Genomic DNA, 72,089 nt, shown 5'->3' on the forward strand with positions numbered 1-72,089 from the left:
ACTAGCGTAGAATCCATCTGATCAACTGCTGCTATGCAAAAAGGGAAACCTGTCGGGAAAAATGACCGCGGTTCACGCTGTTGAATGATCTGGCAGCTCCGATGGACCCCGCTCCATGGCCATTATCTCAAAGGCTTCTGCTCGTAGCAGATAACTTTGTAACTCATTCTGTGTGTCTGTAAACAGAAAAAGACAGTCTTCATGGTGCTTTCGTCACAAACAAATGTGTGTGTAGGTTTCTCTCCTGTGCGCTCACAGATGTGAATGAATATTTCACGCTTAGCACGTGATCATGCTCATGCTGGGTTGTACCAGGGGCAAAGTAGATGACTAAACAAGCACAGTGTGGGGGATGTAAAAAATTTTAAATGTTTTCACCGGAAATCTGCTCTTCTACATCAAATATGATGGTAATAGACCAGAAAAAATAAACTTCTCAATGAATTTCTAGTCTTTCCTCCTAATGCTGAGTAGATGCTGTGATAAATCCCTGTTCCCAGCATCCCAATTAATAACTTTTTAATATAGTGTATATTACATCTTAGAACTAGTGCAGGTGATTGGAGAATATTTATATACTTTAAATATTATATACACGTACATTTTTAAATCCTTTTTTGATGACAAGCCAAACCTACTGATTGATGGTCTGGGAACCACTGATCTCAAAGTAAAATTTACCTGCAGATTGAATTATGAAAGCTTTGGTTGCAGCTGATCTCATTATTCATGGTTTAAACTTGTGTGCGTTTATTTTCCATGCCTGTACATTTATTTTCTTCACTCTCTCTCGCTGGAAGCCAGGAAGAGTTACAGATATATATATATATATATATATATAATGGCACAATTAGGAACCGAGCATAACTTTTTATTTTTTTTGGGGGGGGGGGTTCCTATTGGATCACTACTGTGAATCATTTGTCAGCGATTTTTTTTTTTTTTTTTTTTTTTTTTTTTTTTTTTTTTTTTTTTTTTTTTTTTTTTAATAATATAATATATAGATGCATTCCAAATGCTTGATACCACTATGCCCAGACTGAGCTTTTCATGCTAGAAGGGTTGTGCTGAGTTTTGTAATATATTGTCACATTAATAAGAATACTTTCTAGGTTAATTATGCAGAGTAAGTTCGGCATCTCTTCCGGGCCAGGTCCCTGACACTCTCCCTTAGTAAAACATGATTTTATTTAGGAGATATTTCAACTGCAAGAATACATTAAGATTTCTCTCATTTACAGAGAATTGGGTGCTCATCCTGCGAATGTCTGCTTTTGTGAATATACTCTGTCTTATTATAAGGCATTTGGTATTTCTCAAATGATATGCATGGCAATTTTTCTCTTTTGCAAAGTTATGTTTGGATTACAGCTATGTCTCGCCAAAGAAGAAAGAGCTCTAGCCCTTCCAAGCTCAACCGTACAGACAGCGACAGTCCCAACAATTTAGAAAGAAGAATTTTTGTCGGTAACTTGCCCACAAACCATATGGATCGCAAAGCGATGGAAGAGCCATTTTCCAAATGTGGCAAGATTAGTGGTTAGTACAGTTTTTTGCTCTTTGCTAGGCTGTGGATGGAAGATCCAGGCATGTTACCATGTAATTAGTACATTGAGAGGAACTTTACTGTATGTGAATTTACACACACATCTTGTCAATTTAAAGTTTGGCCATGAAACCGAATAGGTGTGTTGGTTTTTAAAAGTCCTCTCTCGAACCGATCTAATAAACTGCCCGTTCATGTACTATAAAAACAAATCCAAAACATTAAGAAGCCTCCAAGTTCTCTCTTTATTCAGCTTATCTTCGGAATTCCACAATAAAACAATGTCGTTCCGAACTCCGTATATAAAACAAAAAAAAACAAAACTATAATAATCTGGAGCACCTGAGAGGTGCCATTTGGCTGAAATAACTTAACTTTTCCAGCCCTCGCCATGTTCCTTGGCTATGGGTTCGTGCGATATGAACGTCAAGAAGATGCAAATGCAGCTGTGAAGGGTGAGAAGGGTCGCATATATAAAGGGTATAGATTAGGTAAGGTGAAGCATGGAATGCTGCTGCTTATTAATAATAGCAAACTGCAGATTTCTGTTTTGTTTTGTTTTTTGAGCTAGCTTTTTTCTTTTTCCATATCTACTCGCCTAGTCACCCTTACACAAAGTTGATTCTATGCTTTTATTTAGAACACTTAATTTATAGAGGAGGTCAGGACATATGCTAATTTTAAGATGCCGAAACTGTATTGTGTAGGGTTGCATATAAACTTTATTGGTATATTCTGTGTTTGTAAAGTAGCTATTCGCTGATGCAGCACTACAACTGGCTTTCTTCCATAAACTCACTGTTCTTTTCTCTACACAACTGTTTTAGATCTAATTATTACCAACCTCTGTCTTGCAGCTGGATTAATAAGAAAGGGCACTATATACCTATATTTTCTGCAGCCATTGGCTTACCAATACTTGTTCTAGGTAAAGGAGCTTAAAAATCTGGTGATCTTGAATAGACACAATACTCCAAACTTCAGAATTTATAGCGAGAAGTCTGCTTCTAAAGTTTTGCATAGTTCTAAACTTCAAAGGGGGTACCCTATGTTGCATACTTTTAATGCAGTTCCTATTCCTTTATAAGCGTGTTTTCTAACACCAGTAAACACACAAAGCCCAGATTTGTGTGCAGTAAAATGTATTGTACTAAAATACGCATTCACATGGGAGAGGGCCGTTTTTGTCCCTTTTTAAAATGTCAGCTAAATCTATTTTTATGATGCTGTGTCTTCAGAACTTTTATGCAGATGTCAGTCCCTTAGCTGATTTGGGTTGCATTCTGCCACATACACTCAAACACACCAGTGTTATACAAAAGTATATTCAGAAAATATATGAAATGGCACCATGTAAATAGTACAACAAACTAAAAGCCACAGTAAGTTTGTGAAATCCATCATTTTGATGTAAATTAGAATTGTGCTCAAATGTAAATGGTTAACGCAATGGCAATTTCTCAATAAAATTCACATTGTACTACCTGAAGTCTTTTAAAATGATAAATGCATTGTAGGTTAACAATCATCAGGAAAGATTAAGAGCTCTAAATATGTATAGCTTGGAGGAGAGAGGGGGCATGTAATCGAAACATTAAACCCCCTTTACTATCCTATAGGCGTACAGAGGTACGTCCACAATTGCACACATTGCGATCAGCAGTACAAGGCTATGGAGCCCTGCTTGCTGGTCAAGAGAGATCGGAGGAATAAGAGTGAGAAAAAAACCGTTTCTCACAAGTTTTTTTTTTTTTTGTTTTGTTTTGTTTTTTTTTTACTCCCAATCAAAAACAAAATGGGCACAGTAAAATACAAAATGGACTCCCATATGCATTTTACTTAAATGGAGGGATGTAGTGTTTTTCTAGACCACCGGGAGAATCCTCTGCTGTAGTTTAATACAGGGGCCGGCTTTTTCTTCTCCAACCATGTTTTTGCAAGCTCTGCCGTGGGGGGGGGAACGTCTGGCAAAAGGGGCAGCAGCCGCGATCACTTCCACAGGGGCCCACTGCTTACCTGTGAGAGCAATGTCTCTTGTACCGCCAAGGGGATGCTGGAACCCAGTAGAGTCATGTTACATCACATGTGTTCCTGCTTCCCTGGTCTGGTAAAAGAGAAGTTGTTTGCACAGAGTGCAAGAAACAGAGGGAAGCAGTGGGCCCCTGCGGAAGTCTGCGAGCAGCACGAAGAGGTCTGCACTTCAGGTAAGGGGGGTGGAGGAGGGTGCATGAAGGAGTATGTGTGAATTAGGGCTGCAACTAACGATTATTTTAATAATCGATTAGTTGGCCGATTATTTTGTCGATTAATCGATTAATCGGATAAAAAAATACATTATTTTAAATTGAAGAAAAATTGCAATAAAAAAAACGTACAATTTACACTTTCATCTCTTTATTGCAATGGCCTCTCTCTCTCTCTATTCATCTTCTTATTTTACTGACATAATAATAAAAGCTACAAGAACCCAAACACAGTGCGTCTCAAGCTAGGTTTTAATACAAAGTTATTAGTAAATATTAATTCATATGTTAACTATTTTTCATATTTAATAAAAACTGAGAAAAAAGCCTTGTTTACATTTTTTTATTTACCAAACTGCCCCCAGTTATGCACATCTGACCCCCAGCTTGCCACTCTGCCCCCATATATGCCTTATACCTCTTATATGCCAGATTCCACTGTGCCCCTGATATGCCTTATACTCCTTATATGCCAGTGATATGCAACTGAGCCCCCTGATATACCTTTTAGCCCCAGATTTGTTTTATGCCCCCCTGATATGCCTAATATCCATATGCCTTATACCCCCTATATGCCCTAAAAATTCATAATACCCCCCATACACCACTATAACTCACCCATACACCACTCTGGCTCCTCCCCCTCCCATACACCACTCTGGCTCCTCCCCCTCCCATACACCACTCTGGCTCCTCCCCTCTCTCATACTCCACTCTGCCTCCTCCCCCCTCCCATACACCACTCTGCCTCCTCCCCCGCCCACACATCACTTTGGCTCCTCCCCTCCCACACATCACTTTGCCTCCTCCCCCTCCCATATACCACTCTGCCTCCTCCCCTCCCATACATCACTTTGGCTCCTCCCCCTCCCATACTCCACTCTGCTTCCTCCCATACACCACTCTGGCTCCTCCCCCTCCCATACTCCACTCTGGCTCCTCCCATACTCCACTCTGCCTCCTCCCATACATCACGTTGGCTCCTCCCCCTCCCATACATCACTTTGCCTCCTCCCCCCTCCCATACTCCACTCTGCCTCCTGTGAACCTCCGTTTCTGACAAGACACCAGGGAGCCGGGTAGAGAGGCAGTGGCGTATGAGAGGGGGAGGAGCCAGTGTGGTGTATTGGAGGGGGGCTCCCATACACCCCTCTGACTCCTCCCCCCTCCCATACACCGCTCTGCCTCTCTACCCGGCTCCGTTACTGAAGGCACTTTCACTGCAGCTTCATAGAAGCCACAGTGTAAGTGAAGGGCAGTAACGGAGGCTGTCTGTGCGATGCAGACCCTCACCGGCTATCAGAGAGGATGATCCTCTGTCAGCCGGTGGGGGTCTGCATCGCACAGACAGACTCCGTTACTGCCCTTCACTTACACTGTGGCTTCTATGAAGCTGCAGGGAAAGTGCCTGTCAGTAACGGTGCCGGGTAGAGAGGCAGAGTGATGTATGGGAGGGGGGAGGAGGCAGATGGGAGGGGGAGAGAGACGGAAGTGAGAGACCGGCCGACAGTGAGGGGAATCCAGGTCCCCTGCAGCGTTGCGGGGGATCTGGATTCCGGTGTTATAATCCGATCTCTGTTTGAGGTCGGATTATATAAGGAGAGGAGTTTTTCAGAGCATTTGCTCTGAAAAAAACCTCTTTTTATAATCGATAAAAATCGATCCGATTAATCGATGATGAAATTCGTTGACAACGATTTTCATTATCGATTATTATCGATTTTATCGATTAGTTGTTTCAGCCCTAGTGTGAATGAATGAATGTGTGATGGCATGAATGTGGGGAGGGGGCATGGCACAGGGAGGCTATTGGGGGCAAAGATGGCAAGTCCTATACTTCCAGTCCGGGTGCTAGGCAGGTCCTGTGGCTGCAATCTGGTTGCCAGGGCTGACATGATACGGGGGGGAGGCGGTATTTGGCTGAGTTACATAAATACACAATGTGGGGCTGGCTGGGGGCAATATGCAAGGGTGTGGGGGCATCGCATATATCAATACTAAAAGGGGGCTGTGTGGTGGAATAAATATACAATGTGGAACTTGCTGGGGTAATACACAAGGGTGTGGGGGCAATGTGGCATTAATTCACAAGGAGGGCTTGCTGGGGGCATCGCGTAAATCAATACTAAAGGGAGGGCCGTCTGCTATAAATCTACAATGTAGGGCTAATTTTTATGTTAATTTTGTGTGGCCTGCGAACAATGTTATAAATATACAAATGGCCCAAGGCATAAAGATTCCCCACCCCTGGCATACAGTAACAGACACGCAACACCTTATGCTCACTAACACCTCACAGTAACACACATGCTAACACCATACACTAATACACACTCTAACCCCCGTATGCTGATATACACATTCATGTGAATGCCATAGTGTAAGATGGAAAAAAAACCCACTAATTTACACTAACAATATACATATTTGGAATTACACTTTAACACTATGGACACACACACTGGATCTGGCACTACAATACAGTAGACATACTGGCTCCAGCGCTCTACACATACATGCTGGATCTGACACTATAGTATACACACACTCGCATACACTACTCACCCCCTTTCCCCTCGTGGAGACCAACCATGCTGCTGCCTATCTCCTGTCATCGTGAATCTGGCACCCTGTGCTTTCCTGTGGGGCCACAGTAAGATGTATGCCATGCATTGTGTGACCTGGGAGCCTCACAGCACCTGCTACACCATGCCCCTGCAGGAAAGCATAGGGTGCTGGATTCATGATCTCAAACCTGCGAAACCCAGTGCGTCTGGAAGTAGTTTCTAGCCGCCATGGCGAACTGGTGCCTGGAGTTTGTCGAGTACTGGCTTACTATGTTTCGTGGCTGATTTGTTCAGGCATTCTTTTGTAACGGTCCGCTTTAGTGTGGTAAAGTAGTGTTTTTTGTGCTGCACTATTCATTTTCTTGTCCGGAGAAGTGACCTTATTTTATAAATTTTTGTATTAAAATAAGACTTTATTTTTTGTTCTAAAAACTGATTTAGCATGTCATTTTATATTGCCCACATGATTAGCTGATGCAGTTAAATAAACTTGTTCTTTCATGCCACTGAACATCTTGCTTCATTATTGTTTTGCAACATGGACACCAGCTTCTGTTGGAACCTGATACATTACTTTAGTTACATATGTTATGCTGTTTGTATTTTTTTTTACTCATGCATACTTTAACATGTGGGAAGAGTGGAACACTTCAAAGCATCAATCTTGGGGGGAAAAAAGAGAAACCAATGGAATATTTTCTATAGGAAGTCCTTTAAACACAGCTGTTCCAGGTCAATGCTTTTGTGTTGTGTTCATTAGTTCAATATATTCTCATTGTCTGTTTTGGTAACTGACCAGTTTGTACTTGTAAATCTAATAATTAACACTGCCAACATCACGCTTGTTGGTTTTTGGTAATGTAAAATAACAGATTTGATGCAGTCAATAATGCTCTAGCTTCCTTCTAAAAGAGTGGATTTTGTTCTTCAACTTCCATAATAAAGCTGCATTCTCCACAAGCTGCTTCCTTGACATTCTTTTTTTTTTTTTTTTGTTTTTTGCACTTTGGACTGTAGAATAATCCCTAAAAAAAAAACAGATTAAAGTGCCTCAATGTCCTCTAAATCTGCCTGTTCTCTTAACACAGTGTCTTATCTGGTGGATTGGAAACTTGTATTAAATATGGGTAATATGTGCTGTCTCAAAATAAACATCCCTTTTACCACTTTCCCTGGTAGCAGTCTTACTTGGTGTGTTTTTTTTTTGTTTTTTTTTTTACTTCCCTTTTTAAAAAAACTTTTGTCTCGCTTCAAATAATTGAACAGATGGGTTAATTGTGCTTTTCAGATATAAACAAGGCAGCGGACAGAAGAAATATGAATAAGGCTCCATCCAGGTCCAGTCCATCAAGAAGGTAAAGTCATAGTTAGCCATTGATGGTCCCTTGAAGGTAGGACTCTCTGGAACAAGTCTTCTCAAGTACCCAAAAGCCTTCAGAAATGAATTACAAATAGCCTAGCTGGATTTCATCCTAAACCAAACCAAAAAACAAAACAACCAACTATTTGCTTGGATCGTTTAAGTTCGCGATGAGAAACCCGGGAAAACGCGACGGCTCAGGATTAAATAAAGATGTGCGTTTTATTGTTGCGTTTCATTGCTTAACCAAACCGTGAAACAAATGTCACCTCTCCTAAACAAAGGTGCTTTTTAGCACTAACCAGATGTTCGTTTTTCTTTCCGTTCAAAAAATGCACGCGCGCTTAAACCTTTGGATAACCATTAAACAAGTTGTTTTGAGTAAAATTGTGTGTGCCACATTCATCTTTTTTTCCAACCAACCACCAACATGAAGATTTAGGGCAATGCATCAACTCCCCCTCCCACAAACTGTCCAAATATCAAAAAAAAAAGTTTAAAACCTCATGTAAAGCCTGAAATTTTTTTTTTTTAATATATAGTTCTAAATTAACCAAAAGCATTCGGTATCAACTTTCTGCCTCTCTTTTAAATTTTATGGTCAAGCCCAAAAGGTATATCCATCAACAGCTGTGGCGAGACAACAATTTCCTCGGTGCGTTCTTGAGTGGGTTTTCTTTCTGACTCTTGATGCTCTTTAAACACACTTAAACATTTTCTACCAATATATACATAAAAACAACATAAAACTAGTATGTTATAACCTGTATTTATTGCAAAATTAACAAAACCTTGTAATGCAGATATGAAGTATGACTGGATTGTAGTACAAGCGCGTGGCTTTTTCCCCCCCTTTTTCATAGGATAAAGCAAGTGTATGTTACATTTGTGTTTTGCCGAACGGTCTTGCAATAGGTCGAAAGCACAAACTTTATTTGTGACATGGTTCATTTGTAACAAGGCACAGTGGCCAGTCTTCGGTTTTTGTGCTGTTTCTCTTAAAATAACTTTATTTTCTATGCATCAGGGACTTGTATTCATATGGAGATTCCCGCGATACAAAACGTGACCGATCCCCTCTGCGTACCAGCCCAAGGAGAGAGAGCAGAGATACTCGAGATGGTAGAGACTCGAGATCGCTTAGAGATGCAAGGGATACACGAGATGGACGAGAACATCGAGATGGGCGTGATCTCAGGGATGTGAGAGATCTAAGGGATTCGCGTGATCACCGAGATCTAAGGGATTCACGTGATCACAGAGACATAAGGGATTCTCGTGATTCCAAAGATGCAAGGGATTCTAGAGATGTGCGGGACTCTAGAGACTACAGAGACCCAAGAGATTTGCGAGATCCAAGAGACATTCGCATCAGAGATTCAAGAGATGCCCGGGATCCATTGTATGACCGCTATAAAGACCCACTGTACAGGTAAGGGTTCTTTCACTTAGTAGTAAAATTTACCCTTTATGAAGCGGTATTTTGTAATCTGCGTAAGAAAATGTAAAATGCCCTTCGTTTTATAATCCGACCTAAAATAGAGGTCGGATAATAACACTAATAACCAGCGCTGCAGGGGAGCCGGATCCTCCTCTCTGACAGCCGACGGGCATCTGTGCGATGTGCACAAACATCCTCCGCTTCTGGCGGGGCTTCTATGATGGAGCACCAGCATGACCTTCCGGTGCTCCACCATAGAACCCCCGGAGGAAGTATCGTCCAGCACAGCGGAGGTTGTCTGTGCTCATTGCGCACCATTCGCCGGCTGCAATGGGCAGAGACGAGGTTTCCTTGTCGCACTCTGCAGGGGACCCCGATCTCCTCTCTGGCAGCCAAGTGGGCGTCTGCTCCCCAACTGCCGGCACTGCGGCTTCTATGATGGCTCAGTCATAGAAGCAGATCAAAAGGCATATCTGGGGAAGGCGGAGTGACATATGTGGGGGGTATAAGGCATATCTGGGAGGCAGTGTGGCAAGCCTGGGCTCAAATGTGCATAACTGGGGGGGGCAGGCTGGGAAATAAAAAAAAAAAAAATGCATTTCTTGTTTTTAATTCGGCTGCTTGTTTTTAACATCCTGTTTGTTAAATTATTTTAAATGAAAAATTTACATTTATTTTTTTATCCGATTAATCTAAAAAATAATCGGCCAACTAATCTATTATGAAAATAATCGTTAGTTGCAGCCCTAGTCTTTGGTATGTCTAGAGTTTATTTCATTTGTGTCTGATTAGTATGCAACGCATTCAGAATCCATAATTCATCTGTTCCCAAATCGAGATTAAAGTGTTGGGAGCTGCGCATAGTGGATATGAAAAGCTTTTGTAAAATGGCAATTTGAGAGTATCTACAAGTTGTATTTTCTCTGCCACATACTACAGCTTTCATGTGCATTATGGGTAAGAGCAGGCCGATCAAGGAAGCAACAAATGTAACTATTTACTAAGAGGAGAGAGGTGCGGAGGAAAAGAGTGCACTGTTTCTGCATTATGCCATTTAAAGCTTGTGCTTGAACACAATTTATTTCCTCCAACCAAAAAAGTGTTTACTGTAGTTTTTGCTTGTTTGTATTTCAAAGTTTATAGCTCTAAATTATCTGTACTATTCAGTATTTTTCTTTTTCAGTATTTTTTTTTCTTTTTTTTTTTTTCTTTTCCCTTTTCAGACGTGATGACCCACTGGACAAATATCGCCATGATGACCTCAATCGCAGAAAAGATGATCCCTATGAACGTTATAGGGATTCTTTAGACAGATACCCTAGGGAACCGGAAGGTTGGTGATTTTGTTAAAACCAGCTTTTTGCGCTTTAAATGGAGAACTTGTTAGGTCACGTTGGCAATGCCTCAGCCAGATTAGTTTGGAATTGCCTTGCATTGTAAAAAATAAAAATAATTCCTAGTTTCTTTACTTCACACTTAGATCGCCTAAAACGAGAGGAACGTCGTCGTGAGGAACTGTATAGGCAATATTTTGATGAAATCCAAAGGCGAATTGAAGCTGAAAGACCTGTTGACTGCTCTGTGATTGTTGTCAACAAGCAGTCAAAGTAAGTTTGGTTTTTTGTTTTTATTTAAATATTGGGGGGGGGGCTATAAACTTGCTTTTTCAGAAAACTTGTTCTCGAGTAATGGAAACATAGTGTCTCCGCCAGGGAGTATGCAGAGTCTGTGGGACGAAAGGTGCGTGACCTTGGTATGATGGTGGACTTGATTTTTCTGAACACTGAGGTGTCTCTAACACAAGCCTTGGAAGATATTACTAGAGGAGGGTCTCCATTTGCAATTGTCATCACTCAGCAGCATCAAGTGCATCGCTCTTGTACAGTGAACATCTTATTTGGAACACCTCAAGGTAAAGATTTTCACAAAATAGAACCTTATGAAGACAGAGGCATTGTACATTTGTTTTTCCAATTAAAGATGATGGAAAAGGTTGCATCAAAAGTTCCATCCCTTGTAGTAGTAACTGACAATTTAGTTTCCTCTGTAAAAACCTTAAACTTAAGAGTTAGTCTACTGGAAATGATGCTTGAAGTGTTATTTTCATTTATGTAAGAAATTTTGTTATTGGAGCTATATATTACTATTCAGCTTGAAACATACAAATGTCACTGCACAGAACCTGTTTAGAAAGTAAGCCTCATTTGGCTCTGGATTGTTACCATAAAGTTGCTATTGCTGTCTTGTGTTGCAGAACATCGAAACATGCCACTAGCAGATGCCATGGTGCTTGTGGCCAGGAACTATGAACGCTTTAAAGCTGAAAGTCGTGAGAAGGAGCGGGAAGATATTGCAAGGCAAGCGTCCAAGATGTCATCTGAAGCTGTTATGCGGGAACGTGCTCCACCAGTAGATGAGGGCTTGAGGGGACCTCATCCTCCAAGCATACAAACTTTACTGTGGCTGCTTGCAGATAATAGATATATTACTGCGGAAGAGATAGACAAGGTCATGGTTTATCTACGTGAGCGGAAAGATAGGATGTTGAATGTGTCCTCAGAGCCACTGTCATGTAAGTACCATAAGAGAGAAACTTTATTTTCTTCCTTTGTAGAACAAGTATAATGTGAGTTTTTGTGTGTGTATTACAGCACAACTGTCAAGACCGCAGATCGGATCTGGTCCAGTGACTTCCTTTGATGGTCAATCCAATCTCACAAGTAATACCAGTCTGCAGATGACACAGCCACTGAGCTCTGCTCCCCAGGTTACACAGACTATGAGCAATCCCCAACAAGAGCTTCAGGCAAAAATACTCAGTCTCTTCAATAGTGGAGCCACAGCCACCAATAGCCCAGCTACTTCAGTGGCCGCCCCTACAGTTGCTCCTGGTCAAGGCTATGGTAATATTGGAAGTGCCCAACAGAGGCCAGGACAGATGAATGCAGGAACGCTTGGCCCATCGGCACAGAGATCACAGCCTACGGTTAACCAGCATCCAAATCCCATGGGGCCTGGAATACCTGTAAGAAACACAGCACCTAGACCCAGTGGACCTTCTCAAGTGCAGGGCTTGTATGGGCAACATCAGACTCGTGCCCAAGTACCTGTTAATGTACCCAACCAGAGGCCAGTAGGTTCCACAGGCATAAACTTTGACAATCCTAGTGTCCAGAAGGCTTTGGACACACTGATCCAGAGTGGTCCTGCACTTTCTCACTTGGTTAATCAGACAACAGGGCAAGCTAGCCGTGGTGGGCTTCCACCTCAGCCTGCAATGGGCTCTTATCCTCGTCATTATTAGAAGCACATGTAAGTTCCCCAAGCTTGTGCATTGATCACTTGAACAAAACCCCACTAAACTTTTTTTGTTTGTTTATATGTGGTAGTCTGAAACAAACATTTTGGTTAATAATTAAACCTTAACCTTTGTTAGAGACCAGTTATGTCCAAGGATGCATGTTATGCATTTGTTGCCCTTATGTGAACGGTTACCCTGTCTAGACATATTTTCTTGTACATTTAATTCTTACAGCAAAATGTGTTCTAATTTTTTTTTTTTAAGTAAACTTTAAAATGTCTATAATGTGTGTTCTGTTTTTTTTTGTTTTGGAGAATCAATTTTAGACAAGTCTTATGTTTACATTTTGATGAAACAATGGTCACTTTTGGTTTACTAATCAGTTGCAATAATTCACCTCTTGCTATAACAATTAACAGAGGTGTAGCATGCAAAATGTACCTTTTTACAGGGGCAAAAATATTAACCCCTTAAGGACAATGGGCGGTCCCTAAACCCATTGAAAACAATGCATTTTGAGCCCGTACATGTATGGGCTTTGTCATTAAGGGGTTAAGGTCTTACCAATACAAGCAAATTTTCTAACCACCCCTATACAGTTAATCCAATCTATCAAACAAGCAATTGTCACACTAAGTGACTGAAAGATTGTTTAACATTTTAGAAAGCAGCATGTACTTTAAATTATGTGGTTTGAAATTAGTGTGTGTGGATTTATTTTTGTCGTAGGAAGGTTTTGGGGTAGAACAATGTTTCTACTGGAACATTTAATTGCAGAAGTGGAGGTAGCAGTGAGTATATAGTAGGTGGAACAGCCGCTATTATGGATTTGCTTCTAATTAAATATGTTACTCAATCTTGTTTAAAGCCATTTAGAAATATTTTATATGTATGGCCATTCCCTCTCCACAGCTGTAACTGTTGTGTTTTAGTAGAAAGAAAAGCAGATTTTTTTTTTGTATTTTTTTTTTGGGGGGGGGGGGTGGATCCACTCTTTCAATGTGTGCGATCCCTCAACATGACATATAATGCTCATATTTTTGTCAGTAAGCCCTGCCCCTATGACATCAGACACCACAAGATACAAGCGCTGTAACCAAAGATCCAACACATGGAATGCATGGAAGCCCTGCCACAAGTACAATAGACTAATGACCCGCTGAAAACTACATACCAAAAGAAGTGTCAGCAGTAAGCCTCGCCAACTATGTCACTGTCCATAGAACACATGGGGAAGTGACACAAGCTTAAGACCTGCTACATTAGCTGATGACAATATCAGCACTGAGGATCCAGCAAGGCAGTACATGTGGGGGAAGAATGCATTTAAGACACAATTAACACAAAAAATGTCTAGTATGCAAACCCTGGGTATTAACCCCTTGACGACAATTGACGTACCAGCTGTGGATGTGATCTATGACCGCTTTCTTCTCCCAAAGGGTGATGCTGTAATTTCTTGATGAGGCATTCTGCAGTACTGAGATCTGCAGCAGGGGCCCTGTGTGGCCCCTCCCCTGGGCGTCAACATCCACCATATATATTATAGCGACGGATGCCTGATTTGAAACACCTTAAGAGGCGATCAACAGGTACTGTGATTAACCATGCAAGTCAATGGAGCACAGCTTACTCAATCACAATGTGATTCAGTAAAACAAAATGTAAAAAATAACATTTTTTATTTTAATAAAATTTTGGTGGTAGTTTGCATTTTAAAGTGGTTACATCCGTAGCAAGGCAAGCATAACACAAATGTAATACTTTACAATGGCAATTGTTTCTGTGATGTTTATATATCAACTATATACATATACCCTTACTGGCCACTTCATTAGGTACACCTGTTCAACTGCTTGTTAACACAAATGGCTACTCAGCCAATCACATGGCAGCAACTCAATGCATTTAGGCATGTAGACGTGGCTGGTCTGAGTATTTCAGAAACTGAAAAAGGAGAAAATATGCAGTGAGTGGTAGTTGTGTGGACGAAAATGCCTTGTTTATGTCAGACCTCAGAGGAGAATGGGAAGACTGAGGTGATAGAAAGGCAACAGTGACTCCAACCACTCGTTACAACCAGGGCATGCAGAATACCATCTCTGAAGGCGCAACATGTCGAACCTTTTAGCAGATGGGGCACAGCAGCAGAAGACTAGGCTAGGTGCCACTCCTGTCCGCTAAGAACAGGAAACAGGCTTCAATTTGCATAGGCTCATCAAAATTGGACAATGGAAGACCGGAAGAACGTTGCGTGGTCTGATGAGTCTCGATTCCAACTGCGACATTCAGATGGCAGGCTCAGACTTTGGTGTAATGGTGCATGGATCCATCCTGCCTTGTATCAGACAGGTGGTGGTGTACTTTTTGGACCCCTTAGTACCAATTGAGCATTGTTTAAATGCGACAACCTACCTGTGTATTGTTGCCGACCATGTCCATCTCTTTATGACCCATCTTCTGATGGCTACTACTAGCAGGATAATGCACCATGTCACAAAGCTCACATCGTCTCAAACTGGTTTCTTGAACATGACAATGAGTTCGCTGTACTCCAATGTTCTCCACAGTAGAGGACTGCACTGGGATGTGGGTCCCGTGAGGGAGCAACCCGAAGGCAGCCTTGCGGGACTGCGTGGGGAATAATGCAGTTCGGGTTAGGGAGTGAGCGGGCAGTAATGGTCACAAAATCTGCAGAAGTGGGATTAAAAAACAGTCCCACGCGGGGCTCTACTCCAGTCACCAGATCTCAATCCAATAGAGCACCTTTGGGATGTGGTGGAACGGGAGATTCGCATCATGGATGTGCACCTGACAACTCTGTGGCAACTGCGTGATGCCGTCATGTCCATATGGAATAAAATCTTTGAGGAATGTTTCCAGCACCTTGTAGAAAGTACGCCATGAAGAATGAAGGCAGTTCTAAAGGCAAAAGGGGGCCCAACCCGCTACTAGCAAGGTGTACCTAATAAAGTGACCAGTGAGTGTATATGGTGATAAGGGTCCCCACCAGCGAGTGAGTGCATAAACCTTTAACGCATTTTATTTTAAATCCTACAATTTTCTTACCTACCTTGTTAGCTTTAAGACCCAGTGTTTTCACATTGCCCATTTTGGGGTTGTCTGCTTATTTTTAAATGCTTTATCTGCTGGATCCTCGCTGTTGCTATTACATTGCTGTTCTTGCTCGTGTAACGGTGCGTGAGGTTCTTCCTTGTGTCTTATGTCAAAGGGACAGGGCTTACCGCCAAAATGATGAGCACTATGTCAGGTTGAGGGATAGCACACATTGGAAAAAGGTGAAAATGTCCCCCCAAACCATCTGGTGATTGCCATATTATATAAAAAAAAAACAAGCTTACACCAACCCCCTACAAGAGAGAGAGGTACCAGAGATTTGTTTCACCGATACTGTGGTCAGGAATGCTTGTTTTTATAGCTCCTTGGTAATTTTTTGTCAGATGCTAAATTAGCATGCAATATGACTTCAGAAACTTTAAGTTTTTCTATAGGAAAAGCTCCTTAAGTTGTGTAAGTAAGCCTTCAGGTAACAGAAGAAAAGAACATCTTCTAAAGCCACTTAATGTACTACAGTGGAACAGCAACTTTATCATTTGAACCAGGACAGCACTGTGGCTTTTGCCTGTTTGTTGACACCCATATTTTACCGATTCTCTAATATTGTAATATGGCTATAAAATGTGCTTCCCCGAGTCAGAACCTAACACAACAGTGAAAGGGTGTAATAAACTTAATTTTATTGCATTTTGTGCTGACAGGAGTCTCAAAACAAATAAAATCTGCACATTAAAGCTATATAATGAGTAAGGTAGGTAGCAATCAACCACAGTAAAAACTACACATGAGATAACTGCACAAAACATGAAACTATTTCAGTACAGAAGAGTTACACAAACAAAAAGCAGCCGGATATAGCAGTGTTTCATTTGGTTTATAACGGTAATCTGTACATGTACTATCTATACTTTTTTTTTTTTATGAACAAAAGATTAAAGCATATCAGTAGCTAGAGGCCTAAATAAATACTACACAATAAGTCACTGGGTAGTACATAAAACATATAGTGCTATAGGGTTTTCTGGTTTGGAGTTGGGTGTGGGAATTTACATAACATCTGTAATTATATATATATAATATAAATATATGTATATATTGCACAAATGGCACAAACGTGAGTTCAGTAGGAAACTTGAAGCTTTTGGGAATCCTTCTTTTATGGAAAGTCAGCTGTTAGCTAGAGACAGTTCTGACTCTTGTAGTGCAACTTGGAACTCTTAATTCACTGTTTAGGTCACCATCTTCCCAAACTAAGCTGCCATATTAATAATCAAGTTCCTAGCCCCTCCCCTGAAAAGAAAAAAGTGACACATGGCATGCTCATTAGCAGCATAGACTTACTGGAAGGTTTTGGAGCAGAAATACTGCTCTTCCCATTGTCCACTCTAGTTGGCGCTAATGGTCGAGGAAAGCCCACTCCTCCTTGTCCTACTTACTTTCAAAGGTGATAAAAGGGTTACTAAAATATTTTATTTTCTTAAAGGTCCCTGATATGTCTGCATAGAAGCAAGAATGTGTGCGTTCCAACCTTAACCACAAATAGAGACTTTGCACGTGCATAAGCAAGTTCTAGCATCCCAAGTGCTCCACTAATAATAAACAACACTCCGTGTACCTGCTTATTAGTCCTAAATATTTGTATATATTTTGAGCAGCGCACACATCTTTATTCCTTTTCCCAAACGTTATCTGTTGGCTATGTAGGCAGTATTGTGGTAAGGGTGTTTAATAGACACTTAAAGCTGTCCCAAAAACCTGCACTAAGTGTTTAAATCGTTAACTATATATACCATTCTAACACAGGCTATAATACCAAATGTATTTTATACCAGTTCTTTGCATAAACAGCCTGATACAAGGAGCGGTGATATAAATGTTGTATTAACGTTGCCTGCATTGTAGGGTTTTGTTTATCATCTACACTATACGAGCAAGGAGAGAGCCAGTTTTTCACTCTTTAAGAGGCACTTCAAGGAACAATTAACAAAAACCAAGGGGACACTTTGTTGTTCACATGCAAATCTCAACCAGCCAGGCCACCTGAACACACTGGCTGTCCCTGATGGTGTCATGCACCCCTGCTTCATCCCCTGTAGATGGTGAAGTGCATGATTACATGAATCACAGCATGCTTTCTTTACACAGTAGCTTCACTGAGAATTTGCGATTATCACAAGCATGCGGGACTGGTGAGTTACTCATTCCATACACTGCAAATGGACTACTAAGAAAAAAAGAACTTTCAACACAACAGCAAAACACAAAAATACACCATTGGTTCAGTATATATATTTTTTTTAAGTTAACTCCAGTACTGCTGTAGGAGCCACCACTTAAGTCCTGTGTGTAATACACTAATTTCAAAATAGTCCTCCATTATTTTAAGGATGCATATTTAGTTAACATGAGGATATAATATTTTAGTGGTTTATTTTATGGCATTTACATTAAGTTATGCTAGTGATACAGCATTGAAATGGCTGGGGGCTGGGGGGGGGCAACAACTTGCTGGGTGCTGCTCTAGACCTGAATGAGGACAGCTCCCTAGCCACTTTCCAGGTCCTACTTCTCTACTATGTCTCATGACATGATATTATATCTCAGTACTCTGCCTAAGTAGAACACTTGGTGCCATATACACTATGCCTCTGTGAATGTACCGGCAGTGTAAATAGACCTGTTTTGGACATAATAGATCTGCCTTGTAACTAGCTCAATTTAGCAGTAGTTTACTGGCGAGCCTGATAGCTTAATGAGTTGATCTGCCCCAAGTTTGCTGCTGCCCCCCACCTACAACCATAGGCCTAGTAGACTGTTTTTTTTGTGATCTACTATTTATAAAGCTACTGGGTTACTGCTACTGAATTCATCCTGTAGTGCTCCTTGGCTGGAGGACCAGTTTCTGTAGAAGTGGCACTCTGTCTCTTTCAAACATCTAAAGGGGAAATAGGTGAGGTCCAAACATACATGCACAATACCAATTGTATTCAGTTTTAATAATTCTCCAGTAAACAATGTCACAGATAATTTTATCACACACACCTTTAACTAAACAGCTATCAATCCGATCACTGCTACTTCTAGATTTGCTAGACGTGTTATGGGCAAATAAGTTAATGTAGAAAAAATAAGCACAAAACCACTGCAAAAACAAGGGTGACTGAGGTACAGCATGAGGTGATTGGTACATAAGTTGTCTCTATCCTAGATCATGCATTGAGACAAGAGTGAGAGAATGGCAGCAGCTCATAGTCTCTGGCGGGTGCAGTGTGGTTTCCTGCCACTGATGCTCTATTTAAATAAACAACACAAAACAGGGGCCCAATGGCCCATTTACAAAGTTGGTGTCCTCACTGTGTATCATTCTGCTGGCACAGCTCCTGATCAGAGGGCAGCCTAGGAAACAAAGGGATGTATTAAAGGCAGACTCGAGTTCCTAATTAGTTTTCCCTTTTTATGTGTTTTTTTTGTTTTTTACTTTTGCATCAGATTATTATTGCAACATACTCCTCGGCATCAGACATATTCTTAAGAGACGAACAGGTCTTGCTAAATTTGATTCCTGTTTTTACAGGTCCTTATCACAGTTCCATATGCTCCATTTTTCTTCTTTTTTTTCCTTTCTCCAAAGCGCCTTTCAGCATCTTCTAGCTCTTGTTCTTCCGTTATTTTATATGCAGTCCGGATAGAGTAAACATTTATGCTCACTTAGCTGTTTCCACAAGTACCGTCAGGAGAAACATACTGAAGCCGAGGAGAAGATTGTGGCACTCAAGAAAAGAGCATAGAGAGAGGAACAATTTTAACGATAAGCATGCTGGTGAATACACCCCTCTCTCCCTTAACTTGTCATACCAGTGCCTGAAATGATGAAGCTGGTCTTTCTCATCAATGGGTAAGGATGTAAAGAAAAAACCCAAACCATTACCCTGATTTCTGCCAGTACAACCTAAGTATTCTCCAAGTCTGTGTCAGGGAGAGATTGGTGTAACAGTGGATCACAGGATGCACAAAGGGGCCAGTATTGGTAGCATCTTAAGCAGTGCGGCTCAGTTTAAGAAACGTATGTAGACTTTATGTATGTAAACTTCATCAGCATCTCTCTGATGAAGACATGAGGAACAGTTGCACTTGTGCTGGAATGGAAGATCTGGTGCTGCAGTTCACATGTAAGGGCATTGTAAGGGAAATGGTGGAAGCAAGTGAAGTTTATGAGCACTAATCACATGCCTCCCAACTCTCTCTGAAAAACTTCCTGGATGCCTGTAGGATGTGAGGAGAGAGGTTGAAGGCTCCTGCTGAGTGCAACAAAAACTTCATCCAGTTTTTGCTCTTCAGGAGTAGATGGTGATAACCTCACGCCCTCCACCACGAACTAACATGACCCGATCCAAGTGCTCTGTGAGTACTTCTAAAAATTCCATATCTGTAGACAGTGTTAGCTAAGGAATGGAAAAAGAAGCATCAACACTCCATACGCAACACAAGGCCCATTTAAACTGACCAAGAAATAATGAATATTCAGGACTGGTAAAAGATACTTATTCACTTGCCTGTGATGAGTGCACGTGAGGGCAAAAAGACGACGCTTGTGGTAATGTAATGATTGGAGGATTGGGTCGATGACATCACCGCAAGCACTGACATATTGCCCCCAGTTCACCGTATCAGGGTCTACAGGTATTTATAGAAGAACCTTTACAAGTCTTGTGAATGTAAATCAAATATTATACTGTACTATATAACTGTTCTTTCTTTTCCTGAATATGTGCTCTCATATGCATTAAAGTATGATTGCTAGAGTGCCCATTCAAAGAAAATATGGGTAAACAATTTACCTCTGGCTGACAACACAAATCCATGATACCCAATATAGTGCAGCGGGCTTCATATATTGCACACACTTGCTATTAATTCAATATTGCTATTTTAATCCAGCCAACCATATCAAAATTATACTATTTCAATTACCAACATACTCAAATGAAAATTGCTTTCTGAAGCGTAAAAAACAGCACAGGACATTGTACATCTCTTACTTTCTGTCATCATATGGAAAGATTTACCTATATACACGAACAAGAAAAGTATACATATAAGAAGAGAAGCACAAGCCAACACATATCTATTATTATAGCTCTGAAAAGGATACAATTCTCATCACCCTTCCGATTTCGAGGTGGTCCAGGCATATTTAGAAGAACCAATTTTGCATCACGAGACTTTTTGACGATGACCTCATTCAGTTTCACAGCTGTGTGCATCCTACGAACGTTTGACTGGTTTCTGAGAAGTTAAAAAAGAGCAGTTGAACATTTAACAAAATCAGAAATTAACCGCATAGATAGCGATATCAGTAAGGGCCGGAAAGAAGTTGTGTTTGCCACACTAGATCCATGGAATTTGCCTTAGCAAGTCTTACACGTGCATAATATATTTTAATAAAATGTAATAATTTGACATAAAACTGTCATGAGCAAATAATAAAGAGGAATCAAAAATGTGGAGCAGTAAGAAACAGATGGAAGATTTCTATGGAGCCCAGCTGCAGTGAACTGGCTGTACATCTGGCAATCCGCACCTCATAGAACAGAACTGAGGTTGTGAAAGGGTGCCTTTATTTTAATATCCTTGTATGTTTTTCAGAGCTCATATATCACATATAAAATAGTCTTCATTAAAGTTTATGTGTTGAGTGGGGGGGTCTTGTGACCTTTTTCGACATAGGGTTGGAATATGAATTAGAATAATGTATCATTTCTTTATGGATTTAAACAGAAAAAAAATATAAAAGTAAGACAAGAAAAACATTCTAACACAACTTCAATCCTAACACAAATGACCATAACAGGTCCCAACGAACAAAAACATTAGAATAGAAAAACCCAAAATGCTTAAATGCAGAAAAAAAGACATTATTTTTTTAATGTGAATCAGTAAAATCTTGGGTTACATTTCCTACCATAACAAATGTTATAAATATAGATTATCAAGACTCATGAAAACTACTTTATTATTCATGAAGAAGCATAATAAAAAAGCTGAATACATATTCTCACTGCAAAACAAAAAATGAGCAATACTTGTGGTTAAATCCCTTTGAAAGATCTAGGTGTTTAATTCAGTGCCAAAGATCTCATCTAATGGTGGCGAAGGCGTTGGGAGACATGCACCTCAAGTGACAATATGAGTAGGAACATGGGAGATAGATCAAGCATTGGCCCCTACCAATTCACTGAAATTGTACTCACAGCAGGAGTATTATAAGTAATTTTAACACAAGAATGTGCAATTAATTAGTTTGGGCACTGTGAGCCCCTCTTCTTGTTTAGGGATTTATTCAGTGAGTGTACAGTTGTCCTTCTACCTTGGATGGGAAAAGCCCTTAGAATTTCATCCAAATCAAGATATCACAGAATGAACGTCATTGTCTGAAAACAAATGGACTAAAAATTAAATAGTTTTTGGTCCATTTGCACAAGTCTAGTTGTCATCATCATGTTTTTCTTTTCTTTCTCTTTTTTTTTTACTGCTCTTGACCTTTGTCACCAATCTGCCCAAGACCAGTGCTTCTATCCAATTTCCATTAAAAAATATGCCTTCCACAACATTCCTTGACCAATGTCATTAGCTACATACATGTAGGTGATTCTTGTAGCACACAGATAATTTAAGCCTTGGACTTGCATGCCTTTATGAAACCAAACTAACCAAAATGGATCATGGCATACAGTGAACTCGCAAATACAGAGAACATCATAGAAAGTGGAATCCTAAATTGTAATTACGCAACTATAGGGGCTCTAAGCAATAATAATGAAAAATATTGTAAATGTACCACCCTGCCTTTTCACAAACCGTACAGCAAATGCTCAGGGGCACAGAACTGAATCCTTCCCTTTTGGCTGGATTTTTTATTATGATAACTTTTAACTCATGGTTTAATATATATCATATTTTACTTCTCTTGAAATATCAACAGCATATCACATTATCCCACCCTTTCCCAGAGTATACCAGTAAGACAAAGACTTACAAGTTCTCCCACTCACTTCATGATGCAAGAAAAGAAAAACAAAAATGAGGTTAGGAAGAACATGCCTTAAAACTAGCTTTTCTTCATCAGCAGTTTGTTTCAAACATAAATTGAAAATGATAGATTGATTTAAAAATACATTCCATCATGTATCTGTGTTGCTTTAAGCTGACCACTACGTTAGGTTTTCTTGACATTGTGCATCATGATACAGTATAGTTGGTAAAACCGATGTGTAATTCAATTGCAAACTGTGTTACATCTAAGCTATACTTCTCCGGGGAAAGCAGAATAAGCAACCATACAAGTTCCTGCAGAAAATAACAATTATTTGTAAAATAATATATATTTTTTTTTACTGATTTCTGTTATTGCAGTTAGTTTTAGCTTTTTATTAAAAATGTATGTAGTTTATTCACTAAAAACAATTTTAGGTAAGATGGATAATTAACTATGCATTATGAAGGGTATAACCAGCCCAGATACATCTCCAAGAAGGGATGAGTTTTCCCTTTGTGATGCATTGCTAATGCAGTAAATAATTATTCACCTCACCAAAAACTCACCTACTTCTCTCTGTATATAAAATAATACCCTCAATCAGTGGCTCATAACTCATCAGTCACAGGTCCAAGCTGGACAGGAAACAAGAACCTGAAGAGATCTATAAAGTAATGATGTGAATATACATAATCTGGTCCGAAATTATAACCAGTAGATTTACTTTTTAATAACTATTATTATTATTATTATCTTTTATTTATATAGCGCCAACAATTTACGCAGCGCTTAATACAATACATATATTCAAGGGGTATACATTAGGAGGAGAGTAGTAGGCCCTGCTCACAAGTTTACAATCTATTGAAACAATGTTGAAACAAAGAAGTTGGTATTAAGTGGTGGAGGTTGTGACATCTTTCATAAGAGGGGGTAATGATAGTGTGCTCTAAGCTAATTGATTGTTACAGGTGATATTAGATACTATAGTTAATTTGAATGCAAGTGTACAGGAATACACACAATGCCAGGGATATCCGGCTTTCTCGTTTAGGAGACATAGTATATTTTTTGTATTTCTACTTTATAGTTTCCTCAGCTTTCCCTCATTATAAACTATAAGAAAAGTACCTACTATCCAAATTATGAACTGTATGTACTGTTTAATTTAACTTTGCTTTTCTAGTTCAAAGCTGTCCCTGAGGCTGCTGTTCTGCCAGACTATTATTCTCTAATTAACAGGCAATCAATGAATTAACTTCACGCTGCATGCTCCAAAGCAGTGCCTGATAATATACTGCAAGGAAAACATGGTCTGTCAATGACCCCTGAGGACGCTAGCAGCCCTGCTTTATATGTTTAGGTTAGAGGAGACCTTGGGGTGCTATGTGCACTTCAAAAACAAGTCAAGGGTATTACAAGGCTAATAGTTTGGAATAGGCGTATTTGCTCTTACCTCTCTTGCATTATCCACACTTTTGTACTATATTGTTTAAAAGTATATTAATAATATCTCTGTAGAGCCCGTAAAATTGTGTTAACAGTAGTAGGAGTATTACCCACTGCTAACCTAAAATCCTTTATACAAAACATGCACCTGACTGTCAGCCTGTGTAACAATTACCGTCCCATCTCTCTACTTCCGCTCACCTCTAAGCTTCTTGAAAGAATTGTTTATACCCAATTAACTAAGTTTCATAATTCCAGCTACCTAGTTCACCCTATTTAATCTGGTTTTATTCATCAACACTCTACTGAGATCACCCTTACTAAAGTTACAAATGACCTACGCACTTCAAAATCCAAGGGCCACTACTCCATGCTAATCCTACTGGACCTTTCTGCTGCTTTTGACACCGTGGACCACCCTCTTCTCCTTAAAAGTCTTTTTGGTCCCCGTGACACTGTTCTCTCCTGGTTCACTTCCTACCTCTCTGATCGTACCTTCAGTGTCTCTGTCTCCAGTAACACTTCCCCCCTCCTCCCTCTCTCAGTTGGGGTACCCCAAGGCTCAGTCTTAGGATCCCTTCTGTTCTCTCTTTACACTTCCACACTTGGCAAACTAATACCACCTGTATGCTGATGACACCCAGATCTATCTATCCTCTCCTGATCTCTCTCCTTCTGTCTTAGATCGTGTAACTGTCTCGCTTCTGTCTCTACCTGGATGTCTGCACGTTTCCTCAAACTCAATCTCTCCAAAACAGAACTTCTCATCCTCCCTCCAACGCTGAGTCCCCATCAGTTTCCCTCAATGTTAATGGTGCCATCATCTCCCCGTCTCCTCATGCCCGCTGTCTTGGTGTCACCCTTGACTCCAACCTTTCGTTCACCCCCACATTCAATCGGTCTCTAAAAACTGCTGTCTCCATCTTAAAAACATTGCCCACTTCCGTCTCTTCCTAACACAGCAACCCTTATTATCTCCCGCCTTGATTATTGTAATTCTGTCTTAGCCGGTCTCCCTCTCAACCGTCTCACCCCTCTACAATCCACCATGAATGCTGCTGCCAGACTTATCTTCCTCTCCCATCACTTCACTAACACCTCTCCCCTCTGACTTTTACTTTCAAAGCCCTTCACAGCAGTTCCCTTGCCTACATTTCCTCACTCATCTCTAAATACACTCCTCACCAGTCTCTCCGCTCATCCAACAATCTCCTTCTATGTTCTCCTTTGATTTCTAGCTCTCATGCATGCTTACAAGGTTTCTTAAGGGCTGCCCCTATCCTCTGGAATGCCCTCCCCCGGTCTATCTGTATCTCCCCCTGCCTTTATTTCTTCCAAAAATCCCTCAAAAATCCCTGTTGTCTCTGTAAGTCAAATTATGTTACATACTACTTTTTATGTCCTCTCCACCCATTGTACAGCGCTACGGAATTTGATGGCGCTATATAAAATAATACACTATAATAATAAGAAGAAGTCGAAGAACCACTGATCCACAAGTGGTCGTCAAAGAGAGCCCTTCTAAATACTTGTATACAAACAATGTATAGCGTTCACATCTGTCTTACATTTCTGAAGTTATTGAAAAAAAAAATGTCCATATTACCTTTCCTTTAACCCCTCACAATTTATTATATAAAATCAACAAAAATTCAAAAAATTCTTAGCAATATGTGTAACACTCCACGTTAACAATTTTTAAAAATACTTTCTTAAAATAAATATATAAGGACATACTTGAAAACTTGAGAGATCTCAATGTATTCTTCTCGGTTAAACATTGTCTAAATAATATATCACTCAGTCTTGATTCAAAAACAAAAGCTCATAACCCCTCTGTGCAGCGCAGCCAATAAATAATAATCCATAAAAAGCACATACTCATAGACAATTAGATAATTTATTCAGTTCAACAGAGGTTTTGGTCTGGCTAATGGACCTTTATTTTTGTTAACCTGAATAAATGATCTAATATCTACGTACGAGTACAAGTCCCTAGAGTGCCTGCTTATTATAGATTTTATATATATTTATATATAAGGGGGTAGTAGAAGCATTATTAAACACTCATCTACAGACACCAGACAAGCCAGAAGGCTTGTTTTTCCCTCAGAAATCTCATGGTGCTGCCACAACAACAAGGGATTCTGGGTAGGCACATGCTTATAAGGTCAACAATAATCACCTTATATATATATATATATATATATATATATATATATATACATTCAAACCAATAACCTGGAGTTATTAGTAAATAAAATGTAAAAAAAAAATGTACATCTACTTCATGCCTTGTGAGAGGTTTACACAGTTTTGTGCCCTTTCGGTCACTGGAACCTGATGACCTCTTCCGTTAGGAATTGGCAGTGAGCTCTCCAGTTCCCAGGATGCATGTTTGCATAGCCACAAGAACTTTTAGAAAAAGTAAGTGCATAATAAATGATATAGCTGTTATTTAAAAAAAGAAAAAATCAGACATTATTTACTTCTCTTTTAATATGCCCATGGAGTCTAATAGAGTAATTTTGAAAAGAGATTGGAACATCCACAAAACTCCCATCTATCTATGACATAATTAATTATACATAAAACTATAACATCTTAAGAATTTTAAGAAATGTATTACGGTTTCCTATACATACGGTTTCATGTTGAAGAAATCTTTTATCGCTTCTGGAGTACTGGGACTTTTGCTTTTGTTTTTGTCGGCTGTAAATTTGTCCTTTGTCCAGGTTAGGTGTACTTTTTCTTGAGTCGTATCTGGCTCCTCTGCTGGAGAGTCTCCAAGAGACTCCCTAACTGAAAACTCTGTTGCATTTTTATCATGTATTAGCTGTACCTGAAGATATAGGATGAGGTGATTAGGGAAGTAAAGAAAACAAAACACATGTGCTTATATAAAAATGAGAACAGATTGCTGTGGATCATGAAGGTGTTGGAATTACCTCTTCTTCTGCCTTTTCTTCACATTCTCCCACCTGCTCCTCTGGCACGCTCAGGTGCAGCCGAGAATTAGATGGGTTCTTACGTCTGATTGATCCACGGGACTCATCTGTAATGCTTTGTATCTGTAGAACATGAAAGTATGTCTGCATAGTGATTGCGATTAAACCACAAGTAGGGCCGCTCCCCATCCGCTGCCCCACTATGCCAATCACTTCATTGGCTCCCCATACCCTCCAGAATCAAATTTAAACTTCTGACCTATAGAGCCCTCAACAACTGTGCACCACCTTACATCTCTATCGTCCTATCCAAACATTATCGTGCATACAGCTATGACCCATTTTTTTTTTTTAAAACAACAAATACATTTTATGATCAGAAAAAATATAACTGGTATACAGACACACAAATATACTGTATAAAATATTTATACATGCACGTGATGTGTCAAATGCAGCCATAGTTTCTTCTTATGATGAGTTAGGGCGAGTGCTCCCTATAAAACAACAAAGCTTTATGATATCACATCAATGTGTATTATCTGCCCTAATGCATAAAATGTATAGTATTATGAGGCCCAACAATAAGAGGTACCAAGGGCCTCCTCAGAATTAAGGCCATTCCTGACCACAAGTATGTTCTCCATATGGTATTAATGTCCGGTGCCACTGTTACCAATGTTATCCATTTTTACTTTGCTATTCATAGTACCTACCCTGGTTTTATTTATGCCACTCTCATTTGTATTTATTCATTTACCTCCCTCTCGCGTTCAGTTTTAGTAAGGTGCATCTGCTTCAGGATTTGGGATCTCTGTTCCATGACCAGAGTCTTCTCATAGGTGTAAGCTGAGATATCACTGTCATGCTAAAAACAGAACATTTTATCAATTTTACACTGCATTAGCTTCTATATTCAGTCATTTATTGTTTATGTGTGTCGTTGGATAAACATATAATACTAGTGGAACAAAATATTTGCCAAAGTGGCTGTTTCTAAAATATAAAACAACATATTGGAGTTTATTCACTACAGCAGGAGTTTGCAGGAGAGTTATGATATCAACACATCATCTTTATTATGTATAATGACTGGCCAACCTCTTTAGTGGGATTAAAAGTTAGAGTACCAGGAAAAGTTCAAAAGTATTGTCCATTAATGACACATAATAAAGGTGTAGCTGCAACTCTACAACAAACTCCTGCTTTGATGAATACACTATGTTTTTCACACCAATTTATGGTTTGTGCAGCAATATCAAGCAATTTGCAGACGTAATAACAGTTGTATCTGTAACCAGCAAATGGGATTTGGAAAGTCAAACATTAATAATATAAAGCACAATCCCAAGTAATTTAGAACTCCTGAACATCGACCATGCTTAACTCTAATTAATTTACCTTTCCCAGCTGTTAACATTTCCAGTAATGGATGGTATTTGCCAGCAATTTTCTAAATGTTAGAATGTGATTCTTTTTTTGCCTTTCCTTAAGACACCTCAAAAAGAACACAGGTTTTTCAACACAGATTGGACTACCCAAACTATGTACAATAGTTAGGGCTTCATCCATGGGGGCATGTGGCTGTTCCGTTCTAACCAAGACTACGGTTAGCCTCTGCTAATGGACTGAATATCCATGGGCAGGTATGACTTCTTCTGGACACGATTTGATCTTTTCTTGTAACTGATTATTGTTATTGTTATAGTTTTCCACAAAACATTCTCCCACTGTATTAAAAATATTACATTACATTAGCCCGTTATGCTGCCCTCAGTCCAATATTAGACCAACAGTATTTGATTGCAATATGGCCATATAAAGTACCTGAGTGACTTAACTTCTATGGAGACACCCAATACACAAAACTGCAAACCAGATTTTGATTTAAATATTGTTGGTAGGAATCTTTGCAGGAGAGTTGTGGTTTCAACTCCCTTAAATTATAATTCTTTATAAAGGGCCAACAATGGCAGGACCCATGTGTCATTCTGTGCCAACCTGTGATCCTAAAGAACTTGAAGTTGACTCACCATTTCCACCACTTCTATTTCAGCAGTAATTCTTAAATGATACAGGAATGTGGTCAGATCTTTCTTCATCTGGATACTGTTGTCATCCATTTGAGCTACTGTAAAAATCCTCATTGTGCATCTTTTCCAGACCTGTGTGCGGTGCAAAGTTTCATGTCAACAGCACATAAGGTAATTTTAGGTCATGAAATGTTGTGTCCAGGATGTTTAAGCGACCTGTCTAGATTTTTTGTCAAAGAAAGTAAACTAAAAATTTAAATAATTATATAACAAATAGATTACATTTAGGATATATTAAGGTGCATTGAAAACTTTGCACATTTCACATTTGTCTTGGTATGCTGAAAAGGACATTTTGGACAATGCTATGCTTTGTCTATTCCAGCATGACTGCGCACCAGTACATAAAGCTAGGTCCATAAAGACATGGTTGGATACGTTTGGTGGGGAAGAGCTTGACTGGCCGCACAGAGCCCTGACCTCAACCCCATCGAACACCTTTGGGATCAACTGGAACAGAGATTGCGAGCCGGGCCTTCTCATCCAACATCAGTGCCTAATCTCACAAATGCTCTACTGGATGAATGGACAGAAATTCCCACAGAAACTCCGCAAAATGTTGTGGAAAGCCGTCCCGGAAGATTTGTTATAGCTGCAAGGGGGGGGGGGCAACTATATATGTCTACCTATTTAATATGCAATGTCATCAAAGTCCCTGTTGGTGTAACGGCCAGGTGTCCCAATACTTTTGTCCATATGGTATATATATATAAATATATATATGTAGCGAACAATATCGTATAACATCATATACTGAATGCAATAATAAATTAGATTTAAAGTGGCTTTGTAAATGTAGAGGTACTATAACTGCATTTAGACTTTAGCATTAGAGAGAACCGAGAAGGAAGAAAAGATTATAGGCTACTTATTACTGGAGATTCAAACAAAATGTAAAATAGCTGCTCATTCCTTAGAACTAAATCTTCTATTATATAAGCTGGCTTAGTTTCACATGACAGTATCCCATTTTAGTTCCATAATTTGCCCGCAAAGTATGAGAAGCCAGCCCACTACGGTTAATAATGAACATTGATTTTTAGAGAGCGTGAATGTGCACTGACTCCTGTTGTTATTTGTACTTATCTGTTCCTGATTACCTTGGTACATGCTTGTTATTTTTAACTATAGTAGATAACACGGACTCATAATGGTCAAAGGAGAAGAGAGGGATAGGAAATGGAAGCAGCTGATGAAAAAGCAATCACAGTAGCAGAGAGACAGCAGGTAGTTGTATAACAAGAATGAGGGTAGGGAGGAAATAAAATATGTTAAGAGGAGAAATGGAGTATTAAATTAGGAGGAACGAAGGCACTAACGGTGGAGAAATAATGGGATATAACAAGAAATAAGGGAACAGATATAACCGAAGACATTGGAGGCATATATATAATGTAGACATGTATACCAAAAGATAAAGAAGGGTGCTGGTATTGGACCCTTGTACATTTTTGGATTTTAGTATATGTTTTTGAGTTGGTACTTTTGAAAAAAAAAAAAAAAAGAAGGGTGCTGAATGTGGCAGCACAAATAAGCTTAAGAGGAGAAAGTGCCAGCTGGTAGGGGGTAAAATTCCACCCCACCCCAAAATATAGTCTAAACATCATCATTTACCACACCATCTCAGCATGGTAATTTAGCTGTTCTTCAGTGGGAGGAAATAATTCATAGTATCAATATTACTTCCAATGTTTATATGTTTATCATCTTCTCATACTGTGTTATTTATGGTAACTGATGTGTTGATACAGACTGAGGGATTACATTCACACGCCGGCTTCGAGGATTTCTCCTTTTATTTTACATTCAGGCTTCCTGTAAGTAGCCCTTTGGGACACTGGGTGGGGGGGGGGGGTACTTCGTATATATTAAATACTACACCATTAAAGTCCTGTGTTGCGCTTCCGTGTTTTAGTTTAGACTACTTACGTCAAGTATCACTGATGACACACTTTTGAAAAATAATTTTGGTTATTTCCCATCCAATTATTTTTTAGGATATAAGGTGTATCTTCTGTGATGCACTTTACTTTTTGCAGTTGACCTGCTCTATATATCTGATGATGCCGTCGTACTTCTGAGCTAATCAGGAAAGGCAGGATGCTAATAGAGCAGTAAGAGATGCACTAAAGGATACCAATTTTCAGACCAAATAACACAAGGGTTCTAGTTAATATTCTCTATAATACTCTCTATTGAAAATGTAGTTATTTATTGCTTTTAAAGTAAAAGCTGCTTTTGTAAAATTCTGGCATAATTGTGAAAATAATTTTTATATTTTGAAGAAAAAAAAACCAAGGCAATTTTCCAAGATTAGCAGTACTTAAGCTAGGGTTAACCATTTAAAATATATTAATTTCATAAATATCGATACAATGCAATGTCTTTTTTTACTGAATCTCTGAAAGCATATGTTAATTTACACTTGGTCTATTTTAGTAAGCTTTCTATGTGAAGACCCAGGGATCTACTCATTTTCAATTACCTTGTGATGCCGCAAGAGGAATGGCAAAAGCATCAGCATGCCTCCATCATGTACCACCCACCAAACATCAATGTTGCCTTCAGAAAACCTCTCTTGGTTTGCAGGGAACATTGCAACATTCTTGGCAACAATAAGAGCCAGGTGAGCAGCAGTTGTCTCCCGTACCAGTTCTGTATTGAGTAAATAAAGATAACAGAGATGCCATCGAGGAATGGAGGTAAACAATTTTTTTATTATATAAATACGAATAAAGTATAAGCCCATATTTGAGACAGAAAGAGTTGTCAATCATACCAATGAAGTTTCTCCAGGTTTGGTGATCTTCCTTCTGTCTCCAATTCCTTGGCCAGCCAACTAAAACTGTGTTATGTTGCAGACCTCCGAGTCCACTAGACTGAATTAAATGGGAAATCCCATCCCTGATATTGGAAGAGATGACCACCTGGCAGAAGCCTTTTACTTTCTCTGCTTCCATGATTCGACGGAGTGACTAGATTGAGGGACAGTGAAGCACAAAAGACAAACACGAGGTATGGGTGAAACAGTTTTCCTCTGTAGTTAGTTTGGTTTATTTCAGAAACATGATGCTTTGTTGATGTTAAATGCATCTAGCTATGGTGTGCAATAAAGACTTCTTACGTAAATAAAATTAAATGTCCCAATAACATTGTCAAATAAATAACAAAGATTATGGGAATGTGGAACTTGAATGATTTTGCTATTTTTGCCCATGGCCCCCATATATTATGTTAATGTACTCACCTCTTCTGCACGCTGGGACTGGGGATGATTATCGAGGTAGGTCCCTTCCAGTACTGAACCCACAATGGTCAAACCTTTCCCTGCCTTTAATTGAGAAGTCAGGGAGAGTAACTGCGGATGAACAACATTTTGATCTTGATCCACTCTGACCAGAACGAGCAACTGGGGCCTAGAATGCAGTAAGTATCCAATATAAGTTTATATAGTCATATGCACCCCTCCAAAATACACAATACTAAAATTTCAAAACCTAATATATTCTACTGAGTCCCCATCAAAACAGCAAACCTTTCATTGTCATATTTATTAAATGCAGTACTTAGAACAGTAGTGAGTCTTCCTAGCCAACCTGAAACCTTTCAGATTGTAATTACACTATTATTTTGTTGTTACATGTAAAAAATACACTGAGATCGAGTAAGTAGTATCTAGAGAACAGGCAACTGTGGGACTTTACAAATGGAAGACAGTCCAAAATTGCAACTAAAAAACGTATTTATAAAAATGTATTATAAATACCTAAAATCCTTGAGGATACAGAATAAAATTGAAATAAAATGAACCAGGAGTAGATCAACCCTAAAATTATTTCTAAGACGAGATTGCTTCACTAGTTTTTTTGTTTTTTTATGTTAGAGATTTGTCTATTTTATTCGGAATAAATTAAACTTAGGCAGACTCCAGCAGTGGATGATTTTTTAGGAGTTCTCACCCTTATACTAGGCTTATAGGCAGTAACGTACAGTATTTACCTTTTGTGCTGCCTAGGCCCTCACTGTCCTTGGTTGACATCTGCACCGCAGTAAAAGGTTCACTGTGCCTTTAAGACACAGATCCCTGGGATATGACATCATACCCTGGCACTCCATATCATAAAGGTGTGTAGTACCATCTAATGCAGTCTATGGAGGCTGTGCTGATCCATGATATCCCCTTAAACCGGCCTATTGAGTAGCGGGATACTGGGGGTCTGCCGCCCCCCCCCCCCTGGACCTGTCTGTCTAGGCCAAGATACATCACTGTATATAGGAGAATGTGTAATTTTCTATATCCTCTGTGATTTTAGTTATTTCTCATAAAAGTTAGGTTTTCTAGTTGCAATTTAAAACACTCCCTGGCTTTTACCTCCAGTTTTTGGTATGTGGGGGTCCCTCTTCCAGCCGTAGTAGTGCATATCGTGCAGCGCTGAGAGATAGACCTCGGATTCCATCACCCCACTCTTTCTCTGCCCTGGAAAAAACATGAGACTTTTGTAAGACTTTTTTGCTACTTATGCTACAATACCCATGAAGAGAATATGCTAACCACACTGTATAAAAAGGTATTACATAATAAAAAAAACCACAAGCAGCGATAAGTGTGAAATTAAAAAGTTGCATTGTTTTCTTAAGTGTATTTTGGAAAAAATATAACCTAGCTCATTTTCACACATGATATATTTCAACACTTTGGCTTTGCAGTAATAGTGCAGCACTTACCCTCTGTATTCAATGTATTTGTAGATAAGGCAAGCTATTAGCATGGCTACAAGCGCATAGTACCAGGAACAGATAAACATGAGTGACAGGCAAAGACTCATGCCAAGGAATGAAAGTGCCCTGAAACAAAGTGAGAAAAACAATCAATAAGCTATGTCAAGCTACCATTACAATGAATATTACACATGTGCACAAAATAATGATCGCAAGACATGAAGATGGAACACCTCAAACAGCAATCCAGATTAATGTATATTGACTACCCCAGAAGATAAGTTGGAGATCCATGACAAAGGTGCCTTGGACAACCTCCCAAGCTCTGACTCACCAATGGTAATATTTGAAGCGAGGCCTCCAATTGGGAGTCCTAAGCAACGTTTGCACTGCACACGCCAAGTTAACAAACAGGTAACACATCAAAAAAAACCTGCAGAGACAGGATCAAGAAGAAAAGAGATAGCAGCCAAGGAATCAAAGGAAAGAAAGAGAGAAACTCAAGTATAGAAGATCTAAAAACCAGTTGAAAATAGCAACAAAAACAAAATGATATACATACATGGAAAGAATTGGGGCCACATCATCCAGTGATGCAATGAGGATACCAATCTCACAGATGCAGGCTGTTAGCAGCAAAGCCCAAGTTGGCTCCCCATTTGCTTTCCCATGACCAAATACCTGGTTGTATAATAAGGAAAGTGGGTTGTATTGTTACATTTAATGCTCAAAGAAAATAGAATCCCCATGCAGCTCTTCTTAGAGCAAAATGTACATTTCAATTGTCATTAAAATTATTCTTCTTTTAACCCCTTCATGACAAATAAATACAGAGTTGTATACAGTAATGTTGTATAGCACCAGAGGCAGATCCGGGTCAGCTGGGACCCTACGGCAACACTGTTACATCTATACACACATACAGTAAATGACTTTTGCCATTAGATGCTCAGTAGAATTACTAAATTTCCTTTCTGCAATTCTGGTCTTTTTTTAATCACAACACAATTCTGCCTGGTAGTGGACAGCCCCAGGTGGTATCATGCCCGGGGATCATAATTATAGCAAAAGGAAGGGAGCTGTAGACAAAACTAGGCTGCCATTATGCAAAGCATTGTTTGGTTCCCACGAAACCACATGAAAGTTGGTCAGCTAACTGATTGTCCACACACAACTACCCATCAGGTATGGCGGTATAAAAATAAATGTTTTAATTTGTCATGGAAGCTGCTAACCCAGCACAACAGGCAATTTATTAGTGCTGTGCCAGGGGCCCTGGAGTAAATGTCCAATTGTTTATCCACTACTGTGTAGCACTGAAGAGAACAGCCTTATAATCATCATTACGGGGAGTTGTGATATATTGGTTACATTACATTTTGCAGCGCTATTGCAACAAGGGACTGTGAAAATTAACAATACCATTAAAATTGACAGTACCATTAACACATGTTAAGACCTACTGGTACAGAAGAGGATGAAGGGCCTGATCTTGCACATTTACAAATTATTGCTTATGCTAATGGACATAAATGGGAACTTCCCAACACATAAGACAGGGCTAGCTCTGTAAGGGTCGCTGAGTGGGGGGCAGGGAGTGCTAGGGGATACAGGGATAGATATATTGTCTATACAAGGACTCCAGTGTCCGTGGCAAGGTTTGTGAAGGCCCATAGAACATCATTAAATTAGCCACCACTAACTATTGTTAATGTCCACCATTAGCAATGTTAGTGTCTACCCCTGAGGGGAAATGGGTTGGAAGTGGGCATGACTAAATGCCCCTCCCCTGCCCAGAGCAAGAGCAGTGCTTTGTGTGGAGACTCCAGAGAATTCCCAGGTATGATAATGAAGGGCCCTTACCTATAGATGTTAATAGTGATTAATACTAGGACCATCTATTGTTTACCACATGGCAGTATAATAGGACCAAGTTAATAGATGAAGGCCTCAGTATTGTAACTTTAAAAAAACTTGTTGAAACAGAAAGTAGCACTAAAGTTTAATACTGTATTAAATAATTTAAAAGGAAAAATTACTTGTATCGAATTACTGATTTCACGTGTGGAATATTTTTACTTACTCTAAGAAAAGGCACAATTCCATCACGTGATATTGCTTGCAGTAGTCGCGGAGCTCCTGTTAAGCTCTGCAACCCGGCACCACAGGTGGAGAAAAAAGAACCAATCACGATGACCCAGGGAGATGGCCATGCAAGGGTGCCTACCACAAGATTTCCATTTACAGCCTCACCAAACCTGTAAGAGAAGACATTAGGATTACAGACAATAAGCACAGACAGCACCCAGTACAGTACAAAACAACTACAAAAAAATACAAAGAAATGTACACACTGTACACACGTAGTGGCATGTCTATAATAACTGATCAGAAAGGAAGCTACAGCCTAATAGACAATTCAATGATTCACCAGCCTTTAGTGCAATTCCCCACTGATAGAATCCCACAGCCTACATTATGAGTGTTGATGTAAAGTTATTAAATATATTTTCATATTATCATTGCAGTAGAATTGTCAGAATTTTAATTTTGATATAATTTGCCAGTGATATAATGTATTTATATATTTTTTTTGTGCATACATTTTATATTACTTTATATTATTTGTGCTTTTTCTAATTTTAAACTATGAGCACATGACTATATTATACAGCACTGTTTTAATGAAAGTTTACACTATATATTTATATATATATATATATATATATATATATATATAATCACTTACTTGTCACGTAAGACCACACCCTCAATGCAAGCGCCAAAAAGAATAACAGAAGTAATATCTGCTCATTTGTAAAGGAGAATGCCACTGACCCATTTTTATGTTAGAGACCTGGTCATAGAACGAATGATATGGGATTTCAAGTCACAAAAGTCAAAACTGCTACAGATATCTTGTAGTGAGGTAATTCGGGGTTTCTCAATGGAATAGTTGTATGGTAGGATTGGATGTTTGGATGGCAACATATGATAGATGTAGTGGTGGATCAATGGCCTTTATTATAGATGGAAGTAATTGTTAGTTTCTGGATTAAACCATTTGTAATCGTCTACAATAGAAAAAGGAAACTGGGATTGTGCAGCTTTATTTTTAAGGATACACACAAAGGATGTGGTGGCAATGGCCATTATAGTGCCAATAGGGATGGACTTCTGAGCATCTCTGAGATCTCCAGACCGATTAGAACCAGCCATGATTCCTGGGCAAGAGAAAAATAATGAAGATACAAGAAAAAAACGTAGTACCGTTATGGAATAAAACAAAGAACTAGCCTTATATAAATGCAATATTTCTGATGTGGTGCGTCATACCAAAATAATAAAATCAGTCGCAGTATAGATAGAGTTCTATGCATTGGTGTCTGCTAGACCCTACACTGACAGAAACCATGATTCAATCATACTTGTTATCTTTCTCTCCCACCCAGTTCCCACATACTGCTATTAGAATCAGGAGGTGAGAAAAGCTTTCTATGGAGCTGAATCATAAAGCAATGAGTTGCTATTATTCTATAGAGTAATTGTTCAGTCTCTTGAATAACACAGGGGTAGAATGCTTTTCACCTCTCAAACATTTGCACATGATTTTTTTTTCTCCCGCTACCTTTTCTAAGCGCTTGCTTTGAACGTATTCCCTTATTAATTCGCTATCCAGAAGTGATAACATGGGCTCTCATTATAGCTCAATTAACTTAAACTGTGAAAATTGATTAAAATAATGACAGGTTGAATATTCTTACACTCAGATTACATCCTTCTATTCCCAATCTTGTCAAACATGGGACAGGTAGAGCAGATCTGAATCATAAACAGTAGCATGCCCCAATGAAGACAGATTGTAACACCTTGACTTTGTGTCATAAAAACAACTCACTGGAGAATCTTCCCAAAACCCCTTAAAAACGTCAAATAATGAATACAAAATATACTACGAAATAAAGGCAGATTGTACACTTATTTCAAATAAATGTTATAATCACAACAAAGCTGTCATTTACACACAATCGCATTTTATACTTTTGGATCACTAAACGGTGATAAAGAGAGTTCTCTCCAGCGGAAACAAATGTTATTTTGCTTGTGGGTTTGTAAACAAGACTCTATAGAACCTCAGTTTGACCTCTCCAACATAATACATTTCTAGAACAGATAGCATTTATAACAAATGGTACTAGGTCACCTGATTTTTGCCATGTAACTCAACAATTGGCAGGCTTAAGTTCCCCACAAGCTCACTGATGTCTCATGTGCACAACAAGATCTGATAAATGCTGGGAAACACATACATATACCCCCAGCTGATTTGCAAACAAGGAATAAGATGTTCTTCACACTGATACCATTGGCAAATCGCCCTTAAAAGGAACTGGGTTATCAACCTAGCATGACCCCACTGAGAATTATCACTGGGCTTGTACAGTTCGATAACAGCCATTTTATGCAAATGCCACCGTCTAAAATCTGAGTAGAGCACTGCTGGGATGCAGTGTTGTTGACTCTTATCCTTTTTGTGGAGAAATGATAGTTGTAATACAAACACTTTGAACTACTGACCCTGGGACAAATCATACAAGCAGAATGATAATATTGTATAGATCACAACTATTAGACAATTGAAGAGTTTTGCTGTGAATAGAAGACACATTTGGAGCTAAATATGTGATCCCAATGCTGATTCCATTCAGCACTCATTCATCAATGTAACCATTATTGACCGTTTAGCACAGTCATCAATGAAGATTTTTGTAAAGCTGTATGTCGAAAAGGTCTATCAATCACCAATATGACCAACAACAATATGTTAGCTCACATGTTTAAAAGGGACTATAGCACCTAATCACACATAAAACTTGCAATAAATGGTGGTGAAATACATATTTTAACCTTCTTAAATGTAAGCCTACCAGTTTTACAGGGTGTTCCGCAGACAGGGAAACAAATGGAAAAAACGAATGGCATTAAAAAATAGCATAATATAATTTATCAACTGGCAAGGTCCCAACATGCTTTACTCTCCCTTTACACCATGAATATGAATTTTCAATATTTACCTGTGACAGATGGAAAATAAATCCCCACCAGAAGGGTAAAGTATGTGGTCATGTCGCTGAAAACATATGGCTGGTCAAGGTTAATAGCATCGCCAGAGGCTATTGAATGTAACCCTTCCTTTTCCACTATCACTCCCTTTGGCAAGTAAGTGGACCAAAGATTATCTAAAGAAGAAAATGGTTGCATTAAAAAAATTAGACACCATTAACAAAATAATAAGAAGGAAATACTCTCCATACTAGGGCTGCAACAACTAATCGATAAAATCCATAATAATCGATAATGAAAATCGTTGCCAATGAATTTCATTATCGATGTTATCGAATATAAGATGATTTTATTGAATATAAATGCTCTCAAAAATACCCCACCAAGATCCAGATCCCCCGCAGCGCTGCAGGGGACCTAGATCCTTCTCTCTGGCAGCTGGTGGGCGTCTGTGCAATGTGCGCACACAACCTCCACTGCTTCTGGCACTTCCGCCGGGGCTTCTATGATGGAGCAGCAGCGTCACATGACCTTCCGGTGCTCCACCATAGAAGCAGAGGCGGAAGTACCGGCCAGCAGCATAGGTTGTCTGCGTGCATTGGGCAACATTCGCAGGCTGCCAGAGAGGAGGATCTGCCGCAGCACTGCAGGGGACCTGGATCCTCCTCTCTGGCAGTCGGCGGGCGTCTGTGCGCAGACAACCTCCGCTACTGCCGGCACATCCACTGGGGCTTCTATGATGGAGCACCAGCGTCACATGACCTTCCGGTGCTCACTCATAGAAGCTCCAGCTAAAGTGCCAGCCAGCAGCAGAGGTTGTCTATGCACAAATGCTCACCGGCTGCCCCTACTAGACACCAAGGAGTCTGGAGCATGGGGCAGATTGAAATATCTGGGGTTATAAGGCATATCAGGGGGGCACAGTGGCATATAGGGGTTATAAGGCATATCAGGGGGCACAGTGACATATAGGGGGTACAAGGCATATTTGGGGGGCAGAGTATGCCACTCTGCCCCCCAAATATGCTTTGTACCCCCTATATGTCACTGTGCCCCCTGATATACCCCCTGTCTTGGGTATAAGGCATATCAGAGAGCACAGTGACATATCAGATGGGTATAAGGCATACCAGAGGGCACTAGGGCTTATAGGGGGGTATAAGGCATATCTGGGGGGCAGAGGGGCATATCTGGAGGTATAAGGCATATAGGATATATAAGGCATATCTGGGCTCAGATGTGCATAACTGGGGGGGGCAGGTTGTGAAACAAAAACAAGAAATGCATTTTTTTTATTCTCCTGTTTGTTTTTAAGACCCAGTTTGTTTATTAACTTATTTTAAATAAACGAAAAATGTACATTATTTTTTTATCCGTCAAATCAAAAAGCCCTACTCCATTTTTATAATTTCATGTTTTTTTTAAGATTCTGATTCATGTATTTTTCTTTCTTCTGTTTATTAAATCATGCTTCTCATGTTCCTCTCTCTATTGTCCTTGTTAATATGATAACTGGATATTAATAAATCATAGACATATTAGTTGTCCGTGAACATGTAGATTACAGAATGCTACGTGATTACAACTAGCAAGGACTGCAGGGAGATCAAAGTATGCATGCATTCCCTTTCAGTGACACTCTGAAATGAATACCTGCTGGATTACATCTTTTGACAGTCTCCTAGATTAGACATTACATAATAAAAGACTAAGTAAATGTAATGATGATATTTTAACAGGAAATTCTTCTTTTAATACATATTTTTCCTCCCCTATGCTGGAATCATTTGTTTCCATACACATTGCTCAATATGCCCACTCTCTTTACATTCTCGTTTAACTTCATGCAAACCACACACACACATCTCACCTTGAATTAGTCCACTTGCAGCTCCAGGGATGCCCTGAATCTCAGTCACATTGTTCAGTGAGAAGTATGCGTCACACGTGGCATTTAAAAATGGTGAGGAACAAAAGAGAGCCCACAGTTTCGTTGTAACTGTCTCATTGCCATTGTCAATAAGTTTAGCACAGATATCAAAACCTTTCTGAGACAGAGTACGGTTCCCAAGGATGCAAACACTGGAATTAGAGAAGTGAGAAGAAACAAAGATGTAAGAGTAGGGGAAACAAGTTGATAAATAGAAATAATGGTCTTTAGGACAAGATTAAAATGACTACTAAAGTATATACCGTATATGTAGCCATTGTATGAAAAGGCTCAAAAAAAGCCTTGCTTACCTACATGTGCTTTAGCGCATGTCAGCTCGTCTGTCATCGATGGAGTTCAACTTGCATACTTAAAAGTGGGTGCTGCTCACCTTCTTAAGTATGCAAATTGTGCATACTCTAATGTGCAATAAAAACAAAGATTTTGGGACAAGAGGATTGCCCATTTTTATAAAAAGTGTATTTAGTAGTAGGTTATACTCAACATAAAAAAGTATGCCACATAAGCCTTCAGGACCTCAATAAAAGTTATCACCTTCTACTAAAGGATCTTTTTAACCAACACAGCTATATCTATTCTCTTTAAAGAGAAAAAAAAAGGGAGACTAAAAGATGGCTCTTTAACTTTAAGACATAACACATTTGCCTCTATACACCAAATGTGATTGTGGTGCAATAAATGGCATCAATAGAAACCAAAGACACAGTCACTCTAGGTACATCACTCTCACTGACAGTACTGATATGTGTCAGGATTTCAAGTGAGGTATATTACTGTATTTTTATTAAAGACACACATTTAAATGCAATATTAGGAGAAAAAGAAATCCTAAATTCGGAATATGTGCAAAAAGCAGTTTTAGGACCCAATCTTTGAAACCAACTTCTTCAGACTGTCTTACAATTTCTCCCTTATGACGTTGCCCCTACATTCAATGTAAAGGAAAGTGCCCTGTGGAACAGCTGCTGAGCCTTGCACCTTGATTAGAGCAATTGGAAGATCTGATGAAGCTTACAAAGTGGCATGATTATTTTGGGACTGTGAGGGGCTTTACACCATTAAGTTATAATTGGCTTTTCGGCCTTCCTCTGGCTTTCAGAACAGTTCTCTTTAACAGTATAGGAACCTGAGTAGGAATGGTGTAATAGGAAGTCATTTTCAAATGTGGTAATGTAATTATATAGAATGTCAACGATATAAAATCCATAAGAAACAGAAATTGAAACAGACTCAACAAAGCGATCCTAATGGTTATAGTGTTTAATATAATGTTTTTTAAAAAGCAGAATATGATATTTTCTCACGCAAGAATGCACCATCATCCCAAAACAATGACTTTTGCTGCATCGTATAGTGTTAAGATGCCAACTCAGGAAACAAAAGTTAGAATTTATTATTTTTTTAAAAAAAGATTTATTTTCTGTGTTACTCACTCCAATGTTATGTAGATCATTTGAAGTAACTTCAATATTAAAAGTTTTTATTTATATAGAGATAACTATTTAAATGCCACTTAATATGATGCTAAGCATATTACAAATCATTTTGACAAATTAAGCCCTGTTTGCAAATGACCACTGCAAAAATGTGTTGTCTACCATTAAAATGTGAATGGCTGCAAAATACCCAATAGCCAATTAGCAGAATCTGTAGGATGAGACGCTGTTAAATTAATGATTACATGCAGTAGCAATATGAGGACAGTACAAAAACCCTGGACAGCCTCTAGTTAAGGGATTAGTAAAACGTTATCTTGTTAGCTGATCTGATAAAACGAAGGCAAAGGTAAGATCACGTGCTGTATACAGCTGCTTTTAAGACTAGCCAGTAGTGCAGGGGGAAATCCTTATTTTCCAAACAGGTCCAGCTGGAGGTCCATTTGGGACCAGGCCACTTGGAGAGGCAGGGCTCAGTGGGGTCATGTAATATTAAGTCATCCCACCATGTGTAAGCTGCCCTGATGATATGCAAGGTTTAGTGACATTTTTTCAATATGTATGAATATATTAGGAAAGGAGGTCCCTGCCCAATAAAGCTTACAGTCTTGGTCTTCATTGAGCATGGAAGTAGTTGCAATGGATTTCAAATAATATTTGGTTAGATTTCATAATGCATTCATAATACATATTTATCACTATTGGAACCCATCTCTAAGTCACAGAGAAACAGTAAACAGTAAAGTGGTTATCATTAAGCCTTCATTTTTATTTTTTTTGCAGACTGCTATCCAGTCTGCATTTTACATTACCCTCTTAACACCATGAGTTCAGCATATCAACCAAATATGCCAGGAGCAACCAGAACTGCTTCCATATACTTCTAGTGGATTTAGCCACAGAGGCAGCGCTGGACCAAAACGCATCCACTGTCAAAGATGCTAGTGAAAATAATTGTGTTTAGACGAAGAAGGAGAAGAACGAAGAATAAGCAAATAATGAAGCCAGAAAACAAATGGCTGACCTTCAATATGAAAGGCCATTGGCCTTTACAAGGCAAGAAATTCCACCAGGCAGAAAAAATGGAGAACTCTTCAATAACTGTACCCACCTGGACCTATCACTGGGACTGTGGGACCTTCATTCCATCTTCAGTCTTGCTAAGCGAGTATTACTATACACACACAAGAGTCTATAGTCACAGGGGGCATTCTCAATTCTCAACTCTATGATTTGTATGAAAATGTATTGCACTTTGTTACAGTAAACCTTAGACGGGTACAGTTAGGATTAATTAGCATCTTCTGCCTCCAGCATTTTTGATGTACGTCTCCTGCCACCGGCATATAATAAAAGCAGTCACAGTCTTCTGACAGAACTAGATAACATAAAAAGATACTTCAATATAATCAGTAAAACAGACATGTTGCCTTTATAGTGGGCTATGGCTGTGGTTGCTTTGATCATACGGCGGGAATAAACTAGCTATTCTTTCTTGTTGTGTTTGAAAATGACTCATTCCAGTTATACAAGAATTCATAATCATCTTCCAAGGTTTGCTCAAAAAAGATGGCTGTCAGGCTGAGACTATATAGACTATTTATAATATGCATTATGTTTTACTTATTTAGGGACAGTTAAAGTAACAGAACAATGACTTATTTCTTGTAACCTTTCCATTTGGTAACATTTTGTTTTTTACCAAAATAATATTAAAATGACAATAGCCAATGTCAAAATCAGACTATAATAAAACAATTTTACAGTAGTTATTTCAATGGTTTTAAAATTAATCTGCAGTGACACTCAATTCAAGATTTCTTATGTGACACCATATGCAAATTAATCTGCATATACTTACTGAAGTAATCATAAATAGATCCTAATCATAAAGTATCATAAATAAGAAATTGAGCCAACAAAACAAATGCTTCTTTCCTTTTACCTACATACACTTGTAATTCTATTTGCACAATTTATATAGATCAATTGTATGCTCTACATTCACCACCTAAACATTTCTCAAGGTGATGAATGTAGACTAATGGTTGACTGCTGTTTAGTTCCGATGATTCATTCTTTTGTGTTATGTAATTCTTGCTAGCAATGAACAGACAGATTTTCAAAAACACTCTGTGTTTATTAGTTTTAAACTCATACATTTACAGAATTAGGGATTAAATCTACCCAGACTGCTGTATAGAGCAGGATTACAGTAAAACATTAATGCTTTATGGACCAAATGGACCAATCCCAATAAAGCCACTTATTAATCTGTTTTGGATTGATTTGAGATTTAAATGAGGTCACTTGTGTATTATAAAGTACAAATCATACAATACAAAACGCATACAGTAAAATTTAGCCACTTGCAGTCTTCCATATCATTACAGAACTCGTTGGTGACTTGAAATATACAGTATGCATGAGAGAATACTTTACTATTCCTGTATAATCTGTCAATAAATTATATTTAAATATTACCTCCATAAAAAGAGTCTTCCCTCGAAACTAAAACAAAGAAGGGGCTGAGTCCATGTCTTGTGTGAAATAAGGTAAGGTTAATAATGTCTTCCAGTTTCTCAAAGAAATCAGTAATCAAAATCAGTAAGAAAAAATCCACTCTAAAATTGTTATTGCCCACATAACAGACACAGCTTTCTTCTCCAATGGCTGCTACCCATCTCCCAGAACATTCCCCCCCAGTGGTAGGGTTTAGCCAAAACTACTCTGGCATGATGGCTCGCTACACTTAGATGGATGGGGCTTCAGCTCCCTGCAAAGTCTCTCTCTTTTCCCAATAAGAAAGGCAAGAGAAGGACTGGCTTGAGATACTCTTCAATCAGTTTGCCTGTTGAATCATATTATCGCAAGTCTTCAGCACATACCCCCCACCCCAAATAACATTTTAACCTCTATATTTTTAAGCAAGAAAGTAATTTTGCCCACTGAGCATGCACTTAAAGAATAACCACCACTAGATAACATGGGTGGAGCATGATGTGATATCTTGATGCCACTCAACTATGATATTATCACATTCTGTTTAAATGGATAACAGCAGATATTGGCACCCTATCTAAATCCCTTAAATCTCTTTGTAATAGGGTAGACTCACATGAGTTGAAGGTTTCTGCCACTGGAATGAAATCTAATGTATCATGCTTTGGTTCCTATGCAAAAATTAATCCTTACAGGACCTTATCCTATAGGATTAAAATGTATTCTTTCTGGTTATATGAAGTTGTCTCATGCTGCACCTTAATATGAGAAAAGACCCTAATCTGCTTTACATTCTTTTTATAGATTAGAACATGGGTGATGTACTCCAGTTGTCAAAAGGCCTGAAAAACCAGGATTTCAGGATAAGACTTGAAACAGCGATGCACAACATTATGATTATGTGTTACCGCTCTCTACAGAAGTCTGATCCCCTCCAAGGTATTGCATAATTCCCTTAGGCAGAAAGACAGTATCTACACGGAAAGTTGTGCACCAAACTTCTGTGCATAGTCAATTATGGAAACTCCTATAAGAACAGTTCCAGGTTGTCAAATCATTCAGTGTCAGTTGTCATTCCCACAACCATTGGTACAAGGGATGCACTTGCTGATTCTGTACGAAAGCCACCCCATTGATAACACAAGTAGAATCATTTACTGCAAATCATGACTCTAACCACAATTAATTTATCTGTCTACCAGGTAGAGCCAAGAGATATCACTGTCACAGTTTCCTGCTGTGTTTCCCACATATATTATGTTGAGATAACACAACACTAAGTACATAAATATCAAACAGGCTTGCCTGAATTGCTATGTTTAACACAAATAAGGACAACCATGATATGACCCCTTTGGATGGAGCTATCAATGAGTTCATACTCATCTACTCTCCTCTTTATCCTACACCCATTTTTCTCTAATTGTCTTTTTAGCACTGTTTTTTGATGTGCCTAGGTACACCAGGATTCCATAAAACATAAAATACCATTTAGATTTGTAAAATAGATAAATAAAATGACATATAAAAACATATATAAAACATAACCCATTTTTTTGCCAAATGAAGTACCTCATAGATTTAAATGTTGCACTGTGTTCTACAAGTAATCTGTTACATTGAATCAATTTTGTAACCATATTGTGTAAAACGTTACAAGAACCTGAAATGTTTGCAATAGAATGGCACAAATGAACACTAATGATTGCAATATAAGAGAAAATATATTTTCTGCTTTTTAAAATGTAGTACTATTTAAATAACCCAATTTTCACTATGTATTTAGTACATATTCTGCTAGAAATTGTACAAAGTTTCCTTTGCTGCATTTTCTTTAAATAGCATAGTTGCTATAACTATGAAGGGAAAAAAAATGTGTGCAGGAAGGAACTTACGGAAAGTCTGGAGGGTCAAAGGCTGACTTGATGACCCCAGCATAGATTGAGAAGATGGACAGGATCACACAGCCAAGGAAAACCAGAGCAAATTTATTGACGTACTTCACACCCACAAAAACCACAACGGCCATCAAGGTAAGTACACAGGTGCCATATACACGCATGTTATTAAGTAGTGCTGCAGGCTCCTCGCTAGCTTCTTGCGCCTTAAAAATAGCCATGCCAGGGAAGAGATAGGTCTAGTAGAAGAAAGGTGGATATTGTGAATTAAAAGACAAAAGTTAATACATTGCACCTGATTTTATTGCATTATATTGTAATTTGTTAGAATTGTTAGATGGTTACAATGGGTTATTTTTTAATAAAAACTCCTACTTCCAGATTAAATGTTAAGATGCTAGAATCATCAGAATCAACAATGTCCCGGTTGAACCAAGTCTTTTCTGCAAGCAAAACGTAAAACTAGGTGAGCGGCAGAATATTGTAGCGTGTAAATGTGCATGTAAATTAAGTTTAGTCGGTACTTACCAGCAGAATCTCAATGGTCCCCAGGATATACATGGCTCCTGCAAATGTGGTTCCCAGGTAAAAGCAGAGACCAACAGCTCCTCCAAACTCCGGGCCAAGAGAGCGAGAGATCATGTAATACGAACCACCAGCTACAGAGAGATAGATGTCTCAGGGGAACTCGACTCAAACCAAACTGTGTCTGATCAACACCACACCTTTAACCACTGCACTGTACCTCATACCAATGCACTGTTTAACAATGCACCGCACCCTAAAAGCCCTAAACCCATGTATTATTTCACCAAATACATTAGATGTCACACCTTGCTTTGCGTCATGTGCTGAGGGCAGTATGCGATTTCATCAATTAATTACCTAACTCACTACTGTGTAGTACTTATAACTAGGGGGAACAGAATATAAAAACATTCAGATTTTTAGATGTTGGTTGATGGTTGGGGCAAACAGTTATCCTTAGGTATTTTTTGTCTTGTGCCACCAGATACCTATATAGGAACGAAGCATATATTGATCTATATTAGGTAAATGATGTTGTGTTGTTGCATATATTCTTTATCAACTATATGATGAGGTAGCAAGACCAATGTGTGGCCTAGGGGGCAAATATGCTCACACTTCTCATAAATATACATTGTAAAGTACTTGATAGAACAGCATGCTACCATAACAGGTGCAAAGATTTCCAAGGTGCATCACCTTATATTAACTAGTACACCTGGATCCTGTACAACCGCCATCATATTAGAACATAATCCATAAAATACAATACCCCTCGCTTGTACATTAAACCTGTGTCAGACCAATGCATAGTTAACCACCTTGCACAGCGTCTGCATTTGGTTTAAAGTCTCTGGCAAACCCCCACCCAACAACACACTGCTTCTGCATCCAGCAGTTCTGTTAATGTGTACCCCCTCCCCTTTCCTCCCATGCATTGAATCTCCATTTGGTTTTTCATCTGAAATTCCCCCTACCTGGCACAACTCCATTGGTAGCGATGGCGCTCATTGAGATAGCAGTCAGCATGGTCTGCAGAGCAAACACAGGGAGGTGCCATGAGCCTGTACCCAATGTATCATGGGAGGGAGATGATGACAGGAGCAGTGCATCATAGAGGGGGAGACATGAGACGCAATGCATCATGGGAGGATCAGAAGCAGTGCACCATGAAAGAATTTGTCTCAGGTACAGTGCGTGGTAGGGTGAAGATGTCAGACGCAGTGCAATGTGGAGGGATTATTTTTGGTGCAGTGCAAAATAGGAGCAAATGATTTCAAATGCAGTGCGCACTAAGGGGATGTAATATAAGATGCTGTGCGTACTCAGTTAACATTATATGAAAATGCAGTGCACAATCAGACAATGTTACTAGAGGTGCAGTGGACACTCAGACGCTCAATGAGATGCAGTTCACACTCAGTTCGGAGATTATATGAAGTGTACACTCAATGTCTTCTGACAAGTGGAACTTCCTTAGGAGTGATGATATCAAATCCAGTGCACGCTCAGACAATGTGATAGCAGATGAAGCGCACAACCAGAGGATATGAATTCAGATGCAGTGAACGGTCACAAGGTATGATTTCAAATGCAATGGGCAATCAGAAGATGCTAAATTAGACAGACAGTCACCATAATATCAGACACTTTGGGAAGATGTACCCGGACACAGTGAGACAGAACAAGTGGATATCATACATGGTCTGTGTTATGGAACAGTAGCTACATTTCCTCAACGTGTAATTAGAAAACATATTTGTTTAATAAAATCAGGAACTTAAACGTGTCAAACAAAACTGGAAAGGGGGGACATAGTCTAAACTCCCAGACATTACCTTCTAGCAGTTATATTTTAGTCAAGTTTTAGTATATTAGATATGCAGCCTTAAATATTTCTTACTAATATCCCTAGTATCAATTGAAACAATTTGGCTAGGTGATAAATTTACTTTGACTCCAAGCGTTTGAACGTTCTCTCACATGCCATTTTTCAACTGCTTTTGAAGCATTTGACTGGTTTCCAATTCTAAAATACAAATTTTCTGTCCTAATCATGAGAAACAAATCAAATCTGTGCATACTTTTGAAGTCCAAAAATTATTTCATAATATTAGGTGATGTACAAAACCTATATTTTTGGAACACTTCCACATAATCTTCATCTTTCATCTTGTATTTCAAGGGAATTTAGTCAGTTGAAATGATAAATTAAAATGGAAGAAGAAAGCTCTAGAAGAGTTGATATGGCCCCTAATAATGCATGGTTCAATCTGTAAAGTGACTTCCAAGTCCTGCCAAAAACATCCAGTAGAAGTTCACTAGAGTTGGACCTAGTGAGGCAGATCATCCCATTGGCCATTTGGGGAGATTAGAGGTCTCTCTTGTAACTGGCTCATATACACTACAGAGCAGTGTGCCTAGCGGGCACAGGCTAGTGAACTCACACTGCTCATATTTTAAATCAAATGCACTGGGATAAGGGAATTTGAGTTAAGGTTGGGGGGGTCTAGGACACTGCCCTGGGTCAGGCGTAGGCCAACACCCAGCCAATATATGTCAATGGTTGGACTTTCATAATGTATAATGCAGTGAGTGAGTTGAAAAACAGCTCTCTTGCAAACTGTATTGCCAACTCCTGCTTTAGTATTTAAACTTCAAAAAGGAATCTCTTCCAAAAAAAGTCTACAACTTTTATAGCAAGAACACATTATATTGTCCCCAGAAGCCACGTGGCTACTGCTACCTGACAGTCCTTCTAGGGCAGTAGCGATCTCTGATGTATATAAAAAAAGTGATTCTGGTATGAAAAGTGGCCTTATCACCATTCTATTGTTTGCTAGGATGATAATATACTTTTTCAAATTCAGTACCAGCATCATTTTAATACATAAACTACCTTGTTTTATTTCTCATAAATTGGGTTTATGTTGTTAAACGCTATGCAAGTTGTGAACACCTGCTTAGACTGCCAGGGGTATATAAATAAATGTTAAAAAAAACAAAACTTTTACACAAAGAGATTTGAAGCCTAAATATTACAATGATTGTTGTAGATAATATTATGGTAGTATAACCACGGCCGTGATGTCACTAACGCCCCTTAAGGACCTGTGTGGATAGACTTAGTACAGAATCCTGCATGATGATAATGTAATGCCTGACTCCCAGCTGGTGGCTGGATATTACCAGAATTTTAGCTGCCAGGAAGACTTAAAGCTAGCTCTGTAAGGGCAACTTCCTATAGTAAGGGTCAAGTATTTATGAACACCCCACAACCCTCAATGGATGTGATGTTGTGATATCATGACAGTCACAGATGATGTGGTGCCAGAAACACAAGGATGACAACATACATCAGTTGCAGTGATATTGGATTCAGATCATACATCATATATGCAATTTCATGAAATAAAAAATAATCTTAGTAGATACAATATAAGAGTTAGTGCAAGATATAAATGATGCAATTGGGTTATGCAACAAAACAGTAAACTTCATTTAATGCAAGGCAGTGTTTGTGATATATTCATCTGACACAGAATTTAAAAAAACAGTCACCAATTGGGACAACATATAAGGTCAGAGAAGTTTATTAGCTAAAGTGGGAGCTTGTAGAACAGCTGAACATCCACACCCCCCTGTACTATTTATTACGAACGGCTAACCCTATTGAGCTTTTCCTGCTTAGAAGAACTTGGTTGGCTCTGTAAAAGGCAAAGTTAAATCAATGAGATAATTCACCTTTCTGATTAAATTATGTACTATGAGGTGTCAGCTCAGACCTTTTGCAGGATAAACTTCCCACAGTTGTCCCACTATGATGCATAATGACATCTGTGAGTTAAAATTGCAACCCTCGTCCTAACTCTTAGTGAACACACCTCGGGGCAAAGGCATTAGGGATATAAGTATTGTACGTGAAATATTCAGAGGGTAGGAGATCAGACCCATCTTGTGGAAGTGACACTAGACAAGCACACATAAGATATCAAATAGTATTTGTGCAAACAATTGTCATAAAAATTTCTTGTTGCAAAATGTGATACGCTGCCTAAAAAGTTAATGCTCTAAAATGTCTAGGATTTATTCACTAAACTGTGAGTATGTAAGTGAGTTGAGAGGCCTTACCCCTGGTAAGCATGTATTAAAATCAGTAGCAATGTTCCAAAGTGCAAGCTCCTGGTTTAGTAAATATACCCCTCTGTCACATAAAGGGGCACTGGTGCCAAAACTGTTTTGGCTAGAACTAAATGCATTTATTAAAACTAAATATGGCTGGTGTTTTTTTGTCACTCAGTGTAATTGTTTTGGTAATATTTAGTTTAAATGATATGGTCCCCACAGCCTTACAAAGGCTGCTTGAACCAATCAACAGCAACCAGCAACGTAACAATAGGAGAGAGATATAGATTAATGGGATGGAATAATTAGGTATGGAGGAGTAGGTGGAATTGCCCTACTTAACCGTATCACATACCCGTCTAAAAATTGACATTTTTAATTTTTTGGAGTGTCCCCATTAAAGTTGACAAAAGCATGGTGAGCAAATAAGCCTTATCATTTTAATTGAAATCACATGAAAAAAACAGTGAAAGTTTTTTTCTTCTCTTTGTATGGCAACAATATATCAAAACCTGATTTTGTATCACATGTCGCTTCTGATGCTGCTTTTTGTTCCGCAGTGGTGGTGGTACAGTATCCTTAATGATTAAATATATTTAAAGTGTTCTAGATTGATTCTGCAAAGATATTTTCCAAGTGAAGTTGGAGAAATACGTTTTTTAAATGAAGCCTAATAATTTGATACACCGTCAAAAATCTACTTTTATGCACACAACAACTATGTTAAACTATATTCAATCTGCACTAGACCTTAAGGCAGAAGACATCACCAAGCTTTCCTCGCAGAAATGAAGACAACTGAGGGCATTTATCACAAGCGTTGCCACAACCGACGTCCACTATTACATTTAGAAATTAAGTGTTATATATTGTAGAATGAATACAATGCATGCTATATTTATATCGCATGTGAACCACGGCACACAAAAACACAAGACACATATAGTACTAAGGATAGAAGTGAGCATCTTTCATTTCACCTATTGAAGTATTGGAGTGCTAGATGATGCTTGCTCTATAGAAAGGCCATGGGTAAAGTGCAATGCATCATAGAACTGCTTCATGTTTGTGTCTTACAGAACTAACCATGCTAAACCATGGAAATGCATGTCAAGGTTGAGTGGTCTGAACAGATGATTTGCTGGTTTGGCTTCTCACATTTCACAAACCAGAAAGTATAGAATCAGAATATAGCTTAGAACACAGAGAATATCAGGGTGAGTAAGTATCCCAGTTTATGATGGATATATGATGATGGATATTATAAATTGTAGGAGAGCACATCCAACACGTTAAGAATTATAAGCAGGTGAGGTCCAACAAAAGGAGGAATAGCCTACAAATCCTCTGGTTGAAATTACTTCTGACTGGAAGTACAGAAATGAACATGTTGTAGTAGAATACAGATTTAAAGTATATATATATTTTTCTGTTTCATATTTGCTGGTTATGCCTTGTATTGTGTGCCTAAACGAACAACTGTTTATCAGACAGAAATGGGGGGAATGTTAAATGTAATTTATTATAATTTTGAGTGTACCAATTAATGATGGAGAGACAGAAGAACAGCGGGGAACAGTGAGGAGATGAAGAAATGCTTGGGAAAGAGTTTTAGAAAATGCAGTGGAGAAGAAGAAACAGCAAATAGTTGAGAAAAACAATAGATATCACAATCTGGTCCCCAAGATATGGAATAAACAAGCCTCCTGTGCATATTATAGAATGCTATCTTCTGTCTATCTCCTCTTATAGTCTGTTGATTCTCACAGTTATCATGCCCTATACATTGTCTTTTTTTCCTCTTTTTAGCTACTGTACCTTTAATAAGAAGTCAATTCTAACGTTGTTATTACAGCAGGTGACTTGCAGTTACTTTTAACTCGAATTATTGCCCAGCTTATAAGGTTGCCTAGGCATGTTTTTGCCTAATGCCTGATTCAATGACCCGTCTAAACCTTAATTGGTTTTAACGGAGGTCAATAACATACTGTTTGGAGTTCAATGACCCATCCAAAATTAAATCCTGAAGCATAAAATCTAGATTACAACCACTAAAAATGCTACATTGCAAACTATGGTAACAAACTGTTAAACAGTAAATCTAACACTCCGCAAACATGTAGATAACTCTAAATTTAACATTCATGAATTAACAATTTAACTGTCAGACGAAACTTAAAATGTACCGGCATTGAAATGGTGTGCATCTAGTAACAGAATTGCTGGACATGTGCATTTCTAATAACCCTCCCTAGGTCATTTAGTGTATGTGTCAATTACTTTGACATTTTACTGTCACCTTTAAGCACAGAGAGCCAAAAGAAGGCAGTGTGTCTCAATGGTTTATCATTGAAATGGTGAGTTTACATCTAATTATTATTACAAATTAAAAATATGCCTGTGTTAGTAAGGGCATTAATGTCGCTTCTCATTGCTTATTCAGAGACATTTTTATTATTATAATGTATGTTGTTATTAAATTACATGTTTACATTACATTATTAAATGTACAATTATTTAATTACTACTCACATATGCATGCAAAACAGATGTTAGATAAATATGTGTATCTAAAGGTTATATTTTATATGAATTTCAATTCATATCAGGGGGATCTGGACATGTTTTTATAGCTACTTTAGCTTAATTGATTGACCTAATTATTATTTATGTTTGCTAAACGTGTATATAAAGTTGAGGATTTTGTTGCTTGACTATGTGTCCTGTGAATGGAATCACTGATTTGTGAATGCTACTTTCTTCCTTCTTCCCCAGATATGAAGAGGGTTTGGCACTCATTCAGTTAAGAAGGTAAATCGCTATTTGTAGCAAAAATATCTCAACTGAAAGAGTGCCAAACCCTCTTCATATCTGAGCACTGAATTCAGTAACAACACTGCACCACAAGGGAGCATCACCTTATATGAAGGCAACAAGTTGCCTCTACCTAAAGGCAAGAGTCCATCTATATCAAACTTACATATGTGTTATATAAATTAACAATACCACACTATTCCTTTTTCTTTTTTCTTTGTTTGTTTCTTATGTACCCAACTATTGGAAGATACTGTATATTGGAAAATTGAGAACTGTGTATCCAAGGAAAGTATACCTATTTCTGTGCGCAAACACTAGGGTGGATTTTTATTCACTATTTTGTGTAACTTTTACTTATACACACGAGTAACTTTATGGTGTGGGAATTAATATAAACCCAGACTATTTTTGTGCTTATGGAACACCCGCACAATTCTGCTAATTCTTAGGTTATTATCTGCAGGAAGCACCATTGTCTAAAGTATTGTGAACTCTCCCCAGAACCTTGGTTACATCCATGGATCTAGGTTTCCTCCTAATTTTATTTTTTTGCAACTTGGTTTGCACAAGGACTCTTATTAATATCCCAAGGATTTCCATCTGTATCATTATCCTGTTATTTATCTGGGCCTGTACTCACACATGAGCAGCATAGCAAGACCATAAGGAATGACTCCATAATACCACCGACTCCCACCACCCAAGTGAGACGAAGGAAGAGGATCACTCCAAAGATGTTTTGTAGACAAGGGAGGTATACACCCATAAAGGTTCCCATCCTTGGAGCCTGTGAATTAAGACATAAGAAGAAACAGATCCATTATAATTACACATAAAGAGATAAATACATATGTGGACCAATCAACATATAGAGTGACCAGTATTTACTGACCTGTACTGGTTTCTTCTTGGCCCCTTCATTGTTCTCAGCCTCCTCATGCTCCTTCACTCCCTGTGTCAGGTTTGTGTAATTGGCCAATCCACTGAGGAGTGAAGATACCATTGGACTGGTGTCCATTTCCTCCTATGAACAGGGAAAGGAATATTGGAAAGTGTGAGTTAATAAAAGAGGAAAAGACTGAGGAGGTGTTGTGGGAAAAAATGTGTGGAAGAATTACCTCAAACAATGCCATGTTCTTCCCTGTATCAACTTCTGAGCTGTTAATAAATGGGGAACTTTCCTTGGGATTTCCATCTCCTGTATACGAAAAGAATTAATTACCACTCACACGTCTTCCAGAAATGCTCTCTAAGTTGGTTTACAACAAGAAGTCACTCTTTCGTGGATGAATATAGCCTTTATTGGGCTAACTCAGAAAAAGGCATAAAGTCACATAAGCTCTGAGGACCTCAGAGGTTTCTGCAGTATATAAAATACAAAACAATACAATATAAAAGACAATATTCGGCCTTAACGGTCAAGCACATCTAGTAACAGAATTGCTGGACATGTGCATTTCTAATAACCCTTCCTAGGTCATTTAGTGTATGTGTCAATTACTTTGGAATAGCTAGCTATATCTAACATTTTAGTGTCATCTTTAAGCACAGAGAGCCAAAAGAAGGCAGTGTGTCTCAATGGTTTATCAATCAAAAACTAATGAATTATTTCACTGGTGAAGTTCTACAAAAAAACCCAAACTTTTAAAATAAAAAATATGTATAGAACCCCTAATACATACTGTCTCTGAAGGTCCCCAACCAATGGGTTCACATACTACATGTTAAGAAATATGGCTTTAGAGTGAATACTCTCAAATAGATATGCACCATGTTAAAATACATTCCAGGTATTCTTTGTCTGAAACCACACATACCCCAAACCCAGAAAAAAAAATGTCAGTATCTTTAAACACGTTTTCCCAATTTCATAAGAATTAGGTAAATCTTTAAAATGTGTGTCCTGAAATGCCCTAGAACAAACACTTGTGTCTTTAAGTGCAAACTAAAACACTTCATATAAACCCAGAGCATCTCTAAGCACATACACTTCAATAACCTTAAAACAAATGGCCAAGTAAATCGTTATCTGTAGCAAACATAACTCAAGCTTTTTAGAGAAAATGCCTGCATTTGTGAGCACATGCTCCCCAAACACATTAGACCACTTCTCTAATAACATTCTCCAACCACGTCAGAAATGCCTGCACTTCTTAAACACCATCCTTTCAGATTTGGTCTGCCTGACACAGAGGCATTTTGTCTCCTAGCCCCCATCAAACCTGGGGCAGATAACCCTGGTGGGAAAATAGGCTCCCTTCCCCTCAACCAGTCCACACTACGGAGGACAATGCATCCTTGGCACAGCCTGCATATTCCTCCGGTTTCCAGGCTTTACGTGTACTTAGTAGATGAAACGCTAGGACACATAATCATATCCCAGATCTCAGTAGAAAGGACTACAGCCGCTGAATCTCTGGCCTTAACACTCAATAAACCAACAACAGCATACAAAAACCAGGGCCCTTGAATTTACCTTTCATGCTTTTATAACAGTAAAAATAGCTGCAATCCCCCTCTGGTGTCTCAACCAACCAAAGACACAATATATAACAGAAAGAAAATGAATGACACCTTCATATTCAAAATCGAAAAGATACCCCTTTTGAAAAAGTGTACAAATTACAGAAGAAGCTGGGCTTCATCTAATGAAGGTCTGGAGTTTGGAGGAAGGAACACAGTAAACGTATGGGTCTCCATATGATATGGATCAAATGCTTCTTATAGGTATCACTATGGAAGTCTTTATCATCATCAGGGGGGTCTTCCACCATCAATTCTCTCCAATATATTGCTTTATCATACTTTTTAAACACTATGTGGATCTGCCCTAACAACACACAATTCCTTCCTGTAATTATTATCATTATTATTATACTGACTCTCGTTGTCACAAATATACACTGTGCCACAATTATGGTTAACACTTAATTGTATATGTTGGTATGTTCATTATACAGCCATCCATCAAGATTATACTCACATTCAGTATCTTTTCTACACCACCACCATCATAAAGTGTTCTGCTGTCTTATGCAGTTCCACATTATTATAAGGTTTGTGGTTTCTCTTTCATCTTACCATGTTCATCAACTATCCTTATTTGATACCTTCAGACCTTTTCCCTGTGATTCCCTGTGAAACATGATTTCTACAGAAGACATCATAACACAACAATGCAGTCCCTAATTGGCATCATACAGATGGACAATACAATTTCTTATCACCATACAAACTCTTATGACTCAATCATATTTAACATACAGCTTGTCTTCTACCTAATCAAAAGGAGGGGTGCCATACTTATATAGCTCCATGATTCAGATGGGTAATCAAACACATCAAACTTGAGACTGAATAGTCTCAATATATAATATAAGTGCCCTTTCACCTATTATCAACATACAACTTTAATAATTACTACATGGCTCCTCCTTATGACTGTAGTTTCTCCATCATTCATAAACACATACAATATTTTCTCAGGTTCCCCTCTATTAATTATATTTTTAATACCCCCCCCACTTACCGATTCATCCCGACTTGTCTCCAGACTCCCTGGTGTCTAGTGGGGGGAGCCGGTGGATGTCTGTGCTATGCGGTGAGACAACCACCGCTGCTGCTGGCAGGTACTTCTGCCGGGGTTTCTATGACTGAGCATCTGAAGGTCACGCCGGTGCTCCATCATAGAAGCCCTGGCAGACGTGTCGGGTAGCAGCGGAGGTTGTCTGTTCACCGGCTGCCAGAGAAGAGGATCTATGTCTCCTGCAGCGCTGTGGGGGATCTGGATCTTGTTCTTGTAGTCAGACCTCTATTTGAGGTCTGATTATAAGACGACCTTGAATATAAAATGAGGGGTAGTTTTCAGAGCATTTGCTCTGAAAAGACCTTGTCTTATAATAGAGTAAATACGGTATATTGTTTATTATAACATGGATACTGTGTTTCATCACATCAAAATTTAGTACTCTTAGCCAACCAACCCTACAACCCCTCCTTTTTCTGCACCAGATGACTCCAGCAGCCTGTTCAGTTTCCATGTTTTTTCACTTGTCTTCTTGTGTCCTCATTCCTAGTGCTGTCTGCCCTTCAGTGCTAGCCAGGTTTTCATGGTTCTTTGGAAGGGTCTGATCAGAAGAGTCCTGCAATATATTCCCTACACGTTTGCTCTAAAATGGTTTCTCCTGTAGCACTAAAACACATTTATACCTACTTTGCTGACGTTTTAGCTCTGCAGATCTACTAACTACCTTAGCCTTGTTACAAATTCTACTCATTATTGAATACATTACAATATAAGCAACAAAACATCCATGGTAGCCATTTTTACATTTTCTGAGATGGTTGAAACCAAATCCTCCGTGACTTTAAAAAGCCAATTACATTTCTCTCTTCATCAATATTCTATGGGTGTTGAATTCTTAATATGCCTTTTCACTATAAAAAATACCAAACATTTTTATCAGCTCAAACAATCTCATTTCATATTCACTTCCATTTGTCGGCTGTTATACAGTACCCAATGTTGATCGGAATACCTCAAAAATCTACCTTTTACACTCCTTGTCAACATCATCATTGGAAAAACACAGACCATGGTCTTCATGACCTTCAGGAGTCATCATTATTAATGCTCATATAATTGTCTTCAATTTCCTCTCATAATCATTGTCAGATTACATTACTACCTTTCATTGAAAATCCCATAGTTGGCATTAGGGCTGCAACAACGAATCGATAAAATCGATAATAATCGATTATGAAAATCGTTGTCAACGATTTTCATAATCGATTAGTTGAATCGATTTTTATCGATTTATAAAATTATGTTTTTCAGAGCAAACGCTCTGAAAAACTCCCGTCCTTCTATAATCCGATCTCAAATAGAGATCGGATTATAACTCTAGAATCCAGACCCACCGCAGAGCTGCAGGAGACCTGGATCCTCTCTGCCACCCGGTGAGGGTCTGTGCAAAACGCGCAGACATCCTCCGCTTCTCCCCTTCCGCTTCTCCCCTCCACTTCCGCCGGGGCTTCTATTACTGAACCCGGCGTCACGTGACCTTCCGGTGCGGCTTCCATCATGGAAGCCCCAACGGAAGCGGAGGGGAGAAGCGGCTGTCTGCGCGCATCACACAGACCCCTACCGGCTGCCGGAGAGGATCCAGGTCCCGCTGCAGCGCCTGCTGGGGATTTGGATTTTAGTGCGCGATGTGCACTGTGTACTGCCACTTCCACCTGCCCCACCAGGGGTTAATATATCAACAGAAGAAAAACAGGACAAGTAAGCAGCACTGGGTAAGTATTATCTTTATTTTTATGCTCATTTGCCCTGTGTTTCTTCTGTTGATATATTAACCCCTGGTGGGGCAGGTAGAATTTTTGCGGGATCTATTAATTATGTGCATTTGTGGTTTTTTTTAATGTCTAGAATATTTGATTTATTGTCCATATATTTATATATATTTATATTGTATTGTGTATTTTTTTTGTCTATATTTAATAAATATAAATATAAAAAAACAATTTTAGTGATGTCAGTTTTTCTTATATCGGGGGGGCATAAGACATATCAGGGGGCACAGTGGCATAAAGGGGCTATAAGGCATATCAGGGGGGACAGTGGCATAAAGGGGCTATAAGGTGTATCAGGGGGGACAGTGGCATAAAGGGGCTATAAGGCGTATCAGGGGGCACAGTGGCATGAAGGCGCTATAAGGCATATCAGGGGGCACAGTGGCATCTCAGTGGCATATAGGGGTAAAAGGCATATCGGGCATGGTGGCATATCAAGGGTAAAGACATATAGGGGGCTATAAGGCATATCAGGAGGGCACAGTGGCATATCGGGGCACTGTGGCATATATATGGGGCTATAAGGCATATCAGGGGACAAAGTGGCATATCAGTGGCATATAGGGGGCTATAAGGCATATCAGGAGGGGTATAATGCATATCAGGGGGCACAGTGGCATATTAGGGGACAAAGTGGCATATCAGTGGCATATAGGGGGCTATAAGGCATATCAGGAGGGGTATAATGCATATCAGGGGACAGAGTGGCATATAGGAGGTATCCCCTTATACCTCCTATATGCCACTCTGTCCCCTGGTATGCCTTATACCCCTCCTGATATGCATTTCTGGGACAGAGAGGCAAGCTGGGGGTGAGATGTGCATAACTGGGCAAAAATAGTTTACATGAATATTTACTAGTAAAGCTTTTTTTGGTATTTTTTGAGTTCTTGTTAAAATATAGCTTTAATTATTATTATTATTTTTTTTTTTACCCGATTAATCGATTAATCGAAAAAATAATCGGCCAACTAATCGATTATGAAAATAATCGTTAGTTGCAGCCCTAGTTGGCATCATATAAGACCATTCAATACTTTATATAAAATATATAACAATCATATAATCTCCTCTTCAGTAGACAACCCTGTATGCTTGACCCATGCACTGGTTTATTTGTTCAAGAAATGCTTCTTGTAGGTCATTTTATTTGTAAAAAAAGTGACACCCCCCCCCCCACCGGGGTGCCTTGTATGAATATCATGTTTGCAATATTTAAAAAAAACTATCAAAAAAAATATGGATAACCCTTGAAAATGAATGTATTGTGTTTATGGAAATCACATATAATAAACAATATATAATCTGCAAGGACTGTTTTTGACATCAGTCAACTGGTATTTCATTTTTTCTATAGTTCATCTGTTATGTTTTGGCTTACACTTATGGAAGCGTAAAATACATGTACCTTCAAAATCTCCAGAGGGAAAATAAAGCAGGCAGAATTGACATTTAAAACTTCTTTTTCAGCTCTATTTTTACTATTTCCCAGATTAACAAAAGGTGAACAAAAGGAAAAGTACAGCATGCAGAAAGCCAGAGTGTTTCTATTGATGTCACTTTCTCTTTCAGCTGAATCTTCACAAAAGCAAAAGGCATACTTCATAATATTTGAAATGACCAAAGAGGGACACTTTTGTTTTAGGGCATGTAGTTAGAGACGTGGCTAGGTGGCAGGGCTTTAACAAGACTTTTATATATCTTTTTGACTTACTGATATTTAGGTCACTGAGTAAGGAACCGTGAGGAAGAATAATTTTTTTGCATGTTTTAATGCATTAACACATTTCCTGTTGTTTACAATATAGATTATTGGGATTTTGTTGTCAACAACTTTGTTGCTGCGGCTGTAGAACACTATGGTACACTCCTACCCATCAAACTTTCTGAGCTCCTAGATGAGGAGAACATCAAGGAGGGAAACAAACATAAAACCATAGAATACCACTGAGGGAGGAGCTGCTGCATTCCCACCTCCCAAAAATTCTGCCCAAAGTGCTGGTCCTGCCCCTGGGCCAGCCTGCCCCTGACTTTGGGTTTGTGGGTATGTACAGGTACCACTTCACTTATTAATGGATGCATTTCTCCATCAAGCCTAATCTAGTAGAATGAATAACGCAAGGTGAGTGAAACATTTTAAACCTCATCATATGATATTCTCATGATATGATAAGCTCCATATACTCTTCATAAATTAACACTATTGCAACTAATTGTAGCGTTAGCACCATATCTAATACTACTCAGTGTCCAGCCATTTTCCAGAATAAAATCATTAACCATGTCAAATGTTGCCTCATTAATATACATTTTTTTGCTGGGCATACTTGTCACGTGACATAAAAAGAGGCACTTATTGTTGCCATAGAAACTGGAAAAGTTCCTAAAATGTTTTATGTGATTATACATTCAGAGAAAACATTAAAATGGCTGCTCTAAGTAGGCTTGCCACTTTTATATAAAAATAAAAATATGGCCAAATAAGCCTAAGGGTAGTTAATGACATCAGCAGAAGTGAGGTCACAGTGAGATGAAAATTTAAATGTTGCAAAAATAACCCCCAATTTCTAAAACGCAAAATACAATGAGTGCTACGAGTATGCTGAACGCTGATACACATTACCTAAAATCCCAATGCAAAAATTCTCTAATTATCCTGAAATTAGTTCAATGTTACCCATAATTTCTATGAAATCCATTTAATTTACTAAATTGGAAGAGCAAATTATGAAACAAATTAAGTTTTTTAGAACATGCTTTGAAAGTATGCCAGTGTGCCAACCACCTACCACAAAGTCCTTTCCTGTAGTGCAGTGGAGGATGCTGTCTTCTGACCGGCAGCCATTTTCTCCACTGCCATTGTTAGCCTTTCATGCTTATACACAAGACTTCCATTAAAGAGGAGAGCCTTATATTTAAATTTAATCGCCTTCCTCTTACTGATTGGCCACAGACTGATTGGTAGCTTCTTTAACAGTAAATAAAAAATAAAAGGATACTCTGATCGCTGTATAAAAGTATTGATTGGTCTATGGCAGACTAATATGTTTACTTGCTACTATGGTAACTGTGCAGTAAACAAATGTGAGAGGCAGCATGCTGTTCTATTGTGAGACCAGCTGCCTGGCATGGTAGAAAATTACCTGCTATCGGTATAAATGTTTTGCAGGTATTTTGTTTAAATGTTGACCTTCTAAAAAGTGAAATATGTCCCTGTGGCAGAGCCAGTCACACTAATAACTTTCATGTTCTTATCCATTTCTACTCTTCAATTCATAAGAATTTTAACTCAATTTGCCAATTTTGTTAATTTGCACGATAGTATGAAAATGAGGAGGACCCCCAACAAAACAAATGAAAACGAAGCAAAGAGCTCAAACGTTTTGTTGCATTTCGGCACTCTCACTAACTCTCTCTAACACTCTCTTTCATACTCTCATGCAGTCTCCCTCACGCTGTCAATATATCCCTAACTTCTTCACCGACCGCTTCCATTTCCCTTTCTTTTTTTCTGCAGCTCCGCTTCTTCTCTTGCCTCTTCTTGTTCTCTCCTGATGCATTTCTGCACCTCTCTTTTTCTGGCAATACTTCTGCAATATTCTCCTCTTTGAGTACTTCCACAAAAGGGTGAAGCCACGGCACACACCATAGGGACAGCCTCTCCCCCTTTCCTCCACTCAGGAGTGAGGGTGAGCGCTGAGGCTCCTTCCTTTAGCGGAACAGATATGGGAGGCCTGGAAAACTGAGCTGGTACTGGAGAGAAGCGAGCAAAGAAAGAAGACAAATGAAGAGGCAAGAAAAGAAGATGAAATGTAGAAAACGAGACGGGGACCTGGAAGTGGCTTCGGATCTAAGAAATCCTTGCATTCTTAATTCTAAATATACTTTCATGTTAGGTATAAGTGAAACATGAATGACAGGAATATGTGTTTTAACCCTGTGATAGATAAAGGGGGCTCTCTGGTCAATTCCTGTATGATGTAATAATGTATGTGAGAATCTATAGATAGATATACCCTTGCCATAGACAGTAATCGCTTCACTCTGAACATCAAAACAGAGCAGAAGGTAGGGAGACATTGACAGAACATGAGAGAGAGTGAATGAGAGTGTGACAGAGAACGAATGAGAGTGAGCATGAGAGAGTGTGAGAGGACATGGGAGCCTGAATGAGGTTGAGAGACAACTAATTTAGTTTCGGAACCAAAAGGCAGGAAACTAAATTCGTTGTCTGAAAACAAATGGACCAAAATCGAAAAAATGCTGTAACGTAAGAATGCTTTCAAAAATACACATTAGTTTATTTTTAGCATTTAACAAAATATTTTGTGTGACCACCCTTAGCCACCAAAACCGCTTAAATTAGCATAAATTATTCTAGGTACACTTGCACACAGTTTTTTTTTTTAAGGAAAATGGCAGGTAGGTTGTTCCAAACCTCTTGGCGCCCTAACTACAATTTTTCTCTGCGGGGGCTATACAAATCCCTTCCAGGTCCCCTTGTTCTTCTTTACACTGAAGATAGTTCTTAATAACAATAGCTTTGTTTTTGGGGTCATTGTACAGCTCTCCAGCCCTTCGGTCAAATAAACTTTTGCTACATATTTAAATATTTAAAATTTTGACTCATCAGTCTGGAGCACTTGCTGTCATTTTCCTGCACTCCAGTTCCTGTGTTATCATGAATAGTTGAAACGATTGGCCTTGGGTTTTTTTGTCCACAAGTGTTCCATGAAGACCACTTCTGACCAGACTTCACCAGACAGTAGATGAGTGTACCAGGTTCCAACGCTTTTCTGGCAATGCTGAGCTGAGAGCCCTGCTAGACAACCGATTGTGAAGGGAAGTAAGCATTAGTTGCCTTTCATCTGGTTTTTTGGCCAACCACTGCATCTATGGTCCTCAACATTGCCATTTCTCTGTGCTTCTTCAAAAGATCATGGACAGAAAGTATGGAAACCCCTGTTTGCCTTGAAACTTCTGCCTATGAGAGACCTTGCTGAGATATCTTGTCGCTGCTCTCAATCTTGCCATGGTGTATGACTTTTGACATTAACCTGACTTCAGCAACCTCAAGTTGTTAGTTTTTCACCCAGTTGTATTCCTCCTACACAGCTGTTTCTGTTTCCGTTAATGGTTGTGATTCAAGCTACATTCAACCTACATATTAAACTGATGATCATTAGCACCTGTTTGGTATAATTGTTTAATCATACACTCTCTACCCCATGGAATATGCACACAGGGTTACATGATCCTGATCATTTAGCCACTATAAAACTCTCTGGTTTCTTTTTTTCATTCATTAAAATAAAAAGAAACAATGCATACACATTCGTAACTGTTTGTTTATATTCTGCAGTTTCAACACTTCAAATGCACAACAGCGGCCATGCCACCCACACAGCTCTCGTTGACTATCCATTACTTTAGTGGGAAATTTTGTTTCTAGATATTCTAAACATATCAATATAATCACATGTAAATAAAACGACAATCAGCATGGCAAAGTTTCCAAACAAAGTTGCCAAATTTGTCACTGTTTATCATTATGACCTTCGTGTCAGTTTAAATACCCTTTTCCCCAGGACAATCATGTACATCCTAACAGTTTAAATTGCCAAAGAGGAACACCTGTTGTGTGGTAAGAGGCATGGTTTTAACGTGAGGATGCAAGTTTTGTATCCTATTTATACACGTCATTTAGATGAATAATAATGTATTTTATTTAGACAATCCAATCTATCAATATAGTTTCTGTTGGTTATATTCACATTCATTCATTTTTAGACTATGATAAACCCGCCAATCATTCTGAAAACCTAGAAAACCCTGACATTAAAGGAGGAAAATATGGAGCAGGTGGATTTGGGTCCCAAAGAAAGACTGTTCCTCCTAAGAAAGTACACCTGAGGGTAGCCAATCGAACATTAACTAATCTTTTCTCCTCTCCTCTATCAACACTGTTAACTACTTCATTCTCATGTACCTCTGCATCATTGATACCATTATTCTAACGACCCCAAACTGCTATGTAATAGCATTTACGGTAGATTGCTGTGAATATAGCCAATAAGCCAGCATGAGAAACCCACCATTGTTCTTATTCAGTATTGCCCTTTGTACCGATCATTATGATAATAGTAATAATATTAATTATTATTAATTTACATACAGCTACTTCCACTTCTGTATCATATGACCCACAACCCCCATCTCTGCATCAAATGCACCTCATCATTCCAACATTAGTAATAGCAAAATCATAACAAAAATAATGATAAAAGCACAAGTTTCCTCAGGCATTCCATTCTTGGTTTTCTTCACAAAGCTTGGCATCAAATATAGACCAACAGAACCATAATTAAGTCCCCACCCCCACTCATATAAAAATCCATGTATGTCATCATGCAAACCCTGCTAAGTATTAGGTTTTTTATCATTGTCAAGACCCCAATTGGCATCATGACTATTGTGTTTTGAATTATTGCCATAAATTTAATTATCTATTTTTTCATCATACCAAAAGAGCAAATATCAAAAAGGCCATCCTTATCGATCTGATGTCTCTCTCACTATATAGGTTCTCGTGACTATGGTAGAGTGCATGAACAATTTATACATCTTTGCTAATATACATCCAGATGATTCTATTCGCTTCCTTTTGTGTCCCTAACATTTTTTTCTCAGCTACTTTTTAAAGCCTATTTTAGACCCTGCTTCAATGTGAAAGGCGAGACAAGTAGGGTCGATTATTAGATATTAGGTGAATTGCATAATATAAGAACAGAAAAGACATTTACTGTGAAGAAGAAGGGGTTATCAGAAGTCAAGTGGAGGAGAATACATAAAATTTTTAACAACATGATTGGTGCATTAAGCTGTAGGATTGTATTACTAGTAACGATGGGGATTTTAATGAGATCCTTAATAGATGGTACTTGCGGAGAGTTAGTGAGAAATAAAAAAAATAGCGTACGTCTATTAGACACTAAAGATCACTCAATTGGGATGGAGGTAATAATGTGCATAATGCGCAAAGATTACATTTGTGTGGCATTAAATTCACAGTATGGGAACTATGGAGGTTGATCTGTTGCAGTGAGTAGGGGAGAGAATCCACTGAGTATGAAAAAGGATGCAGTAATAATGCAGCCAGTGTGAGAAAGAATCCACTTGTAATGCAGAGAATATGACAAGGAATTCAATGATGATGCAAAGGGTTGGAGCGAAGACGAAAAGGAGGATCCATAGTGTACAGATAAAAATACCTTAACTTCCAGAGGTAATGCACCAATATTTTAGAGATGATTCAGTGAGAATGGAATGTAGAGAGTATAGGAGGTGAACAATGGGTTAATGATTGGATTAGTATGGAAAGGTACTGATGTTGCGGTTATAGGAGTGTGATAATGAATCAAATAATTCATGGTTGCATGAAATGAAAAGTAAACTCATGTTATATTGCAAACATCGAGAGACTACTTGCCCACGTTTGAGAGGCGCAAGAGGTGAGCAATGAATGATGGACATAAGGGAAAAGAGGGGTCAGCAAATACGGTAATACTCAGCAAGGGGACATAACCAGCTGACATATTGCAGTAAAAGGATATAGAAATTAACAGAAGCAAATACATTTATTAGTCAGAGAATTCTATATGGATTGAAGTGTAATGGTCAGTGGCACTTAAATCAATGCAGCGCAAGAGGGATCTGCTTGCAATGAGATGGTGCTTTACAGTGGTACAGGTGTGATGACCATGTGTTATTATGTGGGTTCAGATGTACTTTTTTCTGTGGTTTAGGAAATGGAGATATTCCATAAAACAAGTACTTTACAGATATCTGCTGGGCAAGACATTGGGCAGAGGACACTGGAGATAAATAGGGGTCAGGTGTACTTGGTGGGAAAGCAGAAGAAGGTGCAGTTCTACTGCAGAAGTCTAGGTGTCAGCAGAAAGCAAGGGGGTGCTCTAGATCTGCAGAGGTAAAGGGGTCATAGGTAAAAAAAAAGATGGCAAAAGGATATAGTAATAGTCAGTTATAGCAACCAGTGCTGTATGGATACTTAATAAGATAGTGTTTCATAAATGTGAGAATAAAAGAACCAGAGATAGCAAAGCAGGGTAGAAGAAGTGGGGAGTCCAGGCCCTGCGCTGGCGTCTCAATCCATCCACTAAATGTAACTTCCATCAGCCACTGTGGACCTCCTTTGTGGTGAAGGGGCTCTCAGCTGAGCGTATCTTAGGGGGCCCCCCATTCCCCTTGTCTGGTCACTACCGCCCCCCACTTCAGAAGCAGCACTGCGGAGAATTAGCTCCCTCCGCCCCCTTCCTCCCTCTTGTCAGATTCCTCCACTTACCTTGGCTGGTTCCCCCCTCTCCCTCCTCACACTCTGTCAGGTTATTCAGCATCCTCTCTCCTATGTTGCTCCCACTCTCCACCACTCGGCTTCCTTTTCTCTCCTTCCCAGGGACTGAAGCCTAATGCTGCAGCGGTGCTCCGTGTGTATGTGTGTGCGAGAGAGAGGAGGAGGAGGAGGCTGCAGTGCAGAGATCCTTCTGCGCGCACACTCACAGACCCATATACTGGATGAGAGGGAGGGTGACAGAGAGAGGGAGGGAGGGGGAGACAGCGAGAGCAAAGTAGAGAAGGATAAAGGGAAAAAAGAGACGGAGGAGAGGGGAGAGCCAAAGAGGGAGGGTGAAAGGAACGGGTGATGAGGGAGAAGAGATTGAGATAGGAAAGGGGAGAGAGACAGTCAGATCATGGATATGTCTATAGAGTAACAGGTAGAAAAATAAAGGGCGCAAATGGAGGAGGTGTGAGGGGAATTCACTAAGATCCACCGGCAAGGTGCACTCATGCTGTGGCAGATGGGTTCATGACTTGGGACACTGAGAGCAAATGATTCTATAGCTAACCTTTGGAGAGGAATGCAGAAGGCTGGTGATTTTGTTTAATGCTTGCATCGTTATTTTACCGCTAAATCAATAAGTCTATCTCTTTAAAATCAGATTATTATTTTTTTTTTTGCACCAATTTTTGGTTTTGGAATCCAGCAAACACCATTACACCCTAAACCAGTTTTGATATAATGGGGGTCTCGTGTCCGACTCACTGGTACTGAAATAGTTAAAGGATTAATACATTTCTGGCGGCGGTGATACCTAATGATATTAGCTACACCTGTGTGCATACATATTAGCCTCTGCAAACATTAAAAAGCTCCTTCAGGTGACCTGTAAGGAATCATATTGACACTTTGTATTTGCATTGGTTAAACTTGGCAAGAATAGGGGGTATGGGCCTAATAATATAGGCCCATATCCATTAATAAATAGAGATTTAAATATAGACCTACCATTATATATAGTGTATGTGTATATATATATATATATATATATATATATATGTATATATATGCATATATGCAATACACAAAATATACATTGCATAAAAATACTTGAGGACCATATTACAGGTTCCGCTAACCCACACCCTTTTCTTTTCTAAATTACTTCTCTGGCTTCCTCATCCCCCCGGTTCTCTCAGGGGATGAATCACTTCATCTTGTATTCTGGAGGCATCTTTGTCCTCCCCAGAGTAAGGAAGCTGTTCCAGAAACCTATATCCAGAGAAGACACTGCATAAAGAGGGGAGGAGGGTTCTCTGTGGTTTACATTTAGATACAGGTGACACACTGGATGTTCTTTTGATTCTAGAGAATCAAAACTACCTATTAGGAATAAACGCATAATAGATAACCACAATTGGTTAATAAGTATCCCCTGGTTTCTTTTCATCTAACCAAAATGTCCCTCAGACTTGGCTGAGACATCTTGGCACACATAAATGTAACAGTACCTCATGTATGACTTGTGAACACCTTATTGTAGGAAATACAAATACTAACTGTATAACCCATACAACATTTGATATGAAACACTCTATTTGGTACTTACCTGTAATGTAACAAACAGTACATTATATGACCATAACTATGTGGAAAACTGACCATCACGCATACATGAGCTTGTTGGATATCCCATTCCAAAACCCTGGGCATTAATATAGAGTTGCCAACCCTCCCCCACCTTTGCAGCTATAACAGCCTCCACTCTTCTGGGAAGGCTTTCCAGAAAATTTTGGGGTGTACCTGTGGGAATTTCTGCCCATTCAGCCTAATGAGCATTTGTCAAATTGTGTGCTTAGCATGTAGACATGCTAAAACAGCAAAATACCTTCCTCAAACTGGTGCCACACCGAAGAGTGCAGTTCTCTAAAGAGTGTTGTAGCATTAACATTACCCTTCACTAGAACGAAGGGACACAAACCCTGAAGAACAGCCCCAGAGCATTATCCTTCCTCCCCCAAACTTTATAGTAGGCACTATGCATTTTGGTAGGAAGTGTTGTCTGGGCATCCGCCAAACCCAGATTCCTCCATCAGACTTCCAGCTAGTGAAGAGATTCATCACTCCGGATGACACTTTCCACTGCTCTAGTGGTGCTTTACGCCACTCCAGACGACGCTTGGCATTGCACATAGTGATCTTCAACTTGTGTGCAGCTGATCAGCCATGGAAACCCATTTCATGAAGCTCCTGACACGCAGCGCTTGGGCTGATGTTACTTCCAGAGGCAGTTTGGAACTCTGTAGTGGGTGATACTACAGAAAACAGGCAATTTTGACACGCTACACACTTCACCAGCGGCCCCGCTGTGTGAGTGCGTGTGGTCTACTGTTTTGTGGCTGAGCTCTTGTTACACCTAGATGCTTTCACTTCACAATAATAGCACTTACAGCGGACCAGGGTAGATGTAACAGGGCAGAAATTTCATGAACTATACATACACCTGTTTATAGTAATTATAACTCAATAATTAGGAGGGATGTCCACAGACTTTTGGTCACATAGTGTATGTTGAGAAGACCTCTCCTGTGTTGAAAACCCTATCCTATGCAAAACTGCCAAATTTACCCTTATTAACCCCCCCCATCACTATATACTGTTAAAAATTATATTTTATTATTTTATTAGTTAGGGCTAGTTTAGATTACTTCGGTGGTTAGAGGGGATTGGGGATAGCGTAGAGGGTTTAAGGTGTTAGGCAGGGACAAAAAATGTGTATTAGTATTAAGTTTTAGTAATTTTAATTAGTTTTAGTAGTTTTTTTAATAAAATGTGTGTTCATTGCTGAGGAGGCGTACTCCTTCCTGGCTGAAACAGATGAGTTAAGATGACGTCTCAGATATTGATGGTCAGGTTCCACCACTAAAGTCAGATGTACAGGACCTGTGCCCCCAAATATAGCAGACTTACAAACTCTCCTTTATTGTGACTCCTGGCATCAGATGTGCCATTGATGCCAGTGAACCAAAAATGTTTTAGTTTGGTTTTCACCCCTGATTTTTTATGCGGGCCAGTATCAGGCAGCTGACCAAGGGACCAGAAGCCAGGCCTGACATCCCACTGATCCCATGAGATCTGTAAAATGTGGGCATTAACCTTTATCATGGGCATAGTAAGAGAGCGCACCATACACTTCTATTGTAGCACAGACCCAGTTGAGAGCCCTGTCCACCTCTGGTTTTCCCCATTTTACAACTCCCAAAGTCTCTAGAGATCACCCCCAATTTGACAGATTAAGACTATATATAATATTTGTGGGTGTTTTTTGCCAATCCTATCATACCAAATGTAAACATTCAACAGATTTGAATCCATATACCCCTTATATGTTCTCTGTTGGGAAAGTATGGAAGTTCTATATAAATAAAGTATTTCTTAAATTAGGATACCTAAATTTATACATTGTGAGGGTATTTTCTGTCTTAAAGGAAACATATTAGATTTGTTTTCTATTTTCAATAGTTTTTACTAAATTACTTATTTCCAGATAATCATGTAACTGGTATCAAAAGAAAGATCTATCTGTCCTAGAAAAAAACAATATATGGTTTACATAAGTGTACTATTCACAGGGCAAAGGAATACTGACTAAAATGGCATATTGCAAAATAGGGTGTGGTTTGTATAGGGGCCTGTATGACCCTTTGACTATTTCATCTGTCAAAGTTTTGTATCCTCAGATGACACATATCATCATGCACTTAATTTGCTAAGTAATAATGTCATGTGCCTCTATTTATATTATTATTATTGTTATTAATTTATACAATCATATTCTGCAGTATTGCACCATCCTTTTCATATCTGCTTTTTATTGCTTCCACTGATTGGTTTCTAAACATGCTATTGTAAAGATAAAATTTCTAACAGGGGAAGGCTTCCACTTTTTGGCCCAGGGGCAGGCCCTAACTCACTCACACTAACATATACATACACACTCATGCTACAAACATACATACATCAATGCACTCAAACACACATTTGCACACTTGTGTTAACACATTTACACATGCATTAATGGTAATACACATACATGCCAGCATGCACAATTACACACCGGTGCTAATACACATGTATACACATACTTCCACATACATACTCATGCTAACACACACTCATAATAACCCACACAACAGTGGTGCCAGTATGCACACTTACACATAACACTTACACATAATACTCATGCTAATACACACATACACACTCATGCTAACAC

General features: G+C 38.9%; 2 protein-coding genes across 2 annotated transcripts; one reads left to right on the top strand and one right to left on the bottom strand.

The window, feature by feature from the left end:
* Nucleotides 1–7,673: 7,673 nt before the first annotated feature.
* LOC149276414 (nuclear receptor coactivator 5-like) lies at nucleotides 7,674–12,461 on the top strand. Its single transcript, XM_089503677.1, has 7 exons — nucleotides 7,674–7,711; nucleotides 8,744–9,148; nucleotides 10,381–10,490; nucleotides 10,638–10,764; nucleotides 10,870–11,069; nucleotides 11,412–11,729; nucleotides 11,809–12,461. Exons 1-7 carry the CDS (start codon nucleotides 7,674–7,676, stop codon nucleotides 12,459–12,461), a joined length of 1,851 nt encoding a protein of 616 aa, XP_089359803.1.
* Nucleotides 12,462–19,870: 7,409 nt separating this feature from the next.
* On the bottom strand, nucleotides 19,871–55,235 carry LOC149276415 (solute carrier family 12 member 5-like). Its single transcript, XM_089503678.1, has 25 exons — nucleotides 55,221–55,235; nucleotides 54,995–55,126; nucleotides 54,743–54,889; nucleotides 48,138–48,192; nucleotides 47,161–47,291; nucleotides 46,630–46,871; nucleotides 40,716–40,927; nucleotides 38,857–39,021; nucleotides 36,907–37,005; nucleotides 36,531–36,588; nucleotides 35,865–36,039; nucleotides 34,344–34,462; nucleotides 34,116–34,214; nucleotides 33,788–33,907; nucleotides 33,435–33,539; nucleotides 32,310–32,478; nucleotides 31,842–32,037; nucleotides 31,548–31,717; nucleotides 29,003–29,134; nucleotides 27,730–27,837; nucleotides 26,970–27,092; nucleotides 26,667–26,863; nucleotides 22,573–22,587; nucleotides 20,689–20,822; nucleotides 19,871–19,962 (listed from the first exon to the last, which is right to left on the bottom strand). The coding sequence occupies exons 1-25, from the start codon at nucleotides 55,233–55,235 to the stop codon at nucleotides 19,871–19,873; spliced, it is 3,210 nt and encodes a 1,069-aa protein (XP_089359804.1).
* Nucleotides 55,236–72,089: the final 16,854 nt, after the last annotated feature.

Source organism: Sceloporus occidentalis, unplaced genomic scaffold (assembly GCF_023333645.1).
Source record: "Sceloporus occidentalis isolate IW3139 unplaced genomic scaffold, rSceOcc1.0.p SCAF_240, whole genome shotgun sequence".
Lineage (NCBI taxonomy): Eukaryota > Metazoa > Chordata > Lepidosauria > Squamata > Phrynosomatidae > Sceloporus > Sceloporus occidentalis.

What these genes read in the sequence shown, in the direction of transcription:
- LOC149276414 (XM_089503677.1), top strand. Translation starts at nt 7,674, where the DNA reads ATGAATAAGGCTCCATCCAGGTCCAGTCCATCAAGAAG. An exon ending in ATACCCTAGGGAACCGGAAG is followed by an intron (nt 10,491 to 10,637) that starts GTTGGTGATTTT and finishes CTTCACACTTAG; the next exon opens with ATCGCCTAAAACGAGAGGAA. An exon ending in GTTGTCAACAAGCAGTCAAA is followed by an intron (nt 10,765 to 10,869) that starts GTAAGTTTGGTT and finishes TGTCTCCGCCAG; the next exon opens with GGAGTATGCAGAGTCTGTGG.
- LOC149276415 (XM_089503678.1), bottom strand. An exon ending in TTATTTTCCATCTGTCACAG is followed by an intron (nt 37,006 to 38,856) that starts GTAAATATTGAA and finishes TCTCTTGCCCAG; the next exon opens with GAATCATGGCTGGTTCTAAT. An exon ending in AACCTGGAGAAACTTCATTG is followed by an intron (nt 31,718 to 31,841) that starts GTATGATTGACA and finishes TACTCAATACAG; the next exon opens with AACTGGTACGGGAGACAACT.